Source organism: Blennius ocellaris, assembly GCF_963422515.1.
Source record: "Blennius ocellaris genome assembly, chromosome: 23".
In the NCBI taxonomy this organism is placed as follows: domain Eukaryota; kingdom Metazoa; phylum Chordata; class Actinopteri; order Blenniiformes; family Blenniidae; genus Blennius; species Blennius ocellaris.
In genome coordinates, this window is record NC_137672.1 from 5,545,616 (window position 1) to 5,616,295 (window position 70,680).

Genomic DNA, 70,680 nt, shown 5'->3' on the forward strand with positions numbered 1-70,680 from the left:
CGCAGCTGTGACTTTTCATCGAGAGGCCGAACATGGCCGCAGAGGAACAGAGGTGGATGTTATCTATTCAGCCCCCAGGTTGAATGAGGAAGAACCTCAAGCTGCAGATCTCATGAGGAACTGATGCCGATGTTAATCAGCGCTTCACACCAGCAGGGTGGAAGAACATGCAGCCTGCAAGAAGGTCCGACCCGGCCTGCAAAGGGTAAAGACAACAAAGAAGACATGCGAAAGACTGATAGAATCTTGAGATGATCACCGAGTCAGGTCTGATTTCAGTTATTAATGGTTTTTAAAATAAATTCCATGTGCTTTACAATAGATTTTGCAAAATAAAAATCACAATAACTCAGGAAACACTTTACTGTTGGTAAAAAACCACATATAGTTGATTCTTGCAAGGATTTGTGGTCATCCATCTTTTTAAAAGTATTTAACCTGGTTCAACAGCAAATGCAGCCTATGTCACAATGCACTCTTCATTAAGAGCCCAGGAAAAGCTCCTCTCCACCATGGAGGCTCTCACTAGAGAAACATATGTGTCTTTAATCTCAATAAGCTTGTAAACTTTCGAAAATAAAAGGAAATGCTTATATGGACTGATTTGAGTTGCCAGATTATATTTTAAGGTTTTGTTATTTCCTTTGTGTAAATTAAGAGGCTCATTTCTAATGAATCAATACAAGTATGTGTAAGTATCAAGAAACGTGAAAAACTAATGTGATGAATTAATTTTCATGTTGATATTTGCCCCAAATGTAATTTCAACATGACTGAAATAATTTTTTCATAAAAACGTGTGTGTGTGTGTGTTTGTTCTCATTTGATTGACTTCAACACTCGGAGCGTTTCAACACAGTCCTTTGGTGACATCTGGTGGCCAAATGTATGAATGAGTTCCAATATTTACCCACTCTCGAGCAGTGTTGGTCAAGTTACTTAGTAATTAAAGTACTTTACTTATACCTTATTTTCTAAAGTATTAGTTACATAACTTTTAGTTACTTACTTTTCAAAATCATGATGCACAGTCTACAAAAAGAGAACGTGAAGAATGATGAGTGAGACTGAGAATAGGATGTTCCTGCTGGCTTTTTTTTTTTGCCCCCCTCTTTTTTCTTCTTATTTTCTTATTCTTTCCTTTTGGTGGGTTGGAGGTGGAAATATGAGAATAATCATAAATATGATACGTGTGACAATGATTTATATAAATCTGAATTGCGCAATAAAGACATTAGAACAAGAACATTCACGTGGAATAATAATTTGAAAGAAAATATTTGTAAATTCTGTTTTCCGCTTGCCTGAACGCACCAGGCGCGCATTTATGACGCATGTCAGACGTGCCACACGCACCCCTATGACGCACATCTTGTGCGTCCACGTGTCTCTCTCCATCAGGGGACCGGTGTGTTTCAGTTCGCCTGATTTTGTTTGCAGAAGCTGTCGAACGAACTCAAACGGGCCGTGAAACGCCGCTTTGCACAAAACTAGGAAACAACCGGGGGCATGGAAACAAACGTTGTGTCCGACGAAGGCATCAAAAGTGAGACTTTAGTCCAGCAGGGGGGTGAAAGTGAAGCTGGCAGCGAGCAGACGGCGGGACACGGCGACAGGGACTCTGCAGCGGAAGTCCAAACTCTGTCCAAACGACAGAGGAAGAAGCTCCAGCGGCAGCAGAAGTGGGAGGAAGAGAGGGAATCACGAAAGTAAGAGCATTGTTCAAAACAATTCTACAGAGAAACTGAACACGACCAGCAGCGGTTTCAGTGTGTCACGTTTATTGTTTTCTTTTCCGACGTTCTGATTGTCACTAACAACTATTTAATCAAAGTTGTTCTGTTACTTGGGGGAAAGGAGCATTGTGAAGTGTTTGGGAAGGAGAAACTACACGTTTCTTTCCAGATATCAGGAAAGTGAGTTTGAAAATCATCAGTTTTGATTGAAATGTGAAAGACTTCATGTGTTTTATATAATTGATTCCCCATGACATTATTAAACTGTTGTCATTCTAGTCAGGGCATGTAAAAGCCCATTTTTATCAAGATCAGAAATGGACAGGGTGTATTTCCTGATCTAATAATGTAGTGCTGAAAGAAAACGACAACAAATGTCTAAATATTTCAAAGTAAAAGGCTAAAAGTGTGTGCACAGATGCACAGAGTAGCACCAGTTTCAGTGGAATGGGATTGAAATCAGGGTTTTTCTGTTTTCTCTAACTGGGTTTGAAGGAAAAAAATCCTTAGCTGAGCTGAAAGTTTGCTTATGTTGTGACAACGGATGACACAGAATAAAGAACCGTTGTGTTTTCTTGTCTCCGGCAGACAAAAACGAAAAGACCGAAAGCAGCAACGCCGGCTGCAGCGGCAGAATGACCCGGAGGAGGGGAAAGACCAGCAGAGCTCCAGAAAGCGTCCCTGCAGGGAGAACGCTCCCGGCTCCATGAAGCTGATCCTGGACTGCAGCTTTGACGGCTTGATGCTCGTCAAGGTAAACCCAAAAAAAAAAAAACGACTCCCGGAAGAAACGGCGACAAAACGTTCTGCTTTTCCCTTCAGCTTACTGGAGCTTCTTTTTGTGTTTGCGGGTTCCTCAGCACATCCAGAAGCTTCACAAACAAATCCAGCGGTGTTATGCTGAGAACAGACGGGCAAAAAATCCAGTGCGGGTCAGTAGATCTCAGCTCCACCGACGAATACCGACGCTTCCTCCAAAACTTCAGTCTCCTGAAACATACATTGCCCCCACCCCCTTCCAGTTTTATCTCACGAGCTTCGGAGGGCAGCTGAAGCAGAGCATGGATGAGAAGGACAAAGGATGGGTGAACTGGAAGGTGAGCAGCCAAGCAGGTACTGCAGTTTAATTGACATTTCCGCTGCACTTCCTGCTCCACGGCCAAGCCCCCGAGTGGCGGTGACCATCAGACCATGTTCAGGGTGTTCACAGGTTTGGTGGCGAAAATAATATGTACAGTTTGACAAATCTGAAGAAGATGGAGTTGATAGGCCCGCGACAGCTTTGGGAGTTTGTTTTCTCAAATTGATGATGATTTAATATTGGGAAGTGGGGAAAAAGTCCAACATTGTTGGGGAAGATGAATGTCGTTAAAATAATCACAGCCCCTCAGTTTAACTATGTGGTTATGATGTCGCCAACTACAATCCCACATGATATATTTACAAACACAACAAACGCGGTTGGGATTGGTTCTTGTGAGGTTTGATCAAAAATACCTAAAATGTTAAAAGTTTTCACACTATGAACAGAAATCTGCGTCTCTCTGGACCAGGGGTCGACAACCCAACTCTTTGGTCCCTCCACTGCGGCTCCTTGAGCCTCGGTCCCACTGCACTTCATCCTGGAGGGACGTAAGGAGGCAAAGCCACCCAGAGCGCAGTCCCGCTACAAAATAGTGAAGTAAAATGTAGGGTCGTGACTGACGCAGCGACGTAACGTCATTACGCAACAGATGAATGTAGAATTGCAGCTGCAGGTCATGACAGCGGCTCAACTGGTGTCTGAAGCTGGGAGCTTCCTGTACCTTTCACAGTAAAACTGCAACAATTCCAGGAGGTTCATTCCAGACTTGTTGAGAGTGACGGAACATTCTAGTGAATTACACAACAACTACAGGACATTAAAGACACAACACTCACACTCATGGTTCTAACAATCCACATCTCCCACATTTATCTTCCATTTTAATAATGTGTAGCAATAAAGGAGCTGAGAGCTGCAATGCATTATGGGAGTTTCTGTTTGTGGTGTTTTAAATGTAATTATTGGGGGTTATGTTAGGTTTGTAGTGTTGGAAATAATTGTGTTGTTGTTGCTTAGTTCATGTAGGTTAGTTTATTAGTTGTAAGTCGTCAACCAGCAGTGAAGAAGGTTTTGTGTGTCGTGTCCTCCTGGCATGGTCTTCCTGTGGGACTGTCAAAATAAAATGTGTGGCTCTCTGGGTGTTGTGTTCAGTGGGAAACGGGACCAAATGGCTCTTTGAGCATTAAAGGTTGCGACCCCTGCTCTGGAATAGCCCTGCTCCTTGTGTCGGCCGAACACCTGGTTTCTGGGCATTCGAGACACTGATTAGGAGATTAGATTAGATTAGATTAGATTCTGGAATTCTAGTAAAGCTGATAGAAGTGTGACGTAAAATCCTCTGTGTTGTTTGCAGCGATGTTGATTTTGATATTTGTGTTTTGAATTTTCCACATTTCTTTATCGTCCCAGCTCATTGCTGATATTGTGTTTTTCCAGATTTATTTATATATGCCGCTCCTGTGGGGACAGGACGGTGGGGGCGTCGGCCTTTTATTTTGTTAATGTGTTGTTTTTTTGTTCCTGTTTCGAAAATGTTTTAAAAGTCAATAAAAACTTTAATTCCCAAAGAAAAATAAAATCCTTTGTTGTGCTCCAAAGGCAGGTTTGATTCTAATTGAATTGCTGAGCTCAACTCCTCTCCTGTGGACTTTAGTTAGTCTTAAATAAAATGGGAACAGACACAGTTCCTCCAGGATGAAAACACATTTGATGAGGAAACGCCACATCAACTCGCATCCAAAGCTCACAAACTGCTGCCCTTAATACAGATACTGTTACTACTACTAAAGGCTGCGGACACACTGAGTAATAGAAAGACGGAGGGGAATAGGACAACAGCCGTTTCTAAATATCTAAAATGAGATCAGACAGATGAGAGAGGACGAGGTGAAGCTGGTGCTGAACAAGTTAGGAGTAACAATCTACGAATCACAGTGTGGAAAAGATTCCTATAGATGGAGTAGTGACTAGAGCCGCTGGAGACACTGCGACCAGGTGAAACAGGAAGTGACGCAACACCACAGAACCCTACGAATGCCTTTCGTCTTCTCTGCGGTTCGTGTCCGCGTGTTTAAATCCCGCTGTCCTTTTGCAGGACGTCACATTCAAAACGGAGCACTACAGTGACGTGGTGGCCAAAGAGGACCTGGTGTACTTGACCTCCGACTCTCCCAACGTGCTCCAGGAGCTGGACCAAACCAAAGCCTACGTGATAGGAGGCTTAGTGGACCACAACCACCACAAGGTGTGTGTGAAATCAGTTGTATCACACGTTCACTGCGTGCTTCTGGGTGTGTAACTTGCTTGTGCTTGGTTTGCAGGGCATCACCTTCGAACGGGCCAAGGAGCGAGGGATCGAGCACGCCCAGCTCCCTCTGAGCAACTTCGTCAAGATGAACAGTCGAAAGGTTCTGACGGTCAACCACGGTGAGCTCTTGTATCAGGTCCATACAGTAAACGGAGCTTGTTGAAGGCTTCGCTTAAATGTGATTTCTGCGAATAGAATAGGAAGTCATGATGAGGGAAAGTAGGTGAAATCTCTCTCCGACAGCAGACGACTTCCTGTCAGTCAGACAAATCGGATTAAAAATCCCAGTTGGGAGCAGCGATGAACGGGCCCTCGCACGAACGTGTCTCCAAATCTGATGTTGTATGATCAACGGTTTTACAGAACAAGATCAAAGTGTTACTCAAAGTGATCAAAGTGTCACTGTAAATGCATGTGGATATGATCAGGGCAGCCATCTGGTCAGACAAGTACAGTTTTGGGCAGATTGGAGCTTGAACATGAAAGGTAGACACAGGGATCAAGAAATGTGGGGTCTGCATGACATCATCTTTAATAAACTCGTTCTATCTTTAAAACCTCACAATCACTTTATTAATCCCTGGAGAAATTCTTTATCAACGCAGCAGCAACACAATGTTTCCAGCTCTAATGCAGCTCCAGCTATTGGGACTATTTTCCGGGAGTTTAGCGTGGAGGAGGACGCAGCTTAATGGAAGGTGTGAATCTCCTGCTGACAGCCTGGAGGAGCGGCTGGTCATTGTTTTGATGTCAGAGCTTCTCCTGGAGAGCCGGAGTTTTACAACGCTGACGTCTGGAGGCAGAGCGGCGGCTTTGCTAACATTGCATGTTGCTGTGTTGCTTTTCTAACATTGCATGTTGCAGCTTTGCAGAGTTTTGAGTGTAAAATACGTCCAAACAGCGACATGTCATGAACAGTGAAGTAGCACAATGCTACTACGCTAGCCTGCTCGCTGGCTGCAAACCGTGGAATGGATTTCCTGACTCATTACTCCACGTCTCACTGAGACCCGCCTCCGTTCAGGGAATCCAGTCCACAGTTTGCAGAGCAGCGGCAGGGAAACACTTGAGTCATTTCAGCAACAGTAAAGCACAAACGCGGCTTCGTGGATCAGAAATCTACGCAGGTTGGATCTGAAAAAATGTCATAATATCTCAAAAAAAAAAGCACAAGCCTGTTCGAGCAAGGTAATGAGATGATTCACTTTTAGCCCCGGATGTTCAGACAAGCCTTAATGTCGAGCCCTGAGTGTGATAAATGAAAGTTCGGGTATGAGACCGGTTTTAAGAGGATGTTAACAATCACCAATGACATTTGTATCGGTAATGACAGACTGTCCCACGTATTCCGCGATCACTGGGAACACAATACTTCCTCAGACCTGGCCCAGGTTGTCTATAGGAGCTCCCCCATGTGAACAGGAAGTGCACTTCCTGTTTCCAGCAGGTGGTGCTATATGGCTATTAGCATCACGATCTGGACTGTGGCGCAACATGTAGAGTTTGAGGCCAGTCGGACCATGTTCAGGCTGTTCAACACAGCACTTCCTGTTTCATGGCGAAGCCTAACACGTTTCGAGCTTTGCAGTAGATTTGAATGACTTTTGCGCACTAATCCCTTTTCTATCAACTGACCAAATTAGAGTTCAGTGAAGGTCTTTGCTTTCAAAAAATCACTTTGTCAACATCCTGCTTTTCTGTGGTGGTTCTTCCTGTAGTGTTTGAGATCATCCTGGCCTACCTGGAGAAGTGCAGCTGGCAGGAGGCTTTCTTCACCGTCCTGCCTCTCCGGAAAGGAGCCGTCGCCATCGACCAGGACAGAACCAGCGCTCAAGAGAACGAGGACGACGATTCGGATTCTCACTCTGCTAACGAGCATTCAGGACAAAAGGACGGCTCTCAACACAGCAGCAACAGCTGATTATATTATATATGATAGATTGGAAATGAGGTTAAGAAGCTTCTGCCAAATTTGGTTTTGTTTTATTCCTCCAGTAGTTTTAAGCTGCTTTTTTCTTTTTATAGAGAGAAATGTTGCTTTGATGAAACCAAACTGTCCGTGTATTAAAACAGTTTGAGGGCTCAAACCTGTTTGAGCAAAACTTTGAGGAAATCTTACGTTTTGAATAAGAAACACTCAGATATTCGTGCGTTTTGTCCCAGGATGCCACTGTGACCGCCAGCGGAGATTTGGACTTTTCTTTTGAACAATGAGTGTGTGAGAGTCTGACACTGAAAGTTGAGCATCATCCTCATCCGTGAGTGAACTTTGAGTCTGTATGTTTCTGTATATTGAAGGTTTCTCTGCAGCTACATGGGATGGTAATGTTTTAATAACATTTAGTTACAGGCTCACAGAAGAACTCCTTCCCAGATTCACTTGGTCAATAAACACGTCAGTGACTGAGGGCCAACGCTCGCCAAGGACTCACTGTGGTTTGACCCCAGCGTTTTATTTATCAGAAGTTCTCTTCAGTTTTTTGAGTGTTTAAATGAAAATATTTAGGAATCTTTGCTAATATTGACTTGTGCCTTTTATATTTGTTCTTTTAGCAACTTGTGTTGTTCCACTTGCTCTCCTGTTCAGTGTTGATTGTGCAGGTTGACATACACAAGATAAAGAAATGTTTTTGACATCAGTGTATCCTATCATTTATTTTACAATGAGCTTGTTGAACTCCGTGGACTTGATTTGGATCAATTTAAAAGAGTTTTATATTTAAATGGGCCACTTTGTACTGACAGCACTGGGCCAGAGATCAAAAAAGTTGATAACCTTGGTTTTATGCTATGTTCAGTATGTATTTATTTTTTCTCTGTATTGCTGCTTGAAAAATAGATTATTTTACAACATTGGTCTTGGCCCCCGCACTTATTCAAAGATGGAGATTCCAGTCAGACAACTGGAACTTTGTTCAATTGGCTCTCATGTCAAAGGTCCTAGGCGTCATGTTATAGTTCCTCTCGTGGTGCCATGTGCCAGAGCAGAGCTGCCCAATTATGTGGGAACGGGCGAAACTCCCGATGACGTTTAATTTGTGATTCACCCATTGGGGCAACACACTTTTTAAAAATTGAAACAAGCCAGGAAGAGAGAGGACACACTTTCTGACTTCTGACTGACGTCATTCACAGCTATCAGCACATTACTGACGTATTACTGTTGCTAAAGCATTACACAGCGAATTCTGCAGAAAATAACCCTTTAAGCTCTGAACATCGTTGCTCCTTCAAGCCAAATCTCTCCACATTTCCCTGTTAAGCTCATCTGTGGTTTCTGTAGTGTAGTGGTTATCACGTTTGCTTCACACGCAAAAGGTCTCCTGTTCAAAACGGGGCAGAAACACAAGTGATGTGTTTAGTTAAAACTCCAAAACACAGTTCCGCTCTGGCTGATATGGTTTTAGTCTCGTTTGCACAGCTTTCAAGGAGACCTTCAGCACATCAATCGGTCCTTCCTTATCGTCATCCTGTGCAAACACTGACTGCCGTCTGAAAATCAGATTTGAAGGCCATCATTCATCTCATATTTCTGAAAGGAGATCCTTGTTCCTGATCACTTTCAATTGGCTCTCATGTCACAGGTCTTCTCCTGCCAAGTTGTCCTCAAATAAATGTCTTCTCCATGCACAAAACAGGTCCTGAAAGATACATACGCCACTTTCCACGCAAAGCTTGTGGAAGCTCCACTCTGAACCTTGTACACACACATTTTGGAGATGAGGAACCTGGCAGCGCTGATGGTGAGGTGGACAATTGAAGCCAGACTCATCTCATACATTTAATATCTTCACATATCAGACTTACAGATCCACGTAACCATAAGCAGCCAAAGCTGCAGTGGAATAGATGTTTCTCTAGTGGAACATTAGACTGAACATTACGACTGAATCAGCAGCTCTCTATGTCATAGTTTTCATCTTCAAATGATACAGTGGATAGAACTGATTGATTATCAATTGTGATAAAGTGTGTAAAAATCGGATTGTGATTTCTATTACCTTATTTTCTAACACAGTCATATTAGTAACAATTCAGCATGTTCATACAAATAAACACCATGTCGTCCTGTTTTTTTCTGTTTAGTGAGTAGAGATCATATAGAAAGGGTTACAGTTAGGGTTAAATAATAGTAAATGTAAATTACGTAGTAAAAAGTGATTGTCACAGCTGTTCCCTCCTAAAATGTGTCATTTGGTTGTTCATTTGTGTCGACCTAAATACATACAATTCAATGGCGGGGCGCCGGCCAAATGAGTGTGTATGTATTTTATTTATTTTTTATTAAAAAATACAGTACAGTCATTCCAATGTGCTTTTATAGAGAAAATAGAAAAGCCCAACATATCCACATGAGCAGCAGGTGTGTTTGTGACTGTGGAAAGGAAAAACTTCTCCATCAGGGAGAAACTTTGTAGAAACCAGAGTCAGAGGTGGAGGAATTCTGCTGACCGGTTGGGGTGAAAGGATGGAGGAGAGGAGAGGAGAGGGGAGGATAGAGGAGAGGAGAGGAGAGGAGAGGAGAGGAGAGGAGAGGAGTGGAGAGGAGAGGAGGAGAGGAGAGGAGAGGAGAGAGGAGAGGAAAGACAGAGATAGACTGGGTGGGGAGAAACATACAATACCCTTGTTAGTGCTACATATATTTCTTTTTCTTTTTTTATTACAGTAATCACAGTGATCCAAATGTTTTCCAGCTGCCATGAGATTAAACCAGCCTGAGCAACAACAGAGCAAAAATCAAAATAATCACAACAATTATAACAAAAGCAAAAACAAAAGGACACAAAACAAAGAACAAAAAAACATGATTTTGATCATTGAAAGAACAAGCGCAGAAAATAAGAAACATCGGCAGCAAATCTCATTAATGAGGAGTGGAAGTGTGCGCGCGTGTGTGTGTGTGTGTGTGTGTGTGTGTGTGTGTGTGTGTGTGTGTGTGAGCTCTTCCCACAGTTTAATCCCCATCTTCTTTGCCACCACTGGCCTTGCACTTTGCATCACAAATATTGCAGCGAGCATGATCTTCTTCAAAAGTGGAGCCATACTTTTGAGCGCTCTCTTTCCGCCATGCTTGCTCCGTTGTCTGAACAGGTAACTACTGACGTGTCTCGATCACGCTCTTGGAGGAAGGAGCTTGTTAGTGAGTGAAGAGACTGCTGGTGGTCTTATGTGTGCCTCTCCAACCACCGTTTATTGTCATGAATGAGACCCTCAATGTTTTGGACGCCCAAAGAGAACCAGAGGAGCTGGGGCTCATGCCGTACATTAAGGGAGCGATTGGGGCAAAAGTGGATGTGGGATGCTTTGCTGTTCCTTGCCCATGAGCCAGTGAATCCAGAACATCTGCAAGGGGTTTGAGCTGGCTCGAGATCTGCTCACACAATCCCTGGACTTTGTCCAGTACAGCAGGATGATGCTCTGCAGTGACCGGTGGATCCGCAGTCCTATTAAGGTCAGAGTCAGTCACATCAAAGTGGATTTGTGAAATTTTTCTGAAATATTATTAAAATTCTTTATTTTTCTATGCATTTCCTTTTTGTTTTTTGTTTGTTTTGTCTATTTTTATTTAGTTGTATTTGTGCATGAGGGTGAATCATCACTCTTTCACTTTCATAAAGTTATTTGGCCTGCATGCAATTCTTGTCCTCACCATTGAAGTGTGGGGGCACTAGTCTTAAACCTCACATTAAATCATACAGTCGCTCACTTTAAATAGGGAAACCTCGTACATTTCGGAAAATAAGCTGTGTGTGTGTATGTGTGTGTGTGCGCGTGTGCGTGTGCGTGTGCGTGTGTGTGTGGTTTGTCCACAGGATGTGAATGGAACTGTGTATGTATGTTCTTAAACATTTGGCTTCCATGTGACTTAACGCTGGTCTGTAATTGGCTACTTAAAGATTCTCTTCAGGGTGCGGCTCTCTGCGCCCCTGGCCAATCAACATCCAATCTGGTTCGTCATGACATTTGTCAATCAAAGTGACGCTCCTGGCAGCATACACTTATCATTCAAACTTATGGACATAAACTGAAGAATCCGACAGCGACCAGACAGGAGAAGATGGTGGCAGAAAAACTAAATTCAGTCACGAATTTACAAAAAATAACCCTAGCCTTAACCCAATCCTTTCACAAGGTGTTCACTGGAGGAAAAAAAAGGCGGATAAAGGAGCTTGGACCGGACCAACCAGACTTAAAGATCCAGCAGCACGCAGGAGGACAGAGAGACACCCGGTGCTTCTCCAGCATTGTTTATGCTAAACACAGTTGGCTAGCTGGGTGTGAAGTTAACTCTTTTTATTGCTCTTTTTATTGCTGTCTGCGTTTTCAAAGCACTGAAGTTTTGTGGACAACAACAGAGGTATGAGACCAGAGGTCCGTTTCACGAAGCAGGTTTAAGGATTACCCCAGGTTAATGAACACCGAGTTGAGGGAAATGCGGGATTTTCCATTTCACAAAGGGAGGTAACTCAAACCGGAGGAAGCGGGGTAACTCAAGCCTGTTTCACAAAGCGGTGTAACGTCAACTCCCGGTCAGTTACCGGGGCAACAGACGCTCTAGAACTAACCTGGTCGGGAGCAGGTTTTTGTCAGTGAACACGGAGTTTTGCTCTGGCTCCGCCCCCTTTCAGACGGACACGGGATTTCATTTCCTCATTCAGCGGGGGAGTTTTGGCGAAACAGTTCTGCAGTGCCTTATTCCCGAGGCAAATTACACGTCAACTTTATTCCCTCAATATGGAATGTGCTTTTGATAATGATCCGATTGATGAAGGCGCAGCATTACTTCGCCGAGAATTTAATATTCGCAGATAATATTCGCATCATCAGACCGCGCATAGATGTACTGGCATTTCCAGACACCTTCCTTTTTGAGCGGTACCGTTTTACTGCCGAGACCATTATGTACATCCACAGTTTAATCGCTCTGTACATTAGCAACATCACCAGCTGAGCCTTGCCCTGATGTCATAGCAGATATTGTGTGTTGCGCTGCGTTTCCTCGCAAATGGCAGAGCTGTCAGAGACATCATATGCCATCATCACTTCGGGGTCTGATCACCACCACCACCACCAAATAAAGACATGATGCACAATTAATTTGGTCTTTTTTATTTCCTACAAATACAAGAGCTAGTTTAGTTAATGTAGTTAGTAGTTCGCATAATTCACCTGGGACTGTACACCCACCCTTAACTTGTGCTCCAGTAGTTCAATTTACAGATCTACATTTCCTTAGCAGTTTTTTCCATCTTCTGGAGCAGGTGGAGTCTATAGATCTGTTTTACAGATAACTGGGAGGACATAAGGAGGACATGCAATTATTACAGTTGGACATGAATTCCACAGAATGAACCTCTGGTGTTTACTGAACATCTGTCTCACTGTGTCAGTCCTTGCAGTGGATGTTGAGGGACCCTCCGGCTGCTGCCCAGCCAGGCCCTGTTAAAAATAATGTGTCAATACTTCAGTGTAGACAAAATATCACTCTTTATTCCACCACAATGTTTCAGAAATGTAAACGGGATGAGAACTATCATACCTCTATGGGGGTCCGGTGCCAGAGGATTGCTAGTCTTCACTCCGTGTGGAGGTGAGTCGGTGTTGTCCTCCCCGGGGAGTGAGTGTCCTCCCCGGGGTGGTTCCCGTTCCCGTTTCTGTTCCTGTTCCGACGCCAGTTCCAAGAAGTCCCCCCGGGTTCCGTCCCGGCTCCAAGAAGTTCCCCCCGGGTTCCGTCCCGGCTCCAAGAAGTTCCCCCCGGGTTCCGTCCCGGCTCCAAGAAGTTCCCCCCGGGTCCCGTCCCGGCTCCAAGAAGTTCCCCCCGGGTCCCGTCCCGGCTCCAGGAAGTTCCCCCCGGGTCCCGTCCCGGCTCCAAGAAGTTCCCCCCGGGTCCCGTCCCGGGTCCAAGAAGTTCCCCCCGGGTCCCGTCCCGGGTCCAAGAAGTTCCCCCCGGGTCCCGTCCCGGCTCCAAGAAGGTCCCCCGGGTCCTATCCCGGTTCCAAGAAGCCCCCCCAGAGATTCCCCGGGTCCCGTCCCGGTTCCAAGAAGCCCCCCCAGAGATTCCCCGGGTCCCGTCCCGGTTCCAAGAGGCCCCCCCTGAGATTCCCCCCGGGTGCCGTCCCGGCTCCAGGAAGTTCCCCCCGGGTCCCGTCCCGGCTCCAGGAAGTTCCCCCCGGGTCCCGTCCCGGCTCCAAGAAGTTCCCCCCGGGTCCCGTCCCGGCTCCAAGAAGCCCCCCCAGAGATTCCCCGGGTCCCGTCCCGGTTCCAAGAAGCCCCCCCAGAGATTCCCCGGGTCCCGTCCCGGTTCCAAGAGGCCCCCCCTGAGATTCCCCCCGGGTCCCGTCCCGGCTCCAGGAAGTTCCCCCCGGGTCCCGTCCCAGCTCCAGGAAGTTCCCCCCGGGTCCCGTCCCGGCTCCAGGAAGTTCCCCCCGGGTCCCGTCCCGGCTCCAAGAAGCCCCCCCAGAGATTCCCCGGGTCCCGTCCCGGTTCCAAGAGGCCCCCCCAGAGATTCCCCGGGTCCCGTCCCGGTTCCAAGAGGCCCCCCCTGAGATTCCCCCGGGTCCCGTCCCGGTTCCAAGAGGCCCCCCCTGAGATTCCCCCGGGTCCCGTCCCGGTTCCAAGAGGCCCCCCCTGAGATTCCCCCGGGTCCCGTCCCGGTTCCAAGAGGCCCCCCCTGAGATTCCCCCGGGTCCCGTCCCGGTTCGAAGGGGCCCCCCTGAGATTCCCCCGGGTCCCGTCCCGGTTCCAAGGGGCCCCCCTGGGATTCCCCCGGGTCCCGTCCCGGTTCCAAGAGGCCCCCCCTGAGATTCCCCCGGGTCCCGTCCCGGTTCCAAGAGGCCCCCCGGAGTTCCCCGGGTCCCGTCACCTTTCCAGCTCCCCTTTCCCTGTTCCCTCAATAAAACATTAACTGTTTGCAAACAACTTTCTGCTTGAGGTCTGCTCTTGGGTTCAGGACACTCCACACGCCGGCGCCCAGCCATGACATTAAACCTGCTTCGTGAAACAGACCTCTGAAACATTTCTCTGAAAAATGAAAACAGCATGAAAGTCACTGCAGCCGTCTTGACAACAGCATGAAGCTAAAGTATTTGGGTTGATGAGGGTTTATGTCAAACTACTTTGTTGCTATTTTTTAATACTACGGACAAAAACTAAAAAACTACTTTCAGCCACTTGTATCCTGGATCTCATTCTTTCGGTCATGACCTAAAGCTCTGACCATAGGTGAGGGTAGGAACGAAGATCGACTGGTAAATCGAGAGCTTAGCCTTTTGGCTCAGCTCCTTCTTCACCACAACGGACCGATAAAACGACTGCATGACTGCAGATGCTGCACCGATCCGCCTGTCAATCTCACGCTCCATCTTCCTCTCACTCGTGAACAAGACCCCAAGACACTTGAACTCCTCGACACTTGAACTCCTCCACTTGGGACCTGGAGGGGGCAAGCCACCTTTTTCCGGTCGAGAACCATGGCCTTGGATTTAGAGGTGCTGATCCTCATCCCTGCTGCTTCACACTCGACTGCAAACCACGCCAGTGCATGCTGTAGGTCCAGGTTTAATGGAGCCAACAGAACCACATCATCTGCAAATAGCAGAGATGAGATCCTGTGGTCCCCAAACTGGACCCCCTCCGGCCCCTGGCTATGCCCAAAAATTCTGTCCATGTATGTGATGAACAGAATCGGTGGCAAAGGACAGTCCTGCCGGAGGCCAACGTGCACTGGGAACAGGTCTGACTTACTGCCGGCAATGCGAACCAGACTCCTGCTCCGGGTGTACAGGGAACGGGCAGCCCTTAAAAGGGCCCTGGACTCCATACTCCCGGAGCACCCCCCACAGGACGTCTCGAGGGACGCAGTTGAACGCCTTCTCCAGATCCACAAAACACATGTGGACTGGTTGGGCGAACTCCCATGAACCCTCAAGCACCTGGTGGAGGGTATAGAGCTGGTCCAGTGTTCCACAACCAGGACGAAAACCGCATTGTTCCTCTGCCCAACGACATCTCCAGTTGAGGTCAACAGCTCACCACCTCCGAGGTAAACAGTGTTGGTGGAAAATTGCTTCCCCCTCCTGAGACGTCGGATGGTTTTGCCAGAATTTGACAGCTCTGTCCCTCTCTTTACCCGAGTGTTCAAGACACGTGACCGGAGATCAGATGACATGACCACAAAGTCTATCATCGACCTCCAGCCAAGGGTGTCCTGCTGCCACGTGCACTTATAGACAACCCTGTGCTCGAACATGGTGTTCGTTATCGTCAAACTGTGACTAGCACAGAAGTCCAATAACAGAACACCGCTCAGGTTCAGATCGGGGAGGTTGTTCCTCCCAATCACCCCCTTCCAAGTCTCGCTGTCATTGCCCACGTGGGCATTGAAGTCCCCCAGAAGAACAATGGAGTCCCAAGTTCAAGCACTATTCAGCACCCCTCCCAGGGACTCCAAGAAGGTTGGGTACTCTGAACTGCTGTTCGGTCCATAGGCCAAGACAACAGAGTCAGAGACCTGTCCCCTACTCATAGGCATGGGGACGCAACCCTCTCATTCACCAGGGTGAACTCCAACGCATGGCGGCTGAGCTGTGGGGCAATAGGCAAGCCCACGCCAGCCCGCCACCTCTCACCGCGGACAACTCCAGGAAAGTGGAGTGTCCAGCCCCTGTCGAGAAGCTGGGTTCCAGAGTCAAAGATGTCCATGGAGGTGAGCCTGACTATATTGAGACGCTATCTCTCAACCTCCTGCAAAAGCTTGGGCTTTTGAGACATGGAAACTATAAATACACTTTTCAAAAAAGTAAAATTACTTAACTTGTTGAAGTCACATCAATCCGTGTTGAGGCACAGACATACTCCTGGTAGGATCCAGTGAGATAAATGCACGGTGGTGTGCAGATCTGCCTCGAACACCAGCCCGACACCCATTGCATTCCTCCTCAGGGAAGTGGTGTACACTGGTGTACGCAGTGTGTTCTGCAAAATAAAAAATACACAGTTACACAAACAGTTGAGAAGAGACTGTAAAAAAAAGAAATAGCATATGAAGGTCTGTCTTGGTGTCCATACCAGTAACCTGAGGCAGTGAGTCTCTATCGGGATGACTTTGACAATGGGCAGTTCAACAACCAACACTTTGGGTTTACTCTTCTCCAAGCATCCATTCTCCACATCCCAGTCTGCTCCCTCCAGATACAGACCAGTCACGAAGCAGCCTGTAGGGAAGAAAACTGTCAGTGTTCAGACCTCAATTGTGATCATGCAGCATTTGATCAATGTTGTTGTATTACCTTGCCGGGGTTTCTCGCTGATCTCATCCTTACTGCGGTACTCGGTCACTTCTGTGTAGAACGTACAAAGATCTAGAGACCAACCTTTCTCCTTGCACGCCACTTGAACCAGAGCAGTTAAGTAGGACTCTGGGATGTGGAGTCCTGATAGCCACATAACTTTTGGCTCTCCGTTCTCCACCTGGTGGACACATTACATATCACACATTAAATACATGCTCAGCTAATTTGTTCTGTCAGGGATTAATGCAGAAGGATTGTAGAGATTCCCGTGATAAATTATTTACGCTGTACTAATCCTTACCCAGTCGCTGTACTGGTCATAACGCATCTTGAAGTGGCTCGACCAGTTGCCCAAAGACTTCAGAGTTTCTGGTGCCAGCTTCTTCCAAATAGCTGGAATCTGACCGTTGAAAAGAGCTGAGGCCACCTCTTCAAGCTCGCTGCTCATGCCCACTTCACCACTCAAAGCCTGGGGGGCACAAAGAAGATATGAATTGGAGGGAAGCCAATAACCAACACTGCACAACACATGCAAGGTCAGTTTCCAATCATCTCAACCTACCTTCTGGAGCTCAGCAAGAGACAATTGCATGCAGACCAGGAGCTTGTTGAAGCGTTCCAGTTCTTGAAGCAGAACCACTGAGGTTGGAGAGATCTCTGTTCCAAGCGTTTTCCGGATCACATCCAAATCGAATAACTCGGGCAGCTTGTCTTGCATGTCCTTGGCCATTTGGCTGATGTAATCTTCCCGACTGATGTTTCCACCTGATTCACCTGTATGTTTAAAGGCCAATAGAGAAAAAGGAATCACTTGACAGCATTTGAAGGAGACGTCAACCATGAGGTAAAAGATATGGACGTTGTCAAAACTGACCTGTCTGAGGCTGCAGGTCTATTAAGTGAGACCACATGTCTTTAACTGCATGTGTGTAGCATTCTATCTCAGCATTGGAGTGAAGACCCAGCACCTCGGGTGTATTTGCCAGGGGCAGGTTCTCAATCTCATCTGTAGTATTGCACAACGTGAAACCGTGAGTATCAGTGATGACAGAAAGCAAGATGAAAGTAAGCCGTGACAGTTACTGACCAGCATATGTTTTCATTGGTCCATTTAGAGGAATCTTGTAATCAACATCTTGGTTTTTGAAGAAGTGGAACTCTCGGAAGGTGTAGTAAAGGAAGTCTCCAAAGTACTCATCCATGTAGACAGTCAGGATCCTGCGATCAAAGCTGTCTATCGCTCGCCCACCATACATCACCTAAACAAACAATATACAGGCAGATTAAACAACAGTCCTCACTGGGCAGAACAGTTTATACAGATGACTCACTACAGTTCACAGTATGAAATAAGTTTAGCCTTACCTCCCCAATGAGGTATTTAAGACTTCCCCAGGGAATGCCGCTTTCTCCTTGGTCGTGAGCCTTTGTCAGGTATGTGTTGAGGATTTCCATGCACGCCTGTTGAGCACAGTTATAAAGTTACAAAGTTTTAAACACTGAAATGGGAAATATGAGTGATATTTACACCTCAGAGAACATGTCTGACAGTCCAAATGTCAAATACATTGTTGACTCCATGACCACTTACAAAGAAATCCGACTCGCTGAAGTCATATGAGACGTTCCAGCCCATCTTTCCATACTTGCGCCTCTCTTGCACCACCGAGTGGAAGAAAGTCAGAACGTACACAAGGCTGGGGAAGGCAAGATGTGGGCATTCGCTCAAAGTCTCACTGGAGATTTTAGAGTATATGGCTCTCATGTTCAGCTTTAGACCATTAGGAGGCTCCGTTACCACCTGTTAACATGGAAATAGAATAACAAGTTTAAAATCACAAAACTAAAGGGGTGTTTAAACATGTTCATCTTTTGAAGCAGCTCAGGCACTAAGATGTTCCAAAAGTAATCCTGGATAGAATTTATGCATTGCCAAGAGTCGTGAGAGAACATGGCTTCACCCTTCATCTAAAAGTAACTAAAAATAGTACATATGTTATTAAATAAATAAATGAATGAATGAATAAAAAATATTGAGGACACTGCCAACTCAGTATGTCTTAGCTGCCACCTTGTAAAAAAGAAGAAAAAAAAGACGAGAGATAAAGACATGTTTCACCTTTCGGGACTTTTGCAGAATGCCAATGGGGAAATCATTAATGGGGTTCGTTGTAATCCACAGGCGGAAGTTCGGATTGGGCTTAGTGATCATCTCCAAAGCCTTCTCCAGTTCTTTCAGCCACTTCACCAGCAGGTGGCAATTCTGCAGCATCAACCATCGACCAAGAGCTGCCGCCTTCTTCAACAAGTCTAAGGCCACCTTTATAGGAGGAGACAACAGGAGACAACACCTCAGCATCTTCACATTTTACTGTACAATCATTTCATATAATATACTGTCTGTCACATTCCATGGCTGTCGGGAAGAAAGATTTCGTACCTTTTCTTGACCTTGGCCCATTGCAAGAAACTGGAACTGGCTTTGCCCAAGGCCTAACTTTTGAGCGAGTTTCATGATGTCGCCAGCTGGGTCCGAGCCGGGACTCAAAATGAAGACAATGGGGGAGAAAGGTGTGCTCTCTTCATAGATTGCATCAAAGTTGATCACAGGGGGCTGTACGTATCTGAGCATTAAAAACAACAACAAAGAAAAGTTCAGGGATTGAGTTCCTTCAGTTAAAAACAATGATTGGAAAAAAAAACAAAAAACTTTCTGCATGGTTTAAAAAAAAAAACGTGTTCAGCTGCCTTGAACTTCATCACAGTGGTGTACTTTATAAATATATACTCTATGTACTAAAGGCATTCTTGACTTAGGTTGATTCGGTCCATACATTATACCGTAACAGGAGGTTTTGAATCACTCACTGCAGTATAACTGCAAAGCACTGAGCTATCACATTTAATGAGTTTTCAAATCAGATGACCTGTTTGAATGTTTTTTCGCTGTATACTGCATACTAATTTCACCTTTGATTTCTAAAACCTTTCAACATTTCATATGCCCAGTGTGCATCTACGTGCAAGATATGTAATATATACTGATCCGAGAAAGCTTCAATTGTACTGCATATTTAGAAAAGAGAAAGCCTCACCTCTCGCCCATGGTGACAGTGACATAGTCTGTCACAGCTCTATAGACTCGATCAACGCGGAAGCAACGCAGCAGGAGGAGCTTCTGAAAGCTCGACAGGTTTTCCTTGAATTTTGACGGAAAAGGAGTCTGTTCTGGTGCATCCAAGTCATACCACTGGGGAGAGAGAACATAAGAACCGAAATCAGTTTTAGTTGACTAAGTGGCACGACAGCAGTTTCTGAGGTTGCGATTACTTACAGACTGCCACTCAGTAGAATTCCTCTCAATGTCAACAGGCAGCGAGCCAAACGGATCAGGAAACACCTCTGAAAGTTTCATGATGTCCTTCCAGCCCTGATTTGGAAGCCACTCACAGGGCTTTGAGCGTTGACTTTCCTCCAGGGATATGTTGCCTTTGCACATGAAGTGAGAACAAATCAAGTTATTATATGTATTTGTATTTTTGCCTCCAGTGTAATTTGCGTAGAAATTAACGTTGAACTTGTTGTCTCACCTTTCATAAAGAATTCCATTTCCTCTTGAGTTACCTTCCCCTTTGCCTCCTCAATTTTGATTGTCATGATGAAGGAAAAGAGCAGCTTGTGCTTTTCAAACAGCCCTAGAGATATGAAATCACAATGATTAAATATTTACATATAAGTGTGTTTTGATGATAACATTTTTCATTATCCGACATGCGCTGTTGTTTTTTTCTCTACCTGTGCAACCGTAGTTATAAACGTTATCCATCAAAGTGTTCCTGATGTTCTGTAGCCTTATGGGAAGCATGGCGTGACGCTGAGATTTTTGCAGTGAAAACTCAAACACTTGGAGGTAGGAAGCGAGGGAGAATTGGTACATGGTGTTAACCGAAGCCATTTCTGTCAGCACAAAGAACAGGATCGCGCCAATGTTGGCTGCGGGTCGGTACTCGTTTCTGAGTTTATCAATGTCCTGTGACGTCTTCACAGCCAAATGGAGCTTCTCGAAAACCTAAAGATGAGCAAATCAAAAGGGTTAGTGTTTGCAGTGAAATGGATTTCTTTCCAAGATTTAATTAACGCCTTCTCGAGTCAAACTGACCTCTTTGGCTTTCAGCTTTGTTATTTCCAATGTGTTAACAAGCTCTGTGTTGTCCAGCATGTTGCCTGTCGATGTGGCCAGCTCTTCCAGCAAAGAGTCTCCCAGCTTTTTCAGAAGCGTTTTGTTGCTGCTCGTTTCCTGGATCAGACACTTGTGCTGCTCCTCCAGCTCTTTCTTCTCGAACCCCATTATGACGCTCAACAGCTGGTCCTCCAAACCCTTCTGGGTCACTGCAAGTCACATGAGCACATTAAACAACTTCACACAAACTGACAACACAGCATAGTGTTCGAAAGATAAAAACAAAAGCTATATAGCTGTCTTGCCAAAGGCTCCTACCAGTATAGTTAATGACCACGGATTTTCCAAAAACGGATGGGGAATATTTGGGGTTGGCCAGTTTGGTGTTGAGGTACAGCTTGAAGTTGGAATCGTAGTCCACTTCCTTGTCGCCCAGCACAACAACTTGTCGACCCTCTGCCCCTTTCACATTTTTCTCCAGGACGTTGTCAATCACTGGGTCAATGTACTCGTCCACATCTTGGATTAGAAATGGGAAGCCAAAGTTGATGGCCATCTCCAGATGTTTCAGGAAGTCCGGATCATTGAAAGATGAAATCTGGGACACAGTGGTTGATCAAATTGTCAGGGCTGCACGTCACGAATATTTCACATTTAACATTCATAATATAGAAGTGTGTCCCTTTTTTGTACCTTGAGGTTATTGTTTGCCTCTTTTGTCTTGATCCAGTTGAGGGCTTGTTGCTGCGGGTCAATGCACAGTGGAAAGCGGCTCCCCCTGGTCGTGAGAATTCCATTCTGTACAGAGAGCTCATCTGGAGGCAAGCCCTGTGAATCCCATCTGTGGAAAAGATTTCATTTTGCATGCAGTCAATATACAACATACTATATTATGTTTTTTTTTTTTTAAATAACACGAAAGGCTAAAAAAATATCTTGCAGAGATCTTTGTTTGTAACTAAGTTCAAATCGTACTCACCTGCTGATTTCCACCTCATCAGAAAGAAGGTGTTCCACTTTGAAAGGCTGACTCAAAGGGATGCCTCTTTCCTTCACATCCTGGCTCCATGTGTTGTATACCATTTCATTCCTGAAGTCCCAGCTGAAGGCCCCCTCATAGCTGAGGAAAGCGGCACAGATCAGACAGTCACCCAGCAGACGCACCCGCCGCAGCTTCAACTCCTCCAGGTCCTTGGCCCACCTGAGTTGGCAACAGAAAAAAAGTGCAGACAGATAATGAGTGAAACAAGCTTCTGAACAACTGGATGTTTAGTGGAAAGTTTGTGTTTCAAAACCTCACCGTTTGTTCTCGGAGCTCAGACCAGTGATGAGTTTGTCAGCAGCGATGAGCCTTCTCTCCATGAGCTCAGCTTCGTCTTGGAGCTGCTGCTTCTCCTCATGAGCTGCTTTGTACGTGTCTCCGAGAGCCCCCAGTTCTTTCTGGAGATCAGCGAGCTCACGTTGAATTTGCTCCAGTTCCTGCTTACTCTTGAAGAAGTTCTTCTCGAGGCGCGCCACCTAGAGAAATAGATCCACACGGCTGTATGACACGTCTGTTCAGCTAGAAGAAGGTGTTAATAGCACTTTTAACATTTACCTGTTGTCTCTTGGGCTTGATTTCACTCGCAGTCTTACAGTAGCCCATGACGGCCTCTACAAACTTGAGCATTCCTGCTCCCGCCTTGCTGATGGCTTGCATCTCCAAAAGGCTCAATTGGAGGTGCTTGAGGAAGCCTAGTGACAGGAAGTGTAAAGGAAACAGCAGTGAAATATTGTAAATACCTCTAACCTGAGAGGAACATTTCTTATAGTTATTTATAGTTTGTGGGTTGGGGCCACACAGTGATAATGGATGGATGGATCGTAGGTCTCTTACCTTTGACTTGCTTGACCTGGCTGTTACTGATAGAGTCAAAATCCATTTCTATCAATGAACGGAGGAAGTTAGTTTCAGACATCATCCCCTTGGCTGCCTGCCAGCTGATTTCTGTGGCACCGCGAAGCACCAGGATGCACTCGCAAACTACTTGCACTGGTTTGGGTGGTTTGGCAAAAGATCTGTACAAAGAGTCCGTGGAAGATGAACAAGACAGATGAGGATGAGTGGGTGAATTAACCAATGACTTAAATTAGCTTTTAAAAATCGGGCAAGTTCAGACGTGGATGACCGTCACTGATTTGTACGTCATCAAACTTTCTATAGGAATCCTTATACATTATCTAAGGTTATACCGATCATCTTTCAAATTTTATAAGAAATATTTCAACATCTGAATGAGTTTACCGGATCTCAGTGACGTCAGATTTTTCCAGGCCTTTCAAAGCCTCTCGAGCGGCCTCTAGCGCTGGGAGACCTTCAGCCAGGGCATTCTCAGCTTCTGTCTTCTCGACAGCAATGACTTTGTTCTGTTCTTCAATCTCTTTGGCTGTTATTTCTGCCAGATTCTTTTTCTCCCCCGCTGTAAGAAAATGTAACCATGAGTTCACAATTGTGTTTGGTTTCACAGAGCGAAAAAGTACAGTGTGCATTATGACTGTGAGCGAGAAGAGGCAGTTGTACACTGACCAATGCTTGTATTTGTAGAAATTTCGGCCAGCAGGGTTTCACATGCTGTTGACTTTTCAGCGAGGACGATTTTCTGATCTGCGAGCTTCACATTCATTTCAGTGAGGTTCTCAGTGGCTTCCTTTAGTTTATCTAAGCCTCCTTCGAGACGCTTGCACTGAGCTAGAAAACAAAAGAAAGAAGAGAAAAAGTCAAGCGTCTTTGTAACCGTCACAAATATCTTTAGCGCAGCACTCATGGCATATTATATCTTCTTACCCAAGGTATATTGGTCCTTTTCCTTCAAGAGGTTGCAATAGGTGCTGATGAGGTCCAAATAATTCTTTGGAGTGACATAGTTGCAACGTCTGAGCTTTTGCTGGAATAGCTTGCTGTAGTCGCCCACAGACTGATGGACCATGCACACATGCTCAATAACTGCAACGGAATGATCTTCAGGGATCATTGGATTTTCACCTGTACCAAACAAAAAAAAACATTACTATTAGAATTTGAAAAATCCTACCTAATATTTTTTTCACAACAATGTAATGGAAATTGAACACTCAAGAAGAACGTCTGACATGTCTATCTAAATGTCTGACAAGAAAAGTTCAGATGAGGAAAGCATTTCAAAAAGCACGTGTGTTTACAGACCGAGGAAAGACTGAGCCACAGCGAGCAGTGCCTGCGGAGGCCAAGGTGAAAACCAGTCTATCACGGTGTTATTCATCAGTCCTGAGAGAGAGAGAGAGAAAAAGAAGTACAGTCAGTGACAAAACATCGGAGATTGTATGAAATTAATTCATTGCCCAAGACTTATTTCACCTGGAAAGTTCCTGCAGCGTGTCCTCAGAGTGTCCCCCACAGGAGACATTCCTAAAACAATGTGCAGATTGTTGGCGCTCTTGTTTTCAAAGTACTGCCAGATGCTGTCTTTAGAACGACCGGCTCCCATCGTTTGAGCCTCGTCACGGAGCTGGCTAACAATTGGTTCCTTCTCCTCATCAGGGAACAAAGCCGGAACACTGCCTGTAAGGAGAGTGAGACGTTTTTGCAGCTATAACTTTTAAGAAAATGCATCTGAGTTAGAGCCACAAGACCGGCATCATACCTGAGGTGAGCATGTTGTTAATAAGTTCCAAGAAGCCTTCTTCGACAACATGAGCGTCAGTAAACAGGAAGACCATCTTTTTGTTTTCAATGCCAAGCTTCAAGTACAGGGCCTTCAGGTCATCACGGAAGTTACTTTCATTGTACCCTCTGCTCAATGCTATCTCAAACACCTGGAATGGACAGTAAACATAATTATCACATGCTGAAAAATTCATTCATGAAAATGTTTTACAACATTTTAGAATAGTTTCAAAGTGTCATTGAACAATAGTGTGTTTCAATACCTCACAGCCAGCCGCAAAGGCCGCAAGCCTGGCGAGCGACTGCTTCCCAGAGCCCCCGACACCAACAAGCAGTGCGTGGCCTCGAGCAATGCGGATTATGCGGTGTATGCGTGTTAGATGTTCCAAAGCATCGTCAAACAGGACCAGGTCCATCCTCGATTTGGTTTCGTTGTATTCCTCCAATATTTTCTAAAGAGGGACAAAGGTCAAACAGATGACTCATTATAAACAGTTACTATACAAAAGTGGCATCTTGTTCAAAAATAAACAGACTGAGACCTGGATCGTAACTTGAGGTTCAGTTAATATTCGGGCAATACCTGAAAGAGGACCTTTGAGGCCTCATAGTCTTGGATGTCATCATAAACCCTTGAATCAGCTTCTTGAAGTGCCGTGTCATAGTCTCCGAAAAGTATTGGGTCTTTCATGACCACTTCCTCGTCTGATGGGAAATGCTCAAGAATTAACTTCTTGACGTGACCTTGGACCTGGGGGAGAGAATGGTCTCGATTAGTAATTCCATTTGAAGCAACAATTGCACACATTGCGTTTGTCCCGCGATTTCAATATGAAGCAGGATCGTGAATTACCAAGGCTTTGTCAGTCTCATCAATGAGCCTGTCATGGAAGATTCTCAGGCATTCATTTCTCCAGACACGAACAAACTGGCTGACAGTCAGATATCTGTTGAGTACAAACCAGAAAAATCAGAGAAAGCAAACACATTTAGAAGCGCAGTCTTCGGACTGAATCTACAACTGTATATAAACCTGTCCGGATTGGTGAGGACGAGTCCACTGTAAATTCTTGACAGGTCCCTCAGGTTGAAGATGTAGTGGAACTTGGATGGCGTTGGCGGCAGATCTTTGATGATCGTGTTGTATAGTTCCAGTGTGCAGGAGGTGACCTGATCACAAACCGTTTGTATGGCCTCTTGAAATGGCTGAAAATAAAATACAAACATTTAGTTATCAAGATGTCCAACATTTGAATCTGTTGTGATGACTTTGTGACAGGTACACTTACGCTAGCATGACCTCCGAGAATGGAACCATAGATCAGGTGAAGAGACTCCACTGTTGGGACAGGCATGCTGAAGACGCTGAACAGTGAGGTGAAGCGGGTATCCACCGCATTTCTTCCTCCTCCTGCTTTACCCATGGCGGCAATGAAGCCAAGATCCTTGAGGGTTTTGTAGTTAAGTTCTTTTTCTCTGTCGTATAAGCCCCCTCGGTCCAACAGCAGCTTCAACAGTGCAATCGGCTGTTGTGTGCCGTAACTATCCACCTGAAAAAAGACCTCAAACATTCAAGTCCTGCAATGCATCAGATATGGAACACAAGTCTTGGCTGGGAGCTTTGAACAGGCACATTACCTTTGGCATATTCATGTCATCTATAAAGATTAATAGTCTTTTCCCCGGAGGAGGACCGTAGGTCTCCTTGGTCTTTTTCTCCACATTAGCCTCCAGATTTCTTTGCAGGTCCATCGAAGTTGTTCTGGATGAAAGGTTGATGGTCAAAGTAATCTGAAAAGAAAATAAATATGACTGAATGGAAATAACATTCGGGAATTGACATATTTGCATCATAAGATACTAAACGTACTTCGGTGTCTGCGTCGACATTCTTCAGGAAGTTGTGAATGGTGGCCGTCTTTGAGGTGCCAGACTCTCCAACCAGTAGCACTGGCCTCTTTATCTTCACCATCTGTTGCAGGATCCAGTTGGCCCTTGTGGTGTCAACAGTTGGCACTAAAGCAAGGAAAATTGAAGAAAAAAGGTTTTGATCTTTGTACATATATTCACATTTGTTTTAAGTCCTTGATTCACAATAGTTAAAAAAAAATTAACCAAAAATTACCTAAGATATCAGTGAATTTCATTTCAGGGTTATGAATGTATTCAGCGACCAGAGAACTCCAGGGAAGCCACTTCTCTTGTGTCCCATCGAAGTGGAAATCATACAGCGTTGGGAGGGATCCTGCCAAAATGCAATTATCCATCATTAAAAATCCAATTCTCATGAAGAATTTACTTGAAAAAGTAACATTTCTTTAGTGAATCCTAAGACAACTTATTGCATTTTACCTGGTATCTGTCCTGGTCCAGCCAGGGTGTCATCATCATGCACTGGGGGGAGGCAGGAAAGCTTTTTTAAGAGCTCGTCAAACTGGATCCTGTCACGCTCTCGCAATGTAGCTCCAAGTGAGCAGCACAGAGCTTCCAGAAAGTGACTCTCCAGGACTTCAGCTCTATAGCTCTTCTGCTCCAGCAGGGCATCCAGTGTGAAGCACAACTGAGTCACCTGAACATAAATCAGAGCATAGAGTTCAGTCAAATACACATAAATCTATACATCTATTTACCATCAATTATTTTTCCCAAAATACAAAATTCAAACACTGAAGCATACCATATTCAGATCTGTCTGAGGGACAACACTCTTCAGTTTCTGGCCCTGTTTGCCATCAACAATCCCGTCCACAATCATATCAATGGAGCAGTGCACATATTTATCAAACAGCTTGTTGAGGTCTTGTTGTTCCTGGAGGAGGTAAAAAAAAAGAGAGACTTTGTTCAGACATTATCAAACAAAAAGCAAAGACAAAGAATATAATCATGAAAACACATACGTCGACAGGCCTGGTGTGCAGCCATTTTTTCCAGTACGGGGTATAGCGCAGATTCTTGGGGTCAACAAAAACCATTCCACAGCGTGAAACAGTAGCCGGGGAAGCATACTGAAGGTCTCCAACCTGTAGCAGTAAATATTTGCAATCAGCTCCGAACGTTGCATAGATGAATGAGTATTTTTGAGAACTGACATTTTTGTTTTTGTTTTCTAAAATTCTGACAAACCTCAAACAGCAGCGCACAGTGATTCTGCAAACGGATGCGCTCGCCATTCGCCAAAGTGAGGAGCTTGTTATCATCCATGACCGAGTTCATGTTCTCCACCCAGAGAGCATCCACGTCTCCGTCGAACAGGATGTACCTGGGAGTCAAAGACATTTTTTTTTTAACAGAAATTCTTTCCTACTTTTACGAATGTTAATCTGGACTCCATTGCTCGTAATGGAGTTTGGATCAAATGACTGAGTTGAGCTTCTCGTGAATGTTGTACCTGCGCTCTTGTTTTTCTGTCGGCCTGTTCATGGTGCGGAAGATGTTTGACAAGATCCCATCAGTCCAGTCGCGAGTGTCCGGATTCAGAATACCATATAGCTCAATCACGCTCATTGCTTTAGGATTCAATGGGTACAGCTTCGTGTGTAATCCCAGCCTGAAGACGAGATAGAATGAAATGTAGGGACATCCACAACAAAAAAACAAACTTCGCAAAGTGGGGTTATTGACACTAACTTGGTCTGAGCTTGACACAATGTGCTGATCACAACCGATTTGCCTCCTCCTGTCGGGCCCACGACCATCGTGGTGTGCCTGGTCATCATGGTCTCATACAACTGCACCACTTTATCAACCTGATACCACAAACAGAGCATAGTAATAATATAATAACAGTAACATAAGTCATACATACTTCATTGGGCGACATATTTCTTGTCAGTAAACATCAGTTGTCATGACTCTACAATTGTAGTCAAGGTGTAAAATGTAAGATTCTGATGCAAGACCTGGTTAGGAAGTATGAGATATTCATTCTCGTGCAGGACGTCTTCGACCGCGTCATTGAAGTTGGGATAGCGAACACGGGGGCAATCCAGGCCCGGGAACAGGTCTGAGATCAGCCCAAGGAACAGAGGGACATCCTCAAACACAAACTTGGGCTGGTTCATGTCTCTGAGGGCGCGCATCAACACCACATCCTGACCAAAGCAAATGATGGGTAAGGTGGTTAATGAAAGACAGAAAATTGACGTCCAACGGGTTCAAAATGGAAAATATATTCTCATGTAACATGAGGTTGTGGGATTCTCCTTTGTCAAGACACAATTGTTACTAAACACTTTGTGTATTCTACATAATAGGTTCAACTTTAACCAGAGGGATGATAAATAATGCTAGTTTTCAAATAGCTGGAGATGTAAATAAAAAGTTTCCTTTTTGTCTTTACCTCACTGAGGTCTGATGAGCCTCTCTTCAGCTCTCCTGCCATCACTAAAACAGATTTAAGTGCTCGCAGGCCAAAGTCATAATGAGACTGTTTGGACAGCTGCTCACGAGCTAGTTTATACAAAACGGTCATCTTCTTTGCCAGCACCTGAGACAGAGAAAAACAGAGATCTTGTGAACTTATGAATTTGCAATATCTGCAATAAGCATTCGGAAATATCGCAAAACGACCAAGACACGGCACAAGAAATTATCTTTGGAATCTCCAACACAAATATAAAATATCGTGAAAATACAAGTGTATGGCTCTCTATGCAGAGCTCCCGTTTGTTGTTGTTTGTAAGTGCATACCTTGGCCATGAGGAAACCCTCGGAAAGGAGCATAATCTCACAAATCGTCTGAAGGTCTGGCACAATGACCACCACAGGCCTGAAAAGGGCTTTGACTGATTCTGGCAGCTCCGTGCGTCCCGCATAACCAGGGTTCATTGTGATGAAAATCCCAATGCGTTCATCAAGACGGATGTTGTGGCCTTCAAACTGATGTGCATTAGTAAAAAAAATACAGTGTTTAAGTAAACTTTTGAAAACAGATCCTTGAATACATCAGGAAACAAATTGTATAATAAGCTTCACATGCTGTGGCAGAACCACAACAGACATACCCGGAATGTTTCTTGGTGTCGAATGAGAGCATTGCGGATCGTTTGAATTTGGGAGGAGATGACCGATAACACTGAAGCGTCGATACGATTAAATTCATCAAAGCAGCCCCAAGCGCCACACTGGGCAAGGCCAGAGAGAATTTTGCCCACAGCCTACAAACACAAAGAGGGTCGGGGATGTTTAAAGTATCCGCATATGAGCAGCAAAACATTGCACAGTGTCACAGGGTTAGGGTGATGGGATACAATTTCTTTTTCTTCTGCTATCCCTTTAGAAGTCTGTCAGTTGTTTCAGTGCCTTACCATGTAGTCCATGCCTTCACCGCAGTTTGTAACCACACAGAGCAGACCTAAGGCCTTCGCCAGATCTTTGGTGGACTCTGTCTTTCCTGTACCAGCCGGTCCAGCAAGCGCAGCCCCCAAGTGCATAGACAGGGCCTGCATTAAAAAAACACACACACACACACACAATTAGAAAAAACATTTTGGAGCCTGGGATCACAAACAAAACAATTTGTGTGTCATGTTCACTGATGTAAAGCCGGAAAGCATCTCAGACCTGTGTGACCGTGAGGTAAATTCGGTCCGTCAGTGGAGTGATGACCAAACGACCATTTAAGCCCATGTATTCATAGCCGTAGGGAAATGATGCGCTGCACTGACGCACAAAGAGGTTGTCCGATTCTCGTTCCCAATAAAATCGCAGTTGGCTTTCCCACTCAAATTCTCGTGCATCCAGTATGCTGAAAACATACATGTGTTTTTTGGTTTTAACCATTATATCAGAACTGAACATGGCATCATTTGTTAGTAGAAGAAAGCACTGTCAGTAACTGTTACCTATTTTGGACAAATTTATCCACAATGTCTCTCGCATGGACATCAATGATGAGCACAGTGTTGATCTTCCGCCTGTCATTTTTGTTCATGGGCTGAGCAATACGTGTCACCAGCTCATTGATCTGCTGGTGCATCTTTCCAGCATATTGCTTCATTGCGTGCTTCTCTCCTTTCTTCACGTTACTGAACACGTCCTCCACCTCCCAGGTCCACCACACCTGACTCGCAGCCAGTACGACCATACCCTGGTACAGTTGCATCCAATCCACCCTGAGAAACACGAGAAGGACAATTTTACTGTGAACTTGCTGTGACCCCTTCGCACACAGACACATAGGAACAAAGCTTTTACACACACCTGCCCCCGGCCTCACAATAGTGAAATATTGCTTCTTTGGTGATGCGCCAGTTAGTCTTCCTCATCTCCAGAAGCACCTCCATCATCCAATCCTCCACATTACCCAGGACGGGGACTGGTTTTCTGAGCTCCATCACTTCACCCTCGGCCGACACCATTGCGCCAACCAGCAGCTCCCCATTGAGTTCAGCATCAAATCGCAGAGATGATATGTTGTCATACATCTGATGGACGAAAAAAAGTACACACACTTGCAAACACGCACACACACGATATATTTGATACATCATTTTCTACTTTTTTCCCTTTCGGAGCACGTACCTTGATTATGTGCTCCTGGACACAAGTCGGATCACTACTCCCTAAAATACTGAGCAGTTCATCATCAGAAATGAAGAAGAAACGAGGAAACACATTCCGCTTGGATTCCAGGTACTCATTAAGACTCTTCTGGCACTTCTCAAGACCGTCACTCAGGGCCTGCAGAGCTTTTAGCCGGTTTGGGACCAAGCAACATAGCTTAATGTTTGGCCTCGCCATTGTGCTCATCATTAGCTATACATCAAAACAAAAAAACAAACAAACGAATGAGATGACATTATTTTCACATCCACAGAAACAGAAAATAAATGGAATTGGGTTGAAGTACATTGTAGTAACACTCACGTCTTTAAATTTTTGGTTGATCTTGTCAAACTCCATTGCTTCCTCAGGTAGCTGTGAGCAGATGTCTCCACCAATAAATATGCCCCCCAAGTACATCCATTTTCGTTGCAGCAAAAACCATGCCTGTGCAAAAATACATTTTCTTTGTAAAGAGCTTGTTCATGAATTTAAACATAAGTAGGCAGCAAAGATGACTCGCTCTCACTGACCTCAACAGTCTCATTGATTAGAGACAGATCTGTTTGTAATTGCTGCATGGGGCCAAGGAAGGGTCCGACAAAACGGCTGCCAGCCATGCCTTGCAAGCTCAAGATGTCGTTGTCCACATTCAGCAAGATCTCATCGACAGCCGCCAGAATGTAACCACGTTTCTGGGTGCCTTGAACATATTGAACCAGACTGAACTTCATCTTTTCCCAGGTCTCTGTCACTGCATTCACTCCCTGTAGGCACACACACAAACTCAAATATAAAACATATAATACAAAGAGTGATGGTACTGATACACTGATACAAGTTATGGTAAATGCCTATTTTAGACAAATCTTGCCTTTTCGATACTGAGCTCCTTTACGGCAGAAGTGACAATGTTGCCAATGACGTCTACATGTTTGTGCAGTTCCATGGCAAACATTTGTTCCAGGGTGAATGTGTCTGGGTCCATGGTGAAGCTAGAACCAGTTTTTTCAGTGAGCTCCTTCCAGTGCCTAAAGCAGAGAAACATTTAGTCATATTTTACAGATGATTCCAATACCTTAGCTTTCATGGTGAAAGCATATTTTCAATACGACTGAAAGAAATCAATCTTCAAACCTGTCTCTGAGAGCTTCATTCTTCAGGTCCCCCAATAAAGATAGAGACTCCTTGAAGTCTTTCATAGATCCGTGTAGACAGAAGGCAACAGGCAAGGCTTTCACATCCTCAGGCAGCTTCCTGAATCTTTTGATGAAACCTTCAACACCATCCTGTAACACTGGAATGTCTACATTGACCCATAAGGTCTGTGACCACTCTGTCTTTGCATCCTGAAAAGCACAATTAAAATAAAAACAATGTCAACCATGCTTTTTTGGTATGTTGCAAGAAGCTATTCTGATCTTCAACGGATAACAACGCCATCCCACCTTCTGATCTCTATATATATCGTATATCTGCCAAAATGCTTTCATGTCCTTTTGAATGCCTGCAATCTCTGGGCTGGCAGTAATAGGAAGGTCCAAGAACTTCTCTGCAAAAGTAATTTCCTGTTGTGTTGTCACCATCTTTTTAAGAGCTGCCTCATATTTTCCCATAATTATAAGTCCTGAAGACAAAAAAAAAAAAGAAAAAAGAACTGAGTTTCTTCACTACATGTCAACATTTCACATGCAATATGGTTTGTTATGGAAACAGCAACTTCAGCATCTGAATATATAAAGACCTCTTTCCAAGTTGTCTCCCACAGTTCCGGGGCCATGCATGTTAAAGTCTCCATGAAATACAGACAATTCTTGCTTGAAGTCTTTACAGTTTTTCTGGGTTATCTTTAAGAAGAATGTATGAAAAATAGGTAGAAATGATAGTTATGTTCTTTGATATTGAAAAAAAAAAAGAAATCATGAAATATATTTGTATAGAATTGCTGTTTACCTCAGAAAATGATTTCTTGACATCTTTCAGACTGTGATCAACTTGTTTGGATTCTGTAAACAGATTCTTCTGCATTTCCTCGAAATTGGCCAAGAACTCCAGTTCATCCACTTCAACCTTGACAACATAAAACAGAGGCTCAACACTGGAAGTCATATTAAACTTTAAAACAACAATTCAACAATAGACATATCGTACCTCCACTTTGTACTTGGCCAGGATCAAATACATTTCTTGAATGCTGAGGAATCTCATCTCCATCTCAAGAGACCTATCCCTAACAGCAGAGATGGTGCTCAGAATAGACTTTAGGGCTTCTAAATCGTCAGGGCTCCTTTCCAGGGTATTTTTGAATTCCTGTTGTATAAGGTAGACGTAAGAAAAACATATGTATAAGATATCTTTTTTTCCAATGACAACAGTGAAACGAGTCTGTGAAGAGAATAGCATGCTACAGCACCATGAGCTCAGCTCTCAAGTTGAAGACATCCTCTTTGGCATGCTCGTGAAGAAAACCCCCAAGTGAAATGATCCAGGACTCGACAGTTTGCCACAACGTGGCAATCAGAGGCTCCAGCTTGAGACGGATGATGCGCTCGGCCCTAAAACGAGGCTCCAACGTCACTTCCCGGTGAATGATGGTGAAAAACTCCAGCTTGTCCTCATACTGGACGCAGGGTGGATTCTTTCTGGCAAAGTTTTCGTTCTCAATGAGGTTTCTTCTCCAAAGGGCCTCGTAGCGTTTCCAGTAGTGAAGGTACTGATCCACAGAGAGGAGCAAGTGCTCTGCGTGCCGGGACACACTCTCGACACTTTCATTTATCTGAGGATGCTCAAACACGTCGCTACAGAAGGTGAATGTCTCAAACTCATCTTCATGACCAACACATACTGGAGGACACTCGATGCATGTCCCATGACTCCAACGCACAAATTGCTATAAAACAAACAGTAACATAGTTAAGTCAGTGTCAGTAACACAGTACGAGCAAGAGTTCCATTAGATTCTTATAGTGAAGAAGTTTGGATGGCCAACCTTGGTGCTTTCCACACAGTTTCTGACACATTGCATGATCAGTGCGTGGATGTCACTGTTTTTAGGATGTATCACAACCTTAGGAGCAGACAGAATGACGTCAACTTGAAAAAGAGCAGTACTCCCCGTCAGTGCCTTGCTCAACGTTTCAATATTCCTGAAAGCAAAAGTCAACCAAGAAAAAAGGACACATCAGGAAAAATGCAGGTATTGCAACTCATTTCAAAGTAAATGACTTCAATATGTAATGTCATTACCTCAGCACCATCTTCATAAGGGAGTCCAGCACTTTATGTTCACAGTGCGCATAATAATCTGCCATACATTGAGCTTTGCCAGTGCTGGTTCCCATGAGTAAATATTCTATTTTGGAGATGAGCAATCCAATGCCGCTATAGCTTCTAACCAGCAAATCCACTGCCTTGACCCTCTCTTGGTCAATATGCTCACAGAACTTCTTGATACCTAGAAAGAAACATAAAACAAGTTGAATGATATGATTGAAGAGTTTTGTTTGTTTCCTGAAGGATTATATCCAATAAAAACCAGTATCCATTCAGAATGTGTACCTGGCAGGTTGTTTGAGTTATCTGGAGAGGGGATTTTCATGATATTGCTGGTCGCCATTTCTTGGAGCTTGGAATCAATTTCCTTTTCAATACTGTGTATGTTATTAATAAGAAGCTCAAACTCGGACACAGCCTGAAGAGCTTTGGCGATGAAGTCGGGGGTTTCTGAGTCTAGACACAAATATAAAGATTTCAGTTATGAAACATCAGATGACGACAACCACACCTCGCATGTGATAACACAAACATCACAGTATCTGTCAGCACTGTACCCAAGGTTTTCCAGGTGAGTCTGTTGCAACCATCATTCAGCTCAGTCTGGACGGCTTTTATGTGTGTGAAGAGCATCGTGAAATGTTCTCCACTTAGGCTGCCAATGGTGGCGTTGTACCTCCTGGTAACTCTTTCCAGATCACTCACATATCTAAAACAAAGATGGAAAAAGATCAAGTTAGAGAGCACATCAGCTTTGATGTCTAAGGTTTGGTCTCAGCCCAAAATAAAATCATTACCTGTCAATTTCTTGCTCCATTGGAGCGACAGATAGAGCCAGTTTAGGCACAGAGAAATCCAGTGGTACAAGGCAATTTGTTTCTGAAATGATTTGTCTGATGATCTGAGAAAAGTTCACGATGTATCGCACATCCCTCAGTCGCCTTTTCTTAGCCGATGGGACAGCCTTATTGTTAATAAAAAACAAAGAAAGAAAGAAAGAAAATGAAATTAAGGTGTAGAACATCACTGGAATACCATTTACAATTAAGTAATGTGTGTAAAATATATACCACTTCCGCCTGGGTTGGGTTTTCACTGGTAGCTATGGCCAGCAGTGTTTTTTTCAACAGCAATGGCAGGTTGCGCTGCGTCTCAGTGAACCAGCTGTTGTAGGTTTCCTTCTCGTATTCCTTAAGCCGAGCTGACAATTCCAGATACTTGTCCTTGGCCTTTACAGAATACAGGAAAAAGTCTTTCAGTATTGATGACATTCATATCAACCCATCAAAGTTTGATCAGATGCAATAACTCACAGCTTTGGTCTGTTCACTGCCTTGTGCCTCTGGTTCTTTCAGGAAGAGAAGGAGTGTTTCCTTTGTGTCGTGGAGAAGCGATCGGGCCCACAAGATGGCTCCTGCCACTGGCGGCTCATTCTTACTCAGTGGTGGATTATCCTTCTCGTTCTCAAAAATGTTGGCCATCGTGTCGATCTACAGCAAAGAAGAAAAAAAGCGTCCCTCTGTTAAAGACTCAAAGGAAACAAGGGTGCAGCAGCTACAAGAAATGAACAATTAGGCCTATAGCATAAAAAGGCAACTTCTAGTTTTGTGTTGTTTAGTTTGTGGGGTAATCTGGTGTATTGAGGCCACACAGAATACTTTGAACTACAGATAGATTATAATCAGTTTCAATGTAGCATTGGAATTAGGTTGATCAACCAAGTGTGTACACGTCATTTCCCACTGTGAGACACATTCTTCACTACACACGTTAACAGTTTCAGGTTATTGACTCCAGATTCAAATATCAACTATTCTTTTGGGATTCTATAGTACCTCTTCCATACACTGGGCCAGGACATCATCAAACTTTTTCATCAAATGGCTCTTGATAGCCTCTCTGGAGTTGATGGGTTGGAAACATTTCAGTTTTTGAAAGGCAGCAGATGAACAGTGCAGAGACTCCCAAGTCTCATCAATTAAGCTGATGACTTCTTTTTCTATGGCCTGAGGAGACACAAAAAAATAATCAAGAATCTGCTGAATAAATATAGAAACTACTTTGTATTGTTAAAAAGGTGCAGCAGACATTTGAAAATGACAAAATTGGGATACTTCACTGCCTAATCCTTATTCTAAGATTTTGAACCGTACATTTCAATAGAATTAAATAACATACTCACCTCAACTGAGTTGTTAAAGTCTTGAATGATCTCTTTCCAGCTGCTCATCTTTAAGATGCTGAACGGGTTAAATCTGATCTGTTCAAAAGCTGATGCCAGACTGTTCACTCCGGTCTGAACAGTGTCAAGCAGTTCTACCTTCGTTATTGCAAATTTTGGCAGTTTGCCAAAAAAGTTGGTAAACTCCTCTATACCCTGCAAGACAAATTTAATAGGACTCTTCAAGCAAACCCAACATCATTTTCCAAAGTCCAAGATGCACTAGCTTTGTGAATGGTCAATAATTGTGGCTTTTCATTGCACTGACCTGAAGGACACTGTCCAGGTCCCGGCAGACAGACACCATGTAGTCACTCCTCTCAAACAATCGCTTGCAGTCGAATTCCCAACGTTGTTCCCAGCCCAGTTTTTCAACATCAGCGCTCATCTTAAAGTAGGAGGTTTTCCATTGGTTCAGAAGCTGCTCAGCCTCGTAAATTTGGGATCTGGCCTTCTTCTGATTCCTGTTCCAGAAGCAACACATAATCAAACTTAAAATGAAACACCAAAATCAAATGCTTGAATGTTGAATCCTGGCTGAATATAACACCATCATTCCATAATATTTACTGTATATTAACATTTAGCAAAAACACGGGGTATCCACGTGCATCCACACATACTTGAAGATGGTATGGAAGTCAATCGTTCGAGCCACACGGTCACACAGCTGCCAGGCAACTCGCTCCAGCAGAAGGACCATATGGTCACCACTTTGAAAGTGGTAGGAAATCATCCACATCAATTTCAGGGTCTCCATCAGAAGTGGGATGATCTTCTGGATCTTTCCCAAGTTGTCTTCATTAGCCAGAAACTACAAAACACAATTGGGAACATTTAGAGGGGTGAAGGGGACGATATCGCAGTATTTCTGCCTTCACTCTCAAGACTAAACAAAACTGATAGCTGAAGGCTGTGAAGAATTGGTGAGCATTCTGGTATTTCTGAGAAGAGAATACATTGAATATTCTTTAATGGTATAGCATTTGTAGAAAATGATCTCTCACCATGAAGCCTGTCTCCATCGTTTTGAGAGCCTGAAGGTTACTATCTGCCTCCGAGTGGTATTCGGTGAGGTCGGCGATTGTTTCTTCCAGCATGTCAACGATGCTTGAATCCGCTTTGGTCATCACCTCCAGGATCTTCTTCACCACAGGCTGTTCTAGCTGCTCACTCAGAGTTTTCAGAGCAGAAGCACGATCCTGCCAAACCTGGAGCTCTGCCAATGGACCAGGCCCCTGGAGTACAAAGGAAAATTACTTTAATTAATTAACAATAGGTATTACATTTATTAATCATATTTCAGCAATGTAGCATACACTATGGATGCAATTAACTTGACCTGAAAGTTCTTTCATTGAGTTTTTTTTTTTTTTTTCAAACTATACCTCTAATCTTATCCAGGTCAAACTCACAATAGAACAAATTCACAAACCCGTGGTTGTTTTTTCTGCTGCTCTGCCATAACATTTCTAATCAGAGTCTGCCAATTCTTCAGAGACTGCTCCAACTTCTCAACGCTCGCTGGTTGAGCAAGCAAGACATCCACATCTTGCGTCCAGTCCAGTTCAGGAATGTCCAAGGAAATGTCATCTGCGAAAAGAACAACAAAAAAAAAAAAAAAACACAACTCAGTTGGTACACTTTATCGTGAGTTCAATGTTTTGGAGACACATGTTATTCTGTAACCCCATCGTGTTCCAAGAACAGTAAACCTTTCATATATAGCTGTCACTTTATTGCCCATCAGATTAAAATATGAGGCAGTTGCTAAAAAAGCCTAATAACAATTTTTTTGGGTGTATTTAATGAAACAAACCCTGAAGCTCAAGATGTTGGAGAGTTGTGTCGACGACTCCCAGAAACTTGGTCATATTGTCCAAAAAGTCATGTTGAGCAGAATCATCCACGTCCTGCTGACCTTTTGCACTCGGTGCCATCGAGTTTCTTATCATGGGATAATAGATCTGACAAGAGACAGTTAAATATGTAGTTGTAGTATGGTAAGAACCTTTCTGTAAATGCAACGTCAATGCTCAGTCTGGCTGAGAGAGGTTGCTCTTGGTTTATGCATATATATTTTTTCCTGAACTTACATCGAGAAGTACGTTGTGCATCCCAAGGGGGTGACCACTGTCTGGGTCAGTATCAAATGTCCTCTTCGTATTGTCCACACTCATGTTGACTGGTTCACTTATTGGTTCGCTGAAATCACAACAAATAATTGCTCTTTATTACTAACAAGTATGCAGTTTAAAAAGTTGAATGTTTTCAAAGTTGAATAGGTTAAGTTGGTGAAGGTTTTAAAGAGGTATAGGCCGAAGAATTTTAAAAACTTTCCCCATCCATTTACAGGGAACAAGAAATTGTGGAAGAATTAAAATATTTAATGAAGTCTAAAATATATTAAAAAGGTTACGTGAGATATTAACAATTTCTTAAAAGAGAAAAAGCTGCACATTTTCATAGTTGAATGGTTCAAATAGTTTCGACTGCAGGAGCCGAGGTGGGTAAAAAAAATGGGAATAATCCTCAGAACAAGCATTCATACAATGAAATGTCTATAATTACATGTGTGAAATGTTATACGGATTTCACTTATATAGCACTTTATAGCTGTATGAGCAGCACCAAAGTGATTTATGTAGCTCATCACATTCACCCATTCACACACCATTGGAGGCTGCAGCCATGCAGGACGCTGTCACCCCAATGGGAGCAGCTTGGAGTTCAGTGTCTTGCTCAAGGACACTTTTTTTCATTTGGGAATACAATGGTGCATACAAACAATATACAATAGATATCATTTACCATCCTTCTTTTTTTTCTCTCCCAAACAATAAAAAAAACAAAAAAAACCCAAACCCAAGACCCTGGAACAAGGGTTGGCCCAAGTACACTTCAGTATGTAAGCAGGCAGAGATGGGAATCGAACCTGCAACCAACTGAGCTATACCACCCCATAGAAGACTAACCTGGTCATTTTGGTGGTGGTAGGTTGTCCTTGTAGTGTCATAATATTTGCGCCGTGGAAATATTTTTGTTCGATGGAAACGTTTTTGCTCATAAACTGCTGAAAGCTGAATGTTCTCTTCAATGTGAATCTTGTTTGGATTTAAACCTTCATGTGACGTCATCAAGATTTCCTCTGTGATGTATCAGATGAAAGCTTTCATCTGAACCTTTGATCTGACTAGTTTCTCCTGGCACGCACACACACACACACACACACACACACACACACACACACACACACACACACACACAAAGCATATTTTCTGAAATGTGCGAGGTTTCCCTGTTTAAAGTGAGCAACTGTAGACTTAGACTTAGACTTAGACTTAGACTTTCTTTATTGTCATTGTACAGTACATCACACAGTAAGGAACTGGCAACGAAATGTCGTTGCTCAGCAACTGGTAAAAAAGGCATAAAAAAAACAAATTTTTAAATATATTTAAAAAAGTAGTGCAAACAAACATTTAAAATAAGGTGCATATGAACGATATATATGAGAGCAGGATGAGAAATGGGATGGATTAAAATTTAATAATTGCACAGTGTTATATTGCACAGTATGATGTTATTTGGCATTTAGAAGCCTGATGGCCAGGGGAAAGAAGCTGTTCTTCAGTCTGTTTGTTCTGCAGCAGATGCTGTATGATTTAATGTGAGGTTTAAGACTAGTGCCCCCACACTTCAATGGCGAGGACAAGAATTGTATGCAGGCCAATAACTTTATGAAAGTGAAAGAGTGATGATTCACCCTCATGCACAAATAAAACAAAATAAAAATAGACAAAACTGAAAACAAACAAAAAAACAAAAAGGAAATGAATAGAAAAATAAAGAATTTTAATAATATTTCAGAAATATTTCAAAAATCATGTTTTAAGGGGGGGCTCTGTGTTCTTGCTGATCTTTTTCACTGAGTCTCCAGGTCCTTCGGCTCAGCTTTTTTGTTCACCAAGAGCGGGAGAGTCGGGAAACCTTGTTGCAGACACTGGCAGCAGTTCTGAGAAGAAGAAGGCAAAAGCTTGGAGAGGAGGAGCAGGAAGTGTACAGGCAGATAGAGGCCTTACCACAGCTGAATCTGCTGAAAGATGAGAAAGATGAGAATTTTAGCCCAAGAGGAGTGAGGCCAAGAAGCAGGTGATGAGGCTGGAGGCTGCGAGAGACAAAGCTAGGGAAGAAAGCAGGAGATCATGACACTGATGTTAGAGCATGAAGGACATCAAAGATGACACAATGACTCACAACTGGTGGCCAGAAATTGATAAAGAGGAGATCAAAGGAGAACATTCTGTTGCTGCTTCACAACGGCTTTAATGTCACTTTCATCTTGATATGATGTCACAGGTGTACTTCCATGGTCCTTTGATGTCTTAAACAGAGTTACATATAGGGATTAGCTTTCTTCAAACTTCACTCTTTAGAAAAAAATTCCTTGAGCCCTCAAAGATTCAGATTCAGATTAATTTTATTTGCCAAAGCAACCATGAATGCAGCTGCACTAATCAACGGCCAACTGATCCTTCAGGAATGCTATGATGAAAACTTCATAGCATCTGAAGAAGACATCTTCAAGTATGCAAGAGGTATCGGCATTGATCCCGACACTGAGCCGGAGCTCTTGTGGCTGGCCAGGGAGGGCATTCATGCCAATCTGTCTAGTGAGATCAGCCCTTGCCAAAATGAGACTGGGGACATTTACTATTTCAATTTCTCCACTGGCGAGTCCACCTGGGATCACCCCTGTGACAAGCATTACAGGGACCTGGTAGAAAAGGAGCGACAGTCCATCCAGCTCAAAGAAACCTCCCACTGTCCAGGGGTCTGTGGAGGGCCGGATGCCCCAAAGACAACTTGCAGTGATCTTGGACGCGTCGGTGTTGTCAGTCTTCCGAGAAGCAGACAAGAGGAGAGAGTATTACTGAGTGTGCCTGATTTTGAAGACAAGCGGACTGAAGGCAAAATCTCTAAAAATGATTCAGATCCTCGAGGTTCATGTATCAAGTTCAGGAATGTCCATGTTGACCTGGATGACGGTGGAGGAAGCCTGCTGCATGAGGACAATGAAGGCAGCAGTTTAGTGTGCACATCCAACAACCAGCTCAAAGTGGTTGATGTCCATGAGAAGAATGGAGGAACAATAATCCCGAAAGAGAGTGAATTGAAAGAGAAGATGGAAGATGTAGAAAAAAGGATTGATGAGGAGAAAGAGAGGGTGAAGAGAAACACTAAACTGGAGCTGAAAGGACCGAGGGAGCATCTGTTGAAGGAAAGCAGGAATCACCTTCTCCAGCAGGAGCTTCAGAAAGAAGAGGAGCAGGAGAAGAGAAGGTTGGGGGAGCAGACAGAAAAGAGGATTGGGGAAGAGAAAGAGAGGGTGAAGAGAAACACTGAACTGGAGCTAGAAGGACTGAGGGAGCATCTGTTGAAGGAAAGTGAAAGCAGGATTCACCTTCTCCAGCAGGAGCTTCAGAAAGAAGAGGAGCAGGAGAAGAGAAGGCTGAAGGAGCAGACAGAAAAGAGGATTGGGGAAGAGAAAGAGAGGGTGAAGAGAAACACTAAACTGGAGCTGAAAGGACTGAGGGAACATCTGTTGAAGGAAAGTGAAAGCAGGATTCACCTTCTCCAGCAGGAACTTCAGAAAGCAGAGGAGCAGGAGGAGAGAAGGCTGAAGGAGCAGACAGAAAAGAGGATTGGGGAAGAGAAAGAGAGGGTGAAGAGAAACACTAAACTGGAGCTGAGAGGACTGAGGGAGCATCTGTTGAAGGAAAGAGAAAGCAGGATTCACATTCTCCAGCAGGGGCTTCAGAAAGAAGAGGAGCAGGAGAAGAGAAGGCTGGAGGAGCAGACAGAAAAGAGGATTGGGGAAGAGAAAGAGAGGGTGAAGAGAAACACTAAACTGGAGCTAGAAGGACTGAGGGAGCATCTGTTGAAGGAAAGTGAAAGCAGGATTCACCTTCTCCAGCAGGAACTTCAGAAAGAAGAGGAGCAGGAGGAGAGAAGGCTGAAGGAGCAGACAGAAAAGAGGATTGGGGAAGAGAAAGAGAGGGTGAAGAGAAACACTAAACTGGAGCTGAGAGGACTGAGGGAGCATCTGTTGAAGGAAAGAGAAAGCAGGATTCACATTCTCCAGAAGGGGCTTCAGAAAGAAGAGGAGCAGGAGAAGAGAAGGCTTGAGGAGCAGACAGAAAAGAGGATTGAGGAAGAGAAAGAGAGGGTGAAGAAAAACACTGAACTGGAGCTAGAAGGACTGAGGGAGCATCTGTTGAAGGAAAGAGAAAGCAGGATTCACATTCTTCAGCAGGAGCTTCAGAAAGAAGAGGAGCAGGAGGAGAGAAGGCTGAAGGAGCAGACAGAAAAGAGGATTGGGGAAGAGAAAGAGAGGGTGAAGAGAAACACTAAACTGGAGCTAGAAGGACTGAGGGAGCATCTGTTGAAGGGAAGTGAAAGCAGGACTCACCTTCTCCAGCAGGAGCTTCAGAAAGAAGAGGACCAGGAGAAGAGAAGGCTGGAGGAGCAGACAGAAAAGAGGATTGGGGAAGAGAAAGAGAGGGTGAAGAGAAACACTGAACTGGAGCTAGGACTGAGGGAGCATCTGTTGAAGGAAAGTGAAAGCAGGATTCACATTCTTCAGCAGGAGCTTCAGAAGGAAGAGGAGCAGGAGAAGAGAAGGCTGAAGGAGCAGACAGAAAAGAGGATTGGGGAAGAGAAAGAGAGGGTGAAGAGAAACACTAAACTTGAGCTAGAAGGACTGAGGGAGCATCTGTTGAAGGAAAGAGAAAGCAGGACTCACCTTCTTCAGCAGGAGCTTCAGAAAGAAGAGGAGCAGGAGGAGAGAAGGCTGAAGGAGCAGACTGAAGAAAGACTCAGAACTCTGCAACAGCACCTGCTCTCCATGAGGACACAGGAAGAAGCCAGGCTGGGGAGGGAGTCTGATCAGAAGCTGGAGGAAATCAAACAGTTTGCTAAGAGAGACAGAGAGGAGCAGCAGCACCTCATCAGGGAGGAAAGCAAAGCAAGTCTCAAGGAGCTGCAAGTGAGCATAGAGGAGGAGCGAGCAGCGGCACGCAGCCAACTGGAGGAGGAGAAGAGGCGAGTCTTGCAGCGTCTGAAGGAAGAGTCAGAGCAGGAGCTGCAGGCTGAGAGGAGGAGACTGCAAAGAGAGTGTGATGACAAAGTGAACTCCATCAAACAGGAGGTCAAAAGCCCAGAGAGGATGAAGGAGATGATGATGATGAGACCACAGCTCAAACACCAACTGGTAGAGTTCCACCATGAGACGGGTGAGGTCCTCCAGGAACTGCGTGAGGAGCTGGACAGGCAGATAGGGTCCTTACCACAGCTGATTGAAGAGAGAGATCAGCTGAAGGAGGTGCTGAGAGAGGAGAAAGCTTGGGTCCGAGAGCTTGTCCACACAACCAAAGAGGAGAGGAGTGAGGCCAGGAAGCAGGTGATGAGGCTGGAGGTAGAGCGAGACAAAGCCAGGGAAGAAAGCAGGAGAGCAAAAGAGGAGCAGGAGCGACTGCAGAACAAGGCGGCCCTGCTGCAGGAGAGATGTGACTGTCTCAACCTGGGATTCAGGGAGCTGGATCATGATACAGGAGTTCAGAGAGGAAACAGTCTACAGTTGGAGACTTCCATGGAGGAAGAGACTTGTTTTCAGGGTCTGTCTCGAGATGGAGAAGAGAGGAAGGTCCACTTTGATGTGACTGACTCTGACCTTAATAGGACTGCGGATCCACCGGTCACTGCAGAGCATCATCCTGCTGTACTGGACAAAGTCCAGGGATTGTGTGAGCAGATCTCGAGCCAGCTCAAACCCCTTGCAGATGTTCTGGATTCACTGGCTCATGGGCAAGGAACAGCAAAGCATCCCACATCCACTTTTGCCCCAATCACTCCCTTAATGTACGGCATGAGCCCCAGCTCCTTTGGTTCTCCTCCTGCAGTGACGGCCTCACAGCTGCCCTGGACCAGGCCACCAAGGAAGAGACTCTGCAGCCAGCCACTCTTCAAAAATCCCATCAGCACGGATAACCTCTTCAAGAGCCGAAGAACATTTCTAGGAGTGCCTGGACACAGTGTTTGGTCCAGAAAGCCAGGAAACCTGCCGACAGACGTCCAAAACATTGAGGGTCTCATTCATGAACATAAGCGGTGGTTGGAGAGGCACACATAAGACTACCAGCAGTCTCTTCACTCACTAACAAGCTCCTTCCTCCAAGAGCGTAGTCTAGACACGTGTCCCTCCCAATATTGTAGACTTTCGCGGTTGTCCCCCTAATAAACAATCAATAATCTTGTGCACTACTGTCATGCATACGTGCTTTCTGCAGGACCTTCCTATCCCCATTTCTGCTCACAAGACGCTTCCCCCCATGAACTCAGCCAGTCACTGATTGGTTGAAGCTCCCAGGTTTTGACACCTCCGAATCCACACGTGGAACAAAAGGCATTCAGCCAGCCTTCTCATTCTCTTGCAAGACTTGGACCCCGAGTAAGGAGGTTGCTGAAGGCAGCTCCCCAGCGTTAGCATACAACTAACATGAGAGGCCTACAACCAGGGGCCTCCACTCCTCAACTCCTCTGCTGACCCAATCACGAGGGTCAGACCTTCCCAGGACCGGAGACCAGTGCCCAGAGTCTGATCTCCAGGGAACCACCCGGTTCCTCCAGGACGGGACCAGGGAAACGACGCCTCACAGAACTTCTTTGTGTTTTCCTCAACCAGCAGGAAAACCATCACAGACCTGAGCGACCAGCTCCTCAGTCTGGACAAAAGGAACAACCAGGAGCTGCAAAGAAGGACTCCTGAAACATCAACTCCATCTTCTTCTCCTCGGCCTGCAGAACCAGCAAACCACAGTTAGCAGGAGGTGCTAACTACAGGAGAAGACACCAGCTTCTCTCCAGCAGGACAACAACCGAACTCCTTCAAGGAAGTGGTTACAACAACTGGGCATTACCTGAGATTAGTTCAACCTGATGCTATGATAGAACTGTTTAACTTTCATGAAGATGTGTTGATTCTATTACAGTGATTACATTCTTTGGATTATGATATTAGGAGCTGTTATCAACTTGTAAACCAATGTTAGCTCTGCCACAGACACAGGGTCTGCATGCTAATCTTCACTTTACTAACTTGTTAACTCACAATCCTACACATATCACATCAAAGAAAACATCACACAGTAACTGAACACCATCTGACGACTCCTGACGTTTTACAAGACAAGTGTCATTCACATAAACTCATTCTAGAAATGGTCCTTTAGCAGAGACACACAGGAAGCAGACGCTAAAGACTTCCTGCTCTCTGATAACCTCCATTTGAATGTAGTTTATTGTGATCCGCCATCTTGTTTTGTAGTTCCATCACACGTCACACGCACACGCTCCCTCCACCTCTCTCTCTCTCTTTGTCTCTCCACACACACACACACACACACACACACACACACACACACACACACACACACACACACACACACACACACACACACACACCCAGCTGTATAAAGGTAGTGAGAGTCTGTGTTTATTTGTTTTCATTGTAAATAAATATAATTTTTGGAATCATACTTGCTGTTTTATTAATGTGCGCAAAGATTAATGAAATGTCGACCTCTTCTGTGTCAAGAACTCCAAAATCCGTCAACCTTTACTGTTAATTCTGGTCATTGTAATTAATTTGACTATTAATTCAAATTCCTGATTAACTGTTTAGTATATCTTATGAGACTGATATAACTGAATTGGCTATCATTTCCTGTTAAGACAGGTGGAGCTCCGAGGTATCTGATACAGATCAGATTAAATTTCAACAACATTATTAATAACTATCTTCAATAAATATTAATCATTATCGATAGCCAACCAAAACATAAATAGTGATCCTTATGAGGTAAGAAATCTCTACACACATCAAAACCTGATTGGCTGATGATACTGTCACTCAACATTTTAACCCAATAGCAGCGTCCAGCTTCCTCCATACACTAGAACCAGTCATCTTCTGGATAACGTTGCTAAAGTTACTAATTGATTCCAGACACAGATGACATAATCACTTTTTAATTCTTAATTTTTTTTTTATAATAATCTTTGACAGGGCTAGCAGTGCTAGCCTGCTGCCCCTGACTACACATTACTGTTTATAACATCATGTTATTCGTTTACATTCATATTTGGTAACAAAATCTGTTGAATGAAGTCTAAATCCTGGGATGGTCATTGGTCCTTTATTTAGCTGCTAAATTTGTCATTGGACACAATAGTTTGTCATATTCAGTACAGCACAGAAGAAAAGACTGGAAATGCAGCACGAGTTGTTTGTGGAGAACAACTTAATCCAGGGGTGTCAAACTTATTTTCACCGAGGGCCACGTCAGTATAATCGTTGCCCTCGAAGGGCCAAATGTAACTAAGACAGTATAAATGTGAATAAATAGAAAGCAACTACTCAATTTTAAATAACTGACTTTATTACTAATAAGGTTACTTTATCAGTACCCGTATGTACACTTGTTTTACAGGTTTTGTGATCGCTTGGCACATCATAACAAATAAAGATAAACACAATAAACCAAACAAGCATATAATAATAATAATAATAATAATAATGATAATAACAATAATAATAATAATAATAATAATAACAACAACAATAATAATAATAATAATAATAATAATTGGTCGAGTGAGGCAAGAGAGACAATATAAGAGCTCAATGTTCCGATAAAGAAGTAAGATAAGATCAAAATAGATGAAGAGAAACCACAATAAAAAACACAATAACGCCTTACAAAGGTAAAAAGCAGTCACTAACACAAACCAAAATAAGAACATTCAATGAAGAGCCACGATACTAAAAATGGGTGAATACAATAAATACTATACAGTGCAACGTCCCTGGGTATTGTTCAGTTCAGTGATGGCGTGAACTGGGAGGCTGGAAAAGACTGAGACTCACCAATAAGATGACTGGGCCATTTTACTCTTTGGTTCAGTGAGTTTCTCTCTTTTAAAGAGGTCTGACCACAGCAGGCCACCAAGCAAAAAGAGAAAACAGACTCAATAACAGACTCAGGATTGTTCGGTCCATGTGGAAAAAGGCAAGTTTCCTGATATTACATATGCATTTGCATCGATATAAAAAATAAATATTTGGTACTTGCTCTGTAAAGTGTAAGTTTGGCAGACTATAAGCTCTGCTTGGTGTCAAAATGTGGACTTATATTGTCTCAACAGACACGTCTCATAACGTCACAAAGGATGAACCATTTATTTTTCTCCTTGAAGCACAAACATGCATTCTCCTTCCCATCGTTCATGAAACAGCCCTTCATCTGCATCCAGTTTTCTCTTCCTCCACGTTTTGGGATCATTTGTATTTCTCAACTCTACTTGTTGAAAATTGCATTGATGTTTTACACTGCAATCATCATGGATAATACAACATCTATTTATTCATTCATCTGATCGGGACGACACATATTAATGAACAATCATATGCAAATTGTACAAAGATTGTAAATGTGCCAGATTATAGCAAAACTGCAAATCTAAATCTTTAGTGTTATAATAATACAATCGGCATGCATTGTGGGAAATGTAGTTTATGGTCGATTCAATTTAACAAAGATGTGGCGAGCTCGAAGAAACAAACCTCTCGTCTACACCAGCGGTCCACAACCCCCGGGCCCCGGACCTTTACCGGTCCATGGGTCTATTGATACTGGGCCACACAGAAAAAAAGAATAACTTACATAACTACAAATGTATTTATGTATTTATTTTTGGAGTTGTCAGAATTCAGTGCAGGCATGCTTCATAATTGCACTTATTCCATGGTGCAGACAGGAACCAGCGTTAAACTTGTATCTATAGATTTCATCCACAATCCACTTTTAGCCGTATTTATGATCGTGACTCTTGATTGAATGTTCTTATTATGACTGTTTCTTCTCTCTGTAAGGTTTTATTGTGGTTTCTCTTCATCTTTTTACTTATCTTAATTATTTATGGGAACATTGAGCTCTTGTCTCACTGATCACTTATTATCTGCTTGTTTGGTTCATTGTGTGTCATTATTTGTTATGATGAACCAAGTGATCACAAAACCTGCAAAACAAGTCTACCTACGGTTTCCAATAAAGTAACCTTGACCTTGATACGTACCTGAGACCTGTCATGGTGCTGCAGTTCAGTTCAGGTAAATTTTTCATCGGAACTTTTGGGGTTGGGCTCCTTTTTAAAAAAAAAAAAGAGATCATTTGTGACAAATGGCTGCAAACTCAACAGGATCGTTTCTTGAAGCTACAACATGTGAACCTTTCAAATGAAGGGAAACAAATTCAAGTGTTCTATTTCTTTCCTTTTTGATCATCACACTCTCTTTATGCACAGCGCTGCAGCACAACCATATTATGTAATCTGAGTCATGCAGGGCTTTGCTCAAGGTTTTTGAGGACCAGGGGTTCAAGTCATGAAAAGGATCCACACTTTTCATCACTATGTGAAAATATAAACTAGATGGTTGCAGATTTTATGTCGCTGGAGATACAATGTTGAGAAAATCTCCTCAGCCTGGTTACACGGTGATCACATTGGCACATATTCCATATCCAGTATATGCAACAGGCCTTCCTTAGGAGAAGATGTCCAATTAACATTTATTAAACTCTTATAAAAGACTCCACAGATTCCACGTCTGAACAAGTGAAAATTATATTTATCTTTCAATTTTTCAATTCTAAATCAAAGAAATAATCACAGATAGTTGTAGTTTCAAATAAAGACGGAACAATCGGCGTCAGCTGGAAGATCAGGCCGAGAAGCGACGGCAGAACGATCAGCGTGGGGGCGACAGGGTCCAGCTGCGTAGTTGGAGGCCAAAGACCTGCTGGAGGCGTACTTCATAATGAGGAGGTAAGATTCTGTTGCCATATGGTACAATGCCACTATGAATCTAAGGAGGGGCCCTAGAGTTTAGCTTATGTGTGGGAAACCCTATAAATCCACTTCAGTGGTAGCCAACACTGCTGAAGCCCTGAGTTGTTCAATGTCTGTTAGTGGAGGAAGATCTAAAGGCTCCTCCATGCTTCTTGCATTATGTGTCTGCAGGCCGCTTCTACTAGCACGCGCTTCCATTCCTATGACATTTCAGCCTGGCGGAGAGGACGAGGATCTCCTCACACAAGCACCCTGTAGTCGTCTGTTGCTGTTGTTGGTGTATTCAGTCTGAGTGGTCATAAAAATTGGGCTCCATTGGGAGCGGGATAATGATATTTACGGCACATGGACCAATGTGGAATGTGTAGGCACGTCGACACGGAATGTGTGGAATGGCCTTCATCCTGGCTGCTCTGTATATCAGTCAAATGAAAGAAAGCTCTCATTCTCTCTCTTTTTTTTTTTTTAGAACAAGTCCACTACCACTGCAATCTACCAGTCGATCATGATGGTTTTATTTGACCCTTTGGACCTCAAGTTATCCAGTAAACCAAACGTTACGTCAAATTCACTGGCTTCGACTTACTGGTTTGTGCAGCGCTTCAGCCGTTCAAGGAACCTTGAAGTTGATTTTGTCTCCAGATTTTTACATGTTCCTATATAGTTTCTGTTGACATGACTATCATTTTCTTGGAATTATTTTGATGTCGACCAAAAACATAATGAGCTATTTTCCTTGTGGCTTTGTTTGTCCCAGAGATGTGGTACACATGTGGTACTGAGTGGCTAAAATGGGGCTTAATGGTTTACAATCATTGTGTTTTTTTTATTTTTCAGTGGCGTGAGCAGAAAAGTGTGCACATAAATGTATTACTTGCTCAGTGTATTGCGTTGGGAGTCTTCTGGGAGTCACCATTAATGCTCTCTTGAAAGTCCCAGTAGGTGCAGTTGGGCTCTAATCTCTCATACACATGAAACTTAATGAACAATAACTAGGTATGTCAATATTCAAATACTTAAAATGTGTTGTGCTTTTCAATAATACGTCAAGTTAACACACATACAAGTCATGGGAGTGATTTATTCCAGGATGCAGGTTGAGTGCACTACGCTTCCTGAAGAGGACACAATTGTTTCAAATTGCAAACTCAATAGATCAAACAAACCAGCAGAAAGAGGGAAACAGTGGAAGGAAAATAAACATTATGGTCAAAAATTACACTGCCGGTGTCATCATTCGTGAAACTCCACGACTATTACATCGGAATATCATAATCCCCACTTCCCCTTATTTTTCTTGAAGGGGACATCGATACAATGACGACACGTCACTACAAAACTAAGAACAAGCTGAACATGAGCAGAATATGTACAAAAGATGAATTTAAGTGGGGAAAAAACCAGAATGAGTGAGTGAGCAGTTGTGGCAAATACAAGAAGAACCAAAGGCTGATCTTGGCAGTTATGGTACCATTGGTAGACTGTTGTAGGCCTTCAATCCAAAGACCTTTAGATTCAGAGTCCGGAGCCGTCCGATGCACGGAGACAGCAAGTTCTTACATCATTAGTGCAATCAAACGGACAAAAACAGAACGACCTCAGCAGAAAAAGGCAACAGAAACACTATCCAGTGTTCATCAGGTGGGAAAAATAGACAGGTGTATCAAAAATATCCATATACAGAGCCGTCGCTGTGTGGCTGTGAGTGTCTTTAGAGGACAATGGAATTATTCCCAGTTAACGATGAAGACGGTGAAGTACTCATGAGATTACACTGAAAATATCAATGGGAAGCAGGCAATGAAGAAAGTGGAAACAGTGAGACCTTCATATCGAGGAAACTCACTCTGGAAGCAAACAAAAAAAAGTGTATTTCGGAAGTAGTGTAAAACACACACACACACACACACACACACACACACACACACACACACACACACACACACACACACACACACACACACACACACACACACACACACACACACACACACACACACAGGCACACACACGTCAAAGGGAGTATTTACAATTTGGAGGTCATTGTTCGTATTTACACATTTACAAAACCAAACCTTTGAAGGAGACGTGATTCCACCGCGGGCTTTGCCTAATATAGGCTGATACAGTCAAATATATCAAGCACACCTTCCCTCCATGACGGCAACCTTTGTCTCCGGGGGGGGGGCGGGGCGAGTCCGCCCTGACCCAGAAAATGTGAGGGTTGTGGGAAAGGTGGGGGAAGAGGAGGGGAAAGTGCCACAGAATTTTGACTTGACAACAGGTAATGTTGCTGAGCAGATCTTCATCCGCTGCATTAGGCACCATGGGACGGACACATGGATGTACTGAACTTATGGAGACGCTTGGAAAAACATGCCAGCTTCCTCTTCCTACCTCCGGAGGAAGCTGAGCTCTCCAGGTACCTGCAAGTGGAGACATTTCCGAAAGTGCAACACCTCCCACTTGTGTTTGCATGCCAACAATCGTACGCAAACCCCCGAGGGTTCCTCACATCCAACGATTGACTGAGATTATTATTGCCTTTGAACTGAGTCGGAGTGGATGGGTAACAGTAGGGAGAGGTGTAAGGGGAGAACATTCCAGATGCAGACAGACGTCCTCATTTGGACTCTCGTACCTTGTGCTCGGAAATCACGTGAGCACAGCAGTCTCAGAGTGCAGCTTCCGTCATTGGTGACACTTGTTCTGACTGGAAACCGAATCAGAGATGAAAGGTATAATATGTAAGATTTAGGTAATGTGACATTATGCAGGAGGTCTTTGTGACCATTTGCTACCAAAACCCAGTGGGCCGACCCTGCATGTAGTTGAGCAATTCTGTTTTTTGTTCTGGTTGCTCTGACCATCCAATCTAAAGGCCTTGGGTTCTCCTGAATCTAATGTGATTTAAAGGGGTCATACTGTGTGAAATTAACTTTCTAATAGTTTTGCCACAGTAATAATCATCCCCATACCTGGAACGATGTCCCAGAAGTGAAGAAAGTGTGTCCTCTTGTTCCAGGTTTTAAAAAGTGTGTTGCTCCAACCAGCCAATCAGAAATCAAACCCTATATAGGGTCATCGGGGGTTTAGTCAATCCCAATCAAAGTAAGCCCTCCTTCTGACTCCTCCCACAATTAGGCAGCTCTGCACTGGCACATGGCACCACGAGAGGAAGTACTTCTTTCTTTGCCCAACATGGGCATGTGTGGGCAGAGCCAGTGTAGCTCACACAGACATAGCAGATTCTGAATGCAGCTCCTATGATCCAATATGCAAATGGGGGGCAATCAAGGTGAAACTGGATTTGGGGCAATAAACTTTGAATACAGCAAGGCAATTATATAATAGTAATAGAATTACTATTGCAACAACACATCATCAGTAGGGTAAAACTAACCTGTCTCACGACGGTCTAAATTGATAACCTCATTAATTTTGGTCACATTTTCACCCAAAAAATTACACATTATATCTTTAAATGTATGTGACACACATAAAACACTGACAAGTCATCAACATCTGAATCCTTCCAGGGTGTCAGCAGGTGGTGTGAAGGGTGAAACTTTGAAATGAGAAAACGGGCTCGCAAGTGACAGGAAATTCAACCCCTGTGGTGCCCCGTGTGAGAGGGAAAAACAGTGAAAGGGAAATCCCTCCAGCTGGCTCAGCTCCTGCACCTTCCACAAGTAAAATAACAAACGAGCAACAAAAGCATAAGAAAAAGCCAGAGCAGCGGCGGTGAAGAGTGTCCAGGGAGGTGAAGGGTTAAAAGGAGGAGGAAGGCAGAGTGGAGTCCCTGTGCTCGTTGGCCACCTCGGGGCCAGGCTGGGCTAGCTCGTCAGCGCTGCCACGGCAGCCATCAGCTGGTCAGGTAACTGTGCAGTTCTCTGGAGTTGATGCTCAGCACCACACCTGAATGGTTGCCTGGAATACAAGAGGGCAGGAGAAACAGGGGGGAGCTGTGTGAGCTCAGCGCCAACAGCGACAAAGATAAAGCCAAACGAAGACAAGATGTTAAAGCGCCCCTGTGGAGGTTTCTCATCAAAACACATTATATAAAGAGGTAATGCCAATGTCAGGGTTACATCTTTCTTGCAAACCATTAATCAAATTTAAGTTTTATGATCATACAAATCAAAAATTCACTTTCAAATTTGAGAAGTAAAAAAAAAAGCCCAGCCACGGAAAAAAAAAACTACATTAAAAGCAGCATTATGTGGCTCTGCAATACAACAATAAGTACTTTTTTCAATTGATTTCATCAGCAAATATTATATACAAACAAGATTGACTGTTAGTTTGAGCACTAACTATTTGTTATATTTAATTTAATGACAAACAATCTGGACTGAAAACCAAAGACTAAGAGTTCCTTATCTAATGATGTAATTACTTGTGCAGTTTTTACTCAAACACCCCCAGTGGTATTATGTGATGTACTTTTGTTTATTTTCAGTTATTTTTCCTGGTTCGGTGTAATTTAATTGGATATCATTGATCCATTCCCAGTTTTCATTCTGAATTAGTGCTTTTTTTTAATAAATTGAGTTGCAAATTAAATAAGTACTTTATAGGGACAAAGATCAGCAGTTTATATTTTATGAGAAAATGGGTTGAAACCTCCTCAGGGTGCTCTAATTTAACTTCAATATTCATGCGAAATTTAAAAATTAAAACACACTCAGTAACAGATTGGTAGATTTATAAGAAAAAAAACCTTTGTTCTAGTTATACTGGAACAAAGAAAATATTGACAAGACTTTAAGAAACACTTGTTAGGCTTAATATGCAATGATTTCCATCATACATAATCAGTTTATCATGAGCCGATGAAAACTCTACTAAATGTCACTACAGAGGTTTAAACTGAATATTACAGCCAAAAGCAGCTCAGTGTAATATCGCTGACTCCTTTTCTACGTTGTGAACTTAAAGAAACTTGCATATTAAGACCAAAAAGTCTTTATAGAATGGATTTCTACTTGATAACATGAATCATTTTTCTGAGAAACTCTTGCAATCTACCACTACAAATTTGATTTGACAGGATTTCATAATTAAGTATCGTGAGACATCATCATGTAAATATCACTTGGTTGGCATTCAACTATAAAGATAATTTTACAAAAATTGACAAAGGAAACAAGAAATAACTTCAAATTCTAATTCACACCTTCACCATTCAAAAAAAACTGTCTATAAGAAACTCAGGTCCTGTATACGCAACATCATTTCAGGTAAAAACGCATTGCTTTTGCTTCAAACAAGTTTTACATTTTAGACAGCAACATTTTGAAACGAATGTCTGTTTATACGGAAAAGGCAGAAATGATCAAAATTATTATCGTCGATCTACTGTACCCGTTTACATGGAGACAGAGCCGGAACATTTTCAAAAAGTTCCACCTTGGGAGCCATTTTCATAAAGTTGTGCTCCCGGTGACTCCGAGCATCTCTGCCATGTAAACGTTGCCCGAAACACAAGAAAAGTTTTCTGTTTTCACTTGAAAATGTAGTGCAGACGGGACCTTAGCGAACGTGATCACATCAACATGCCGTTACATTATATTACTGAACTCTAAGGTTGAACGTGCTCAGAAATGCAGATAATGACTGTAAAACTCCCAGTGAACAATGTCGGGGTGGGGTGGGGGGGGGGTCTTGATCTAGACCGGGGGAGACAAACTAGGCACCAAAAACAGTCACTTCTTTTTATATTTTGTGAATTTATAACGGGGGTCAAACCAGCTAAATTAAACTCTATTAACTCTCAACAACTAAGCAGAGAAAACAATAAAGTCTAAACACAGTTTTAGTCTCAACAGCTTTTTAATTATTTTTTTTAAGAATGCCTTGTGGCACAAAATATTTCGTTCTAACTCTAATGAATTCCTCCAAACCTGCTAACCCCAATGCTAATGTTAGCTAGGTAGCATGAGTATCAAAAACTCATGTTGACCGAGTCAGCAAAACCTTCCGTTGCACCAATTAGCTCACTAGCATCAGTGCAGCTAGTTTTCACTGCTATGTTAGTGATTTCTCACCAACAGGATCTGCTGTTCAGTTCTGGGTTTCACTGCACTGCTACGTCTGCAGCTACTCGTCTAAAACACCAGCCGAATCAGGAACAGCAGTTTTCTTTACCGTCCTGCCGGCCGGTTTTGACCCACGGGCCTCACGTTTGACTCCCCCGACCTTAAACATACATTGCAAAGCTCAAGGGTCTTTAGCAATCCCCAGACAGATGGAACAATGTGGCAGTAGTCAGAAAGCGTGAAGGCCTCAGTACCTTGGTGCGTGTTAGCTGCTGGTGTTAGTGGCCTGGCTTTAGTAGCAGTGGTTAGTGGTAGTCCTGATAAGGGAACGGAAGGTGGGGCTACCTCCTGCGTTACCTAGAGTCTGCGAGTCCAGGTCGTCGTCGATAAACTCCTCGCCCTGGATGATGTGTTGGGTGTCCTCGCTGTGGTTGACGGGGCTGGTCATCTCCTGCTCCTTCTCGTTGTGCATCTGGGCGTAGACGTTGCGGCTGCCCGGGAGCTTCCTGAAAAACAGCGGGGGATAGGCGTCCTCAGTCCTAAGCCAAGGACTGTGGCATTCAGTGTTTTTGTAAGATGAGGGCTGTAAGTTCATGTTTTATCATCAAGTGACTTTTGGTGGATATTTGTGTCCGGGATGCGAGGAAGTGCCTCTGGTGGGTTTTCAGTGTGAACAGACAGCATGCAGCTACACCAAGAATCACTCAACCAGGAGATTCCATGCAGGCTAAAAGGGATTTAAACAATACATTTGCAACTTTATACCAAGTATTGGTATAGAATCATCTGTATGGAGCCATAAAACAAGTTTAACCGTTAAAATAAAGTTTAAAGATCTAGTTCCAAATAGTGAACTGAGTTTTAGGCTTCATTTACACAACATTTCAAGTTAAAACGCATTGATTTAGCAGTTTCTATTTCTGTGGAGTAAAGTTTTGCTTTTACATGGCAACATTTTGAAAATGATGTCCACTGACACGGAAATGACAGAAACACTGCCGTTTCCCACTAGTGGGTGTTGTTATTGTAATGAAACCATGCAGAGAACGATACGCGAGTCTGTGCATGCACTGGACGATAAGACGACGTGGCTCACCTTTTGAACTTGTAGAGGATGAAGGAGCCGATGGCAATGATACTGATGAGGAAAATGACCGCGAGAGCCCAAATACCCGGACTCCCAGCGGCTCCATGGTAGCCTGGAGTGACGACACACACACACGTCACATTAGCAGGATTAGAAATACATTAGGATTTTTGAGGAAAAAGTCTTGTGATAACGTCATGCTAATAGGTTTATGAAATAATGTGTACCGTGATTTAAAATAAATGAAAATGTTTGCATTGTTTATGAATGCGTCTGTCTATAAAACGAAGGCACAAATTGAAAGCAGAAACCATTAAAAAAAAAAAATCTTTTCTGTTACTTTGATTTTGTGACGGATCATCGACCACATAAAGTTTGATTTGATTTTTTTGGAACGCTTCAGATTTGTTGGATGTCGTTCTGCCCCCAACACGTCCAAGTCCATGGTATTACATTTAACTTTGTGGATCTGGAGCCATTGCAGCGTGAACTTGAACAATAAGGCCTTTAAAACTCTAATTCACACAGACCTGTCTGCATGTAATGTCACTTGTGGAAAATGTAATCGGAAATTGAAAGTGTATATATAGTCTATTTGCATGCAATTGAGAACGCTTTAGTAAATTAGTATGGAGGTATTATTGGTGAAAAAGGTTTGAGCACTTGTACAAGGGAAATTCGTAGTTGTGTACCATGAGTTGTGTACCTGTGGAATGATTTTCTCTCCACAGATGCGACGCCACACCACACAGACTTTCTTAATTACAGGTGCATAAATCCTAATTTACAAGTCTCAGGTTAAAAAAAACTGACACGCTCACATTTTTCCTGCAGTTGTTGCAGTACATTTGGTGAAAAACATATTTGTGCTCCTGAATCATTGTGTCGATCGAATCAAATCACACTTCGCGGCTCTCAGCTGAGTTGTATGAGGAAAAACTACCTGTACATTCAGTCAATGGAGAAATTCCACTTTTAAAAGCGCTCAAACCCTTTCACCAATAATACCTCCATAAATTTAGACCCCTTGACTCAAAAGCAGCACACAGAGGAACAGAAAGGGATAGAACTCGAGGGCGTGGAGACGTGTAGACACACCCCACGCCTTCCACCACAACAGCTTGTCCATTCAGGAGCAGCGTAATCAGGTGAAAACGGCAAAGCACAGCACGGACTGGAGGAGATTCGTTGGAAAACCAGGAATAGGAGAAAGCCCAGGAGTCAAAGACGAAGCTGAAGTGTTAAATGCTTCAATATGGTTCATGAACGCACCATTCTCTGAAGTCGCAGCTGCTGAGTCATTAGCAATTAGACCCAGGCCTTGGAGACAAACCAATAACATGCAGTGGTCATTAAAGGTGTATGGAGGCTTCCTGACGTGCGTGGCGCTCTGTGCACAGGGTACCTGCGTTGGGGTCGGCGAGCATCACCAGCACCTGGAGGCCGCCGCGCACCACGAAGCTCACGTTGTTGTCGTTGAAGGCCTGAACAACGGCCGGGATACGCTGTGGGGGGGGGGAAAGAAGACAGCGGGTGGGTTTTAAAAGGGCCGGCGGAATCCCGACGCCGTGCGCAGACTCACGCCTCACCTTGTCCACGAACATGTTCCTCTTGGCCGGTTTGGCGTCCAGCGGGAGAACGTAGAGGTCGGCGGCGGTGGGCAGGCCGGGCTTCACCACGGTGACCAGAGACTCCTGGGGGACGCCCGTGACCTGCAGGCAGACGTTCAACAGTCACGGCAATCCTCTGCCTTCGCATCGATAGAAATAAATGTGGAAATGCAAAAGCTTAGATCAGAGGTCACTATTTCGGGAGTTCAGGTTTGGTTTCACCCTTTTAGTTTTTAAGGCCATTTCAGGCATTTCAAAAGATTTAGGTTGCGTTTACACAGCAGGTGTAACTCCTCATTTTGGCATCTTCGCATCAAAACGGTTTTGCGTTCCCATGGCAACGTTTTTATACTGATAAAGATGACGTTGACATGTTGGGCCACAAGTTGATGCTGTTGTTTTTTTTTTTCAAACCTCTTATCAGTTTCACAACTCGAGGCTGTGTGAGCTTCTTTAAATCCCCTTGAAGCTGTGATAATAATTCAAATAATTCAATTTACTTTGTTTTGCTGCCTCTTCAATCCAGCTTGTTCATATATGTTGAATGGAACTGGAGATTCATCAATGGGGATTTTTTTTTCTCTGAGGTTTCAATAAAAAGTGACACAGAACTTTGCGGACAAACTGTTTTACCAACTAATTTATGTCTCCTTGAACTGCGACAAAACAGACGGAAGGAACGATTTTCTGCTTGAAGAGTCACATGAGGCTCAGATCCAGATCATGTTGGAGGCCTGGGAAGAGCTTTGCCTCCTTTTTCTGTTTAAATTGCTCTGCTTGGCTTTTTTAACACCAGCCACGCACATGTCTGCAAATAGCGGGTAAAATAGCATCGGGAAATCTAAAATATCTTTGCTTTGGATTCATTAAACACATGGACGGAGCAAGATTGCCGATCGAACCATCGACTTATCAAGAATTCATGCAATACTCGAATTATTGACTGATCTACTGAAAAAAAAGCACTATTATGCAGTTTTTAATATTCAGTCAATAGATTTTTAAGTGTAATCATCACAACGATTCTGCAATCTTCAATTTTCAAAGATTTATTACAAGAAAATTTCAAAACAAATCAATTGTAATTCTTCAGATTTGAATGCAAGAGTCATTTGTTGAGCTGGGATTCCTTTCTTCTTGAGATACTCTTATTGAGACAAAAAACAACCTCCCGTTAAACATATTTAGGAGTACACAGTTTGAAGAGTTTCTCTTCACTGGAGCTCTTGTACCCAAAAAAATGAGAGTCACGTATTGTTTGTACCAGTGTCACCAAATGTCAAGAAGTTATCTGAAGCCCAAACCTGCTTTTAGCTACTCAGATGAGGATTCGGCTACATCATGAGATTTGTTCCTTGTTCAGTGGTACGAGTTGGGAAATCGCCCCTAATGTTAGGATGAAACGCTTTACAGACGGTGGACGGACGGACGGGAGAGTGATTTTCCATACCTTTGCCAGTATCTTGGTCACCACCTGCCCGATGTCGCCCCTCCACTCCGGTATGTTTGGGTTGAAGCGGTCGAGGTTCTTGCTGAAGCTCAGGGGGATCACCTGGAAGTTATCTGCAGGGACAGTCAACACGTCACTCACGCTACAAATCAAGCCAGGCTGCTGGAACACACCGCTCCGACTCACACATGTGCGGTTGTAAGTGGAAACATCAGCCTGCGCCTGCAGAGTCAACATGAACAGATGTTCATGCAGCGAGCGGATACAAGAAACAAGACATAAACAACATCGACCTGAAGGCTCCTGAAGCAAACTCTTCAGATATGAATAAAACATCTTCATTCTGCATCCAGTGGCATACTTACAGGCACCAAGGGATGACATCATCCTATGCTTTAGGGCAACAGAGGAAATATAACGGCGGCAGATGAGCCTCAGATGGAGCTGGGTGAATCATCCAGCAGGATTCATTTCATGTTGGACTTCTGCTCCACTAACTGCTTTGGAAAGAGCCCACGAAGTCGAACTGAAGTCTACATGCGCTTCTACGATTCTGCCTCCTTACCGTAGACTTGTACGGTCCGGCTGTCCTGCACCATGGATCGGCCGTTGGACGCCTGGACGGTGACGGAAACGTCTCCCGCCTCCGGGAAGCGAGTCAGAAGGCTGTTCTGCAGAGTCAGCGTGGGCTGCAGGAGCAAGTAAACCACTGCTAGTTAACCTGACATGTGTCTACAAACATTGCAAATCGTGGAAATTTAAATCACTAGACATTTGGCCAGTGAGACGGAGTCGGCGTGTTTTCAAAAAGTTGCGTTTTCAGTGGTTCTGAACTCCATTGTGGTGTAAACGAACAACTCAAATGGCTACAAACATTTTCCATTTTCACACTGCTGGACGTCTTGTGTTTAGCAGCAAACACAACTTGGTAGAAGCATTCTGGTTCGTACTTTGGCATAAACAACATTAAAGAAAACTCCTATGTACTTGAATTAATGAGATAGAAATAAGCACGATTTCACTTTAATTCACAGTTTTTGTTGTTTTGATTTGTAGACAGTTTTTTTGCTGCAATATTATCAATTCACATTCAGATGGTGGCTTTAAGAAAATGAATTTCAGTGCTTGTGTCTTCATCCAAATTATTCTTAGTTAAACAAAAGGATAAACAATGAGAGTTTGATTTAATCAGCACCGATTTTGTAATAAAAAAAACTGGTCACAGGTTACATGTTGAATTCTTTAAAAGCGAACGGTAAATTCATAGAAAAAGCCTGTTTTTCCACACTTTCTTCCACTCCATTAAGTCAATAGGACCGAATACAGCGTGTGGTTTAAATGTGGTTAAGCTGAAAGTTATTGGCTCTTGTTGCTTTTATTGAGGGTCCTTTCTGTTTACTGCTGTGATATTGGAGCACAAGTGTCACTGAGTCCATATATAATAAAAACTCTATAAAAGCCTTGTGTTTGAGACAGCAGGCTCATGTTGAGGAAACAATAAAAGACCCAGTCAAACGTGAATCAGCTTCGGTTCAACGTTACAGCGTCGTGGCAGGATTGACAGGGTGTTTCTGGGTGACGCAAGTCTAATGTGTGTCTGGCAAAGTGGGAATGTCATGTTTTTTGTCTGTTCCTTTCAACCTGGCCCTGAAACTGCGGCATCGTCTTTCCATGGTGGTGTTTTCCACTCTGATCGGGGCTTCCACTGCCGGCACGTGTGAGCGCCTGGTGGTCTACCTGCAGACTGTCTCCGATCCACCAGTAGAAAACCGTCAGGTTGGCCTCGGCTGGAAGGACGACGGCCGTCAGGTTGACTTCCTGGTTCCGCCCTGCAATGGGAACCACTTCCAGGTGCACTTCCTGTAGAGGCGCTGCAATTCAAACAACACCAAACCCACGGCGTTTGTTTCGTTCGTCTTGAAATGTGATCGGGAAGACACAGCTTGACAGCTACAGAAACATCAGGACGGAGAAGGAAAGGTGGATGGACTTGGGAGGCCGACCTGTGACCTGGATGTACATGGTGGCCTCGTCGTGGCCGGCCATGTTCTCGGCTTTCACCGTGACCTTGTAGATGCCGGGCTTTTCGTAGCGGTGCTGGATGGGCTCGTCCGTCACCGTCAGGTTCTGGTAGATGGCTCGGACTCCGTCTCCCAGGTCCACCTGGTACTTGGTGCTGCTGGTGTCGCCCTGTCGGCAGGGAGAGGCGCCGTGACTCAAAGATAACGTCAGAACCGAACGGAGAAGAACCCGCCGGCGGGCAAATGTCACCTCACCTGCTCCTGGTGGACGATGAAGGTGATGTCGTCTCCGGGGGCGACGGCCAGCATCTGCCCCTTAATGCCCACCTGCAGGCCTCTAGGGGGCAGCAGGGGGCAGCTGTGCTGTTTGGAGCTCTGCTGCTTGTTCAGCCCACCTTCACACGTGTTCAATATCAACTTCCTGTAGCTGCAACGCAGCAAAGGAGAGTGCAGGCGTTAGCATGGAGGCAAGGGTCTTCAAACAGACACTGGTCGTTGCTGTTTCACGGTCCAATGTGGGAAAACTTTTCTCTGTCTTGTCACTTTGCACCCAGATCCCCGGGATGAAAGCTGCGTAATGCATGGAAGTCTTTCAAAGTCACGCACAACTGAGGGCTTTCTGCCTCCAGCTCCACAGCTTGAGGTTCAAACAAGTGAAATGTTATGTTTCACTGATATCGTCAATTAATGTACTGACGTTACGGGGAACTTGTATTTAAAGGAGAGCTTATAAATCCTTAAGTTTGAAAACTTGTTGTAAGGTCACATAGGGATAGGTTGAGGTGTGCGTGTGTGTGTGTGTGTGTGTGTGTGTGTGTGTGTGTGTGTGTGTGTGTACTGACCCAGTGCTGGACTCGTAGTTCTGTCCCGGATGGCACTCTTCAGGTGGGGCGTCCGGATCGTGCCAGAAGTCGGCGAAGCAGCGATCCTCCGCTGTGTGGGCGCGCTCAAATCCATAGTCACTGCACACACACACACACACACACACACACACACACACACACACACACACACACACACACACACACACACACACACACACACACACACACACACACACACACACACACACAGTCCATGTTAAGTCAAAAAGTTGTCAAACACATTTTTCTGCGTGTACTTTTGAGATTAAAGTCTAAGAGTGGAAACAATAAAAAAAAAGAGACAACTGAATAAGTAAAGTTGCATGAGTAACACCGATAATTAACATGGTTTGGGCGCCGATTACACGACGTTTCAAGAAACCACATTGTTCTGGCGTTTTTGTTTCAGTAAAGGTTCGTATTGAGACGCCAGCATTTTGAAAACGGTGTCCGTTTACAAAGAAACAGTGGAAATAATGAAAACACTGGAGTCAGCATGCGGGGCTCCTCGTGGGGGCTGTTGTTTGTTTTTGTCACGCACAAACAGAACGATACGCTATATAACAATGGAAAGTACGCAGACATTCATATTCGTATTCATTCTTATGGACAGACGACCAAGTTGGATTGTTATTGAAGTGACTGTCAAATACAAAACTCCCAGTATATGGACGGGGAGTCATGACACTCTGGAGGAGGGGGATAATTATTGTCCATCTACTATTAATCCTGTAAAACAGACGACAGCGTGTGAGGAAACATCTGTGTGGACTCACCAGTTGAAGTCTTTCTCTGTGCACTGGCAGGACTTGTTGGTGAGGGTGGAGGTGTAGCTCTTTCCTTTGACGCAAAAGGACGTGTCCTTCCTCTTCCTGAAGGTCCGCTCCTGGCCCATGATGCACTTCTCTCCCTTGAGGGGAAGAGATACCGAGACACGTCGAACCATGTCGCCCAATGTTACATCAAGAATCCAGACTGACTGTTGTGTTCGGCGAACATAAAGATCAAAGTGAGTGTGTGTGTGTGTGTGTGTGTGTGTGTGTGTGTGTGTGTGTGTGTGTGTGTGTGTGTGTGTGTGTGTGTGTGTGTGTTACCTGCAGGTCTGATAGCTGCCACGACTCGTAATCGGACTCGGTGCACTGACGTGGGAAAGACTGCCTGAAGTCCACTTTGACCAGCTCCCAGTCTGACCTGTAGCTGATGTGGCCGAACACACTGAAGACACACAAGAGGAACACACTGACCAGTCTGTCCCTCGGTGTGGCTGGACGGTGGTGGACTCTGTCGCCACCCGGTGGCAGGGGAGTAACTGCATTCAGCTGTTTTGTGATTCCAACATAAAGAGGCGGTGGAGCCTCGAGGATTTACTGCAACATCGCAGTGAAGCCAAACACTGGTGGACATGACTACTTCAAAATAAAAGCAATAGAAAGGTTCGCAGCTCTTCTCCAGATTCTAGAAAGTCTCTTTTCTGTCCTCATTTTAGATTTTTGACCATTTTTAATAATATTTTGGCTGCTTTAGATCATTTAGGTGGTTGCAGCTTTTAGCCATTTTATTTTTGTTTCCGCACTATTTTCTTTGTTTTCTTTTATCCTCTTTAGCTGTTTCAGCAATTTAAGTTGTTTGCTTTCAGCCGTTTTTGCTACTTTATAGGTTTTTGGTAACACGTAAATTGATTTTTTTAATAATAATTATAGTTATTTTAGCAAATTTCACTCATTAACATTTTGTAGTTGTCTTAACCAGTTACAAGTTTGAAGTTTTATTTCAATAGATCTAATTCAATGTATTTAAGTAGGTTGTTTTAGTTTTGTTGAGCCATTTTTGTTATTTTTGGACCAGTTGACCTTATTTTAGGTAGTTTTAGCCATTTTGTGCCATTAGCTGTTGTGAATACATTCTGAATTCTAGTCATTTCACAGTCATTTCGCACACATTTTCACTCCCGCAATTTTATCTTTTTACCTTTATTAAGACATTTTAAAAGTTTTAGAAGTTTTCAGCAGGTTTTTTTTTATTTTATTTGAGCTGTGTAGCACTTTTATTGTATCCTCCTCTTCTTCTTTCTCGTCACGTACCAAACATTCAGGTGAACTAGCATCAAATCAGTCTGTCCATGTGCTTCAAAGCTTTGTGTTTTTAGATTATTTCAGGTTCAGCTTTCTATCAAAACCATGACAATCTAAATCAAGTTTTACTTTCACTACTTTAAAAAAAAAAACCAAAATCAAAATAAGTAGGTAATCTCCAGGAGCTAAAGAGCCTCATGTGTGTCCAGAGTGAGAGGTTCCACACCACTGGTGTTGTGCTCAAGAGCATTTGGTTCAGTTACAGGTAGAACTGCATGACCTCTGACAAATCCCAAATCTTAATCCCCCATACAAATCCTCACTCATGTAGTTTCACATTGTGCATCAGCTGCTTTGACTCTAACATCCAAATCCAGATAATCTTCACCCCAACAATCCGGCAGCATTACACATGGATTATATCTCCAGTGGGAGAATCAAGCAACTCACTCGAGAGGTAAAACAGATGCAGTGTCGCCTGTTTGCCACTAGGTGGTGGTGTCCACCAACTAGTGCTGACCTGGTGGTTCTTTGTTTTTCCTTCCGCATGAGATCCTTCTCCAGACCATCAAGGACATGTTCAACCGGCCGGCTTACAGTCTATAAACCTTCCAGTCACTATTAAATCTGCATTTTTATGGAAGGACCTTTCACATCCGCCTCGACGCCACAGGTCTGCAACCTTCACCACCAAAACAGGCCATTTAACAACGTTCCGCCAAATAAAACTCACCTGTCGCCACAGAACTCAGCCCATAAAGCACTTTGTATAAACTTTTATTATACATACAAAAACCGTAGCTGAGGTTGCATTTATGATGTTTGAACTGTGCAAATTAGAACCATTTTTTCTGTTTTATTTTGCTTCTATTTTTCCCCTTTTCTTTCGAGTTGGTTAAACTATTTGAGACATTTTACGCATTTTAACAATTTGGCCATTTTTATCCTTTTAAGGTGGTTAAACTGTTATTCTAGCTTCAGTAGAGCTACTAGCTAGAATAGCCATTTCAGCTGTTTATAGCCATTTTAAGATTTTGAACTTTCCCCTTGCTTTTTCTGAAGTTTCAACTTCCTCTTGTGGTTTTAGTAATTTCAGTTTTAACTTAAATATAGCTACAGATTATTGTTTCTTTGATGCATGCTGGCATGAGAAACAAGCTCACGTTATATGCTGCATCACTTTTATTGGCACATCTGTGGCTCCAGAGTAAAATCTCTTGTTGGCTTCAGCCCTGTAGTTGTTGCTCGCGAGAGAAAGAAGTTAGCATGCTATATGTGCAGGAGGAGAATTAAATAACTATAGCTGTTGTAATATTTTACTCTGCACTGCTTGTGCGGCTAAATTCACACGTTTCAAGAATGAGGCTTTAATGCTACATGTACTGTAAGTAGTCAGATTCAACAATGGAATTGAACTTGGTCACAGTAACTCCTCCAGGTTAAACTCCCAAGAAGGAGGACGTTTCTTTTAGTACGGGTGAAGCTGAACGATGGGATCACAGATCACAAACAGCTCATCGCGTAAACATCCTTTGGAAAGAATCCGCTCCGCTTCACCAAAATAAAAGTGACGACGTCGAGCAGGTTCACTCACGTCATGACGAGGGTCTCGTCTCCCGGCTCGCTCAGCAGTCCGTCCACGAACACGGAGGTGCTGGTGAAGTTGTGAACGCTCCACGTTCGGCCTTCGTCGATGCTGAACCTACGAGAAAGAAGACGCACAATCAAAACCAGAATCGGGAGTCCAGGCTTTTCATCAACGTACGACAAATCCCGAAGACGACCCCGAGCTTCGAATGGCTGAAACACACGGTAGAATCACTTTTTCCTCCTTTTTAATTCAATTCTGATTCATTCAAAACACAACAGCATGTTAGAAATGCGAGAAACCTCAGCCACCTGCTCAGTGGCAGCTGACAGAATCCCCGAGGCCAAATCCTCACACTTTGTACAGGAAAATCCGCAAGGTTTCCCCAAATGAACTTTATTTGTCCAGCTTTTCCTCCATTCATCCACTAAATATCAACTCGTTGTTGTTGTGCAGCAGCACTTGGCGTCGGAGCTTTCTCTTCAATCCCGACTCGGAAGGAAGAGAAACAAACAAGCGGAGCCATCTGCTCCACTCCGTTCGCCGCGCCGACGACGAGGGGGATCGATGTGGAATCCAGCAGCGTGTCGCTCCCACTGCAGGCTGCGCGCTTTAATGGCTTTCTAACACCGGCGACAATAAGATAATCAGCAGGTAAACACGCACAGTGGGAGGAGAGTGGAAGGCGCACACAAGCACACTTGAGGAAGTCGCTCCGGAGGCCTCGGCCTGCTTCTAAACAAAGAGCTGTTGCCTTTTCTCACGGTGGAATCGGGAGGACGGAGGGTTTTGAAGCCCTGGAGCTCCCTGGAATTGCTGCAGCTACGAGCGCTGAAGACAGAAACGTTTTACATCCAACATGTCACTTGTTTGGTCTTTACACCAAAACCAACGCTGTGAGACTCCGTTCAAATGTCTTTTTGTCTGTTTGTCTTAAATAATTCAAATATATTCCCACTTTTACTGTACTATATGTACTTTAGCAGAGTGAAAATATCTATAGCAATAAAAGTGGATGGCAGCAGAGTTCAAAAACCCCAAAACGCCTGAAATGTACTGAAATATGAGGCAAAGCGGCGATAGGATCAGTTAATCAAATCAATGTGCAAACATTGTGGAGCATATTGTTATCAGGGCTCAACAGGTCTGCAATCAGATTCCTCGGGGGCCTGCTGTGAAAATGCGTTGGTTTCCTAATTTACTGGAGGACTGTTTGTCTTACGAATACAGATTAAAGAAGTCTCTCAGAGGGGAAAAGAGTGAGGGGACGACTGAGGGGGCAACGACGGCTGACACTCGTATGTTTGTCATGAATCGTCAGACGCCGGCGTGACGCTTCATCTTCTCCCGACAATCCAACGTGGGAAGGTAGAAGAGTAAGTTGGTCAAAGTTCAGTTTGAGGATTTAGCTCCTGTCCTCTTCTTTGTGTTTGGCCGATGTATTGATTTAGATCGACCCTCTGAAGATCGAACGCCAAAAGTTCCCTCCAATCATAAAGCCAGGGACATTTATACCAGCTGAGATGCAAAGGGTTCAGGGTTTGAAGATTCAGAAAGACTCAGCAGTTTGTTTGTTCTTCAATTTCAGGTTTTGTATAAAGCCAATAATAAAAAAAAAAAAAATATTGCCAATGCACATCTAAGAAAGTTTTGAAAAAAGAGAAAGTCACTATAATGTGAAAGGAACAGACATCTTTGAAAAACAAAAACAAAACTAGATTCAATTCCAAAGCAATGGAACGAAGTGTCAGTGACAGGAATTAGTTTATGGAAAGAAGTAAAAGAGTCAGGAACTCCTGGAATTCAAGAGACGCATAAAAACTACACTGTTAAAAAAAGTATGAAAATTAGATTTGGACATAAATAAGGTGAGATATTTGATTTGTGCGGACGTGAAAATTAAGGTTTTGTACTTGTATATTGTAAATACTGTCTTAGAAAGGCACATAAATGTCTGTAACACTGTAAATATCTAGAAAGTTGGACTGATGTAAAGTGATTGTAAGACAAAGGAGCAGATTTCATAAGACTGATTCTCTTCTGCTCTTTTTAATTCATTGAATTAAGTAAATAATAAGAAAAAAAAATAACAATTCTGTGAGGTTATTAAAGTTGCCGGATGCTTCTCACAGTAAGAATGGCGTTGGAGGGAGAATGTGGACCTTGATCCAGGACCTCAGATGGGTGACGGCTTTTTAGTCGATGCTTTGTCAGCGAGTAAGAAGGCCAATGGGGAGACGAATGATCTGTGGTCAACACGACTCAATGAAATGCTTTTTTTTTTTTTTTTTCATGAAGGCTGAAACAAGCTATTATCAAGCGACCATCATTCAAAAAGTTCTACCTTGGGAGTTGTTCTCACAACCGGTGTAAATGGAAACCCAAAATGCAACAATCGTTTAGCATTTTGACCTAAAAACGTGTAAAAAGGCTCTAAAAGCATCACTGGTCATGGGACTGTGACAACACCGGACCAAAAGCCCAACTTGGGAGGTCAGTTTTCTGGGGAATCAAACCAGCGTCCGTCTCGGACCATGTTGAGAACCTCTGAAACGGCTCCGGTCCTCCAGGAAAAGCAGAACTCAGACCAAAAAGCAGCTGGTGAAGGACTGTGACGAAAGCCACGGCTCTATCATGAGGCGACGACGTGGCCTTCAGGAGCAAATGGTTAAAAACTTCAGTATTCATGTGAATATTTGTAATAATTTAAGTAAAATTGTCATGTTTCGTCACAATTCACAGTTAGAGTTATTGTTTGAAATACGCTAATGAAGTTGCAGGATCAGTTTTTCTCTTCTCTAATCAAATGAAACAGCCTTGGCTTCAATACGGCCAAACTGGAAAGCGCTGAAACAAGAGAACAGTCGAGGAACCTCTTTGTGGCGTCAACTGAGCAACTTCCAGCAATCCCACATGCCGATGTCCTCGGCCTCCCGTCCTATTAGATCTCATTTCCGCCCGCTAATACCCGAGTTATTAGACTTATTCGAAATGGAGGTCGAGATAACCCCTTAATCAATCAGATTAGCCCGCCAAACTTATAATTATGCTTCATGCCAGGCGCCAGCCTTCACTCAGATCCTCCAGCACAGTAAAAGAAAGCGAGAACAGTACCGATCATAAATCATTAATGTACACAGCAGAGGCCTGTCCAGGCGCCGTGTTATGGTGGCATCTCATTTCTCAGCCTGCTACCCTTTGTTAATTAACTGATATGAATGCCTTGTGTGAATTACAGTGTTTAGGGGGAAAAAAAAAAGAAAAAAAAAATCCTCTGGAGTTTGAGTGAGTGGATGAGAGGAGCCGGGGAATTATCAGAAATAACTTGAGTGTGTGCGTGTACACGCGAGGTAGTTGCTTGCTTTTCAAGTGGCTGTGAAAACGACATGGCTTTGATGCGTACAGTCGGGAGATACGCCCCGCCGCCTCACGGGAACACGGCGGTTTTTATTATGCTTTGTTTTGGGATTGTGTACATGGGGAAGAGTTCTGACAGAAGACCTGTGGACGATTAGCAACCAGGAAAGAAAGGATAGGAGAACTGAGCACGGCTCTCAAAGTCCAACGTTTTGGAAACGTTCCAACTCCGTCTCCATGGAGACAAGAAAAAAAACAACTTTTTGAAAACATTCTTGACTCCATCTCCATGTCAAGAGTGGGGTATTGTTCTCTGTGCATGTGTGTGTGGTTTTATTACAAAGCAAGAGCACCCACTAGGAGGCTTTAAAGGAGGCATCAGTGTTTCCTAGGCTAAAGGAAGCATCAGTGTTTCCTCAGCTAAAGGAGGCTTTAAAGGAAGCATCAGTGTTTCCTGGGCTAAAGGAAGCATCAGTGTTTCCTGGGCTAAAGGAAGCATCGGTGTTTCCTGGGCTAAAGGAGTTCTAAAGGAAGCATCAGTGTTTCATAGGCTATAGGAAGCATCAGTGTTTCCTGGGCTAAAGGAAGCATCGGTGTTTCCTGGGCTAAAGGAAGCATCAGTGTTTCCTGGGCTAAAGGAAGCATCAGTGTTTCCTGGGCTAAAGGAGTTCTAAAGGAAGCATCAGTGTTTCCTAGGCTATAGGAAGCATCAGTGTTTCCTGGGCTAAAGGAAGCATCGGTGTTTCCTGGGCTAAAGGAAGCATCAGTGTTTCCTGGGCTAAAGGAAGCATCAGTGTTTCCTGGGCTAAAGGAGTTCTAAAGGAAGCATCAGTGTTTCCTAGGCTATAGGAAGCATCAGTGTTTCCTGGGCTAAAGGAAGCATCGGTGTTTCCTGGGCTAAAGGAAGCATCAGTGTTTCCTGGGCTAAAGGAAGCATCAGTGTTTCCTGGGCTAAAGGAAGCATCAGTGTTTCCTGGGCTAAAGGAGTTCTAAAGGAAGCATCAGTGTTTCCTAGGCTATAGGAAGCATCAGTGTTTCCTAGGCTAAAGGAGGCTCTAAAGGAAGCATCAGTGTTGTCATTTAAATGTAAAACTTTTCTAATACAAAAAATGAAAAATGAGAGAAAGGTGTAGCTCGTGGAGGATTTAAGAAAAAGAATTATACATCACACTTCTCATGATATCATATGAAGCAATGACTTGCACTCAGTGTACGACCATTTCTTAACATGCGCCCAAATAAAACACTCATTTACTCTTTTTATATTACAACTACAGCTTTCAAATGTGGTGAAAGGAATCAAG

The 70,680-nt window shown here is 43.7% G+C and overlaps 3 protein-coding genes across 3 annotated transcripts in view; 1 reads left to right on the forward strand and 2 right to left on the reverse strand.

Annotated features, from left to right (window-relative positions):
- The first annotated feature begins 1,493 nt into the window (after positions 1-1,493).
- trmt10a (tRNA methyltransferase 10A) lies at positions 1,494-7,655 on the forward strand. The gene is made up of 7 exons (XM_080519122.1): positions 1,494-1,709; positions 2,325-2,490; positions 2,597-2,668; positions 2,759-2,833; positions 4,916-5,065; positions 5,142-5,247; positions 6,847-7,655. Exons 1-7 carry the CDS (start codon positions 1,510-1,512, stop codon positions 7,047-7,049), a joined length of 972 nt encoding a protein of 323 aa, XP_080375248.1. The 5' UTR covers positions 1,494-1,509; the 3' UTR covers positions 7,050-7,655.
- Positions 7,656-15,955: 8,300 nt separating this feature from the next.
- LOC308147250 (dynein axonemal heavy chain 10-like) lies at positions 15,956-38,498 on the reverse strand (the record flags this gene model as incomplete). Its single annotated transcript, XM_080519357.1, has 68 exons — positions 15,956-16,102; positions 16,196-16,341; positions 16,417-16,597; positions 16,721-16,888; positions 16,982-17,193; positions 17,294-17,425; positions 17,507-17,678; positions 17,785-17,880; positions 18,011-18,220; positions 18,539-18,739; positions 18,860-19,043; positions 19,515-19,669; positions 19,754-19,908; positions 20,010-20,114; positions 20,215-20,488; positions 20,579-20,808; positions 20,918-21,197; positions 21,293-21,440; positions 21,579-21,800; positions 21,900-22,117; positions 22,197-22,333; positions 22,476-22,657; positions 22,884-23,058; positions 23,166-23,327; positions 23,424-23,621; positions 23,802-23,882; positions 23,973-24,176; positions 24,259-24,430; positions 24,545-24,733; positions 24,865-25,032; positions 25,135-25,228; positions 25,315-25,487; positions 25,571-25,831; positions 25,920-26,072; positions 26,152-26,297; positions 26,407-26,526; positions 26,634-26,850; positions 26,959-27,090; positions 27,179-27,301; positions 27,405-27,540; positions 27,670-27,828; positions 27,909-28,027; positions 28,181-28,372; positions 28,621-28,767; positions 28,971-29,159; positions 29,285-29,437; positions 29,588-29,722; positions 29,844-30,027; positions 30,125-30,394; positions 30,483-30,706; positions 30,804-31,037; positions 31,149-31,271; positions 31,358-31,591; positions 31,699-31,855; positions 31,962-32,173; positions 32,273-32,451; positions 32,569-32,671; positions 32,778-32,894; positions 32,976-33,134; positions 33,238-33,563; positions 34,383-34,553; positions 35,194-35,326; positions 35,411-35,587; positions 36,418-36,474; positions 36,587-36,782; positions 36,942-37,132; positions 37,326-37,556; positions 38,415-38,498. The coding sequence occupies 68 exons, from the start codon at positions 38,496-38,498 to the stop codon at positions 15,956-15,958; spliced, it is 11,715 nt and encodes a 3,904-aa protein (XP_080375483.1).
- An 11,952-nt stretch (positions 38,499-50,450) lies between these two features.
- The window catches only part of sorcs2 (sortilin-related VPS10 domain containing receptor 2), a 359,541-nt gene continuing 339,311 nt past the window's right edge, over positions 50,451-70,680 (reverse strand). The window contains exons 14-27 of the mRNA XM_080518964.1: positions 66,026-66,133; positions 63,454-63,574; positions 63,136-63,269; positions 62,339-62,458; positions 61,752-61,923; positions 61,479-61,665; positions 61,213-61,346; positions 60,041-60,164; positions 59,476-59,588; positions 58,005-58,127; positions 57,821-57,920; positions 56,425-56,527; positions 55,686-55,834; positions 50,451-53,217 (exon numbers count right to left, since the gene is read on the reverse strand). Of these exons, the coding sequence (XP_080375090.1) occupies positions 53,153-53,217; positions 55,686-55,834; positions 56,425-56,527; positions 57,821-57,920; positions 58,005-58,127; positions 59,476-59,588; positions 60,041-60,164; positions 61,213-61,346; positions 61,479-61,665; positions 61,752-61,923; positions 62,339-62,458; positions 63,136-63,269; positions 63,454-63,574; positions 66,026-66,133 (1,753 nt within the window). The 3' untranslated portion in view covers positions 50,451-53,152. The remainder of the gene's footprint in view (positions 53,218-55,685; positions 55,835-56,424; positions 56,528-57,820; positions 57,921-58,004; positions 58,128-59,475; positions 59,589-60,040; positions 60,165-61,212; positions 61,347-61,478; positions 61,666-61,751; positions 61,924-62,338; positions 62,459-63,135; positions 63,270-63,453; positions 63,575-66,025; positions 66,134-70,680) is intronic.

Excerpts from the sequence above, each read along its gene's own strand:
- trmt10a (XM_080519122.1), top strand. The coding sequence starts at position 1,510 with ATGGAAACAAACGTTGTGTCCGACGAAGGCATCAAAAGTGAGACTTTA. Across the intron at positions 2,491-2,596 it reads ACGGCTTGATGCTCGTCAAG|CACATCCAGAAGCTTCACAA; the intron begins GTAAACCCAAAA and ends CGGGTTCCTCAG. Across the intron at positions 5,066-5,141 it reads TGGACCACAACCACCACAAG|GGCATCACCTTCGAACGGGC; the intron begins GTGTGTGTGAAA and ends CTTGGTTTGCAG.